Here is a 69,572-nt window from a genome sequence, read left to right as displayed (position 1 = left end):
AACACAACCGACTTCACCAACCCTTCCACCTTCATCCTGCTGGGCATTCCTGGCCTGGAGACAGCCCATGTCTGGATCTCCATCCCCTTCTGTGCCACATACACCATAGCTCTCTTGGGGAACTTCACCATCCTGTTCATTGTAAAGAAGGAGCCGAGCCTCCATGAGCCCATGTACTATTTCCTCTGCATGCTGGCCACCACCGACCTGGTCCTGTCTACGTCCATCTTGCCCAAAACACTGAGCATCTTCTGGTTCAATTCCAGGGAGATCGATTTCAATGCCTGCCTCACCCAGATGTTCTTCATTCATGGCTTCTTATCAATAGAATCTGGGATCTTTGTGGCCATGGCGTTGGATCGCTACGTGGCCATCTGTGTTCCCCTGAGACATTCCACCATCTTGACCAATCCTATGGTGGCCAAAATTGGCCTGGCCGTGGTGCTGCGCAGCAGCATTCTTGTACTGCCCACTCCCTTCCTGGCAAGACGATGGCCATATTGCCTAACTAACATCATTACCCACACGCACTGCGAGCACATGGCCGTGGTGAAACTGGCCTGCGCCGACACCCGCCTCAGTAGTTACTATGGGCTCTCTGTGGTATTCCTAGTCACTGGTCTGGATGCCATTCTTATCACCATGTCCTACACCCAGATCCTCAGGGCCATCTTCAGCCTCCCCACCAAGGACGCCCGACTCAAGACTTTTGGGACCTGCGGCTCCCACCTTTGTGCCATTTTAGCCTTTTACATCCCAGCTCTCTTCTCCTTCCTCACACACTGCTTTGGCCACAATGTGCCCCTATATTTCCAAGTTCTCATGGCCAACCTGTACCTCCTGGTGCCCCCCATGCTAAATCCCATCATCTACGGGGTGAGGACCAAACAAATCTGGAGCAGGCTTCTCCATCTTTCTACTCACAAGAAGATCTAAAGTTTTCTCCTGGTGTTCTCGCAGACTATGCTCCATGAAGATCTGGCTGATGAGATTGGGCTGGGGCCACTTCTTGGACAAGGGGATATTAAGACCTTCCAGGTTGCAGTGAGCTGTTTCAGCATGACAACCTGCAGCACTGTCCTGGACAAGCCAGTAACTCACACGGCTGCCACGTTACCTAAATGCTGGTAACTACAAATTATAGATTATTTTCTTATTCATTTCCCCACACCATACATTTGCTTCTAGATCTTATAGAACTTGATCTTAAGTCCCTTTTTCCAGATCATTCACGAATATGTTGGGTAGGGCAAGTGGATCGAGAGACATCGCTCTACCTCTGTCCATTCTCACCATTTATTCCTACCCTTTGTTTCCTATCTTTTATCTGGAGAGCCCGGAAATGTTTTCAGGATCATCTGGCGATCTTTAATTTAATGGCAAACCTTTTGCTATGCAACTCCCCCGTCTCTGCTTATAAACAGACTTGTTTCCCCAAAGGCAGAAGCTGGGAGCTGCACAGAACTCATCACATTCAATGCTCAAGCTGAGCGGCAGCTGAGCGTTCAGCCTGGAGCTATTGCAGGACCTTGGATACAATATTCATAGAATCATAGAATACTAGGATTGGAAGGGATCTCGAGAGGTCATCGAGTCCAGTCCCCTGCCCTCATGGCAGGACCAAGCACCATCTAGATCATCCCTGACAGGTGTCTGTCTAACCTGTTCTTAAATATCTCCAGTGATGGAGATTCCACAACCTCCCTAGGCAATTTATTCCACTGTTTAATCACCCTGACAGTTAGGAGCTTTTTCCTAATGTCCAACCTAAACCTCCCTTGCTGCAATTTAAGCCCATTGCTTCTTGTTCTATCCTCAGAGGCCAGGAAGAACAAGTTTTCTCCCTCCTCCTTGTGACACCCTTTTAGATACCTGAAAACTGCTATCATGAGCCCTCTCAGTCTTCTCCTTAACAAATTGTGGAAGAAAACATTGTCCTCACTCTGGGTACGTCTACACTACAACGTTAATTCGAACTAACTTAGTTCGAATTAGTTAATTCGAACTAAGCTAATTCGAACTAACGGATCTAGACTAAAAAACTAGTTCGAATTAGCATTTTGCTAATTCGAACTAGCATGTCCACATTAAGTGGACCCTGAACCAGGCTTAAGGGTGGCCGGAAGCAGTGCCAGCAGGGCATCAGAGGAGGACTTAGAGCGTGGAGATACTGCCTCAGGCTAGCCCAGGGCTGCGCTTAAAGGGACCCGACCCCTACCCCGGACACACAGTTCTCAGGGGTGCCCCGCTTGCAAAGCAGTCCTGGCTTGGAGTGCCCGGGCTACCCACACTGGGCACATCACACCACTCGGCTATCAGACCGGCTGCACTTGCCGCAGGCTGCCATCTGGGGAGAGTGGGCAATTGGGGGGCTGCAGGAGAGCTTCCACCCCCAGAAGCCCGCAGAGCCAGCCCAGTCCTCCCCATCAGGGCACGTACCCCATTCCTCCCTCACCTCCTTCCACTTACCCTTCCCTAGCCCCCCTTCCTAATGTACAAAATAAAGGACACGTGTGGTCAAAAATAGAAACTCTCTTTATTTAACAAAACTGGGGGAAACTGGGAAAAGGAGGTGGGAGAGGGGAAGAGAGAGGGTGGGAGAGGGGAGGGGGAAAACTGGGAGGAGGGAGCTGAAAGCGGGAAGCAAGGGAAAGGAGGGGGTGGGGAAACTCAAGGATCAGGGGTGGGGGTCTCACTGGGCCAACCGCCTCCCAGCACGGGGATGGGGTGGAGGGTGCGGAGGTTGAGGTGGGGGGTGTGGACATTGAGGAAGAGGTTGTGGGGGTTGAGGAGGAAGAGGTGGGAGGGGGGCAGGAGTGGGAGGAGGGACAGCAGTTGGGGGGACAGCTGGTGCAGGATCAGCACGGGTCACCATGCTCTGCAGCAGGAGCTGCAGGTTGGTGCTCAGCCCTCGGAGCTCAGCCAGCAGCTCGTGGCGGAACTGCAGGTCTTCCTGCATCCAGGCCTGTAGTGTGCGGTACTCCTGGTACTCCTGCTCCATGCTGGCGATCTGGAGCAGGCCGCAGGTGCGGGAGCATATCCCGGGCGGGGTGGTGCGCCCTGCACGAGCAGCTGGTGCAGCTGTAGAGAAAGAAGAGAAGTGGTCAGTTCTCCCTGGGGACGCAGAGGATGATACCCAGCCCCCTCCCCCACCCCGCAACGTGAGGGTGACCATGTCCTGCACCGTCACAGCCGCTGTGCTTGTACAGAGGCCATGGTCAGGATGTCTGGCTCTCCCCGGGACTGGGAGCTGCCCCAAGACCGCACCCATGTCCCTGTGCCATGTATAGTGTGGCCGGGGCGGCGGGGGGGAAGGGGAGATGTCCCCTGCCTCCCTGTAGAGGGGACATGTGAAGGGAAATCATCCTGCTGGGTCCTGCCCCGGGGTTGGGAGCATGTCACGTCTCTTTGCACAAGCACGTGCCTATTGGGCCATGGCCCCTGGGTGTCACGAGCTGGAGCCACCTGCCCAAGGGTGGCATGGCACGTGCTCGCACATGCACAGGTGTCTGCGTGATCCGTGGAAGGCATGGCCCACGTGCGCGGTCCCTGGTCTCCCTCCCACCTCCTCCCCCCCCCCGAACTACTTAATTCAAACTACTTACCCGGTACGGTCTCCCTGGACGACCCTGCTGGAACAGCTGGCGGAGGCCCCTCCGGTGCGCCCAGGTCAGGGCCCTCCGGTCCCGGCTCGCTGTCCCCCGGGCTGGCACGGACCACCCTGCCCCCCAAGAGTTGGTGGAGGGCGGGAAAGTAGGGGCAGGTGTCATCCTCTGCAGCGGCGCCGCCCCTGGTGGCCCTGGCGTACCCCTGCCGCAGCTGCTTCAACTTAATTCGCACCTGCTCTTGAGTGCGCCTGTGTCCCTTGCGGGCCATGGCAGTCGCTATGCAGCCATAGACGGCCGCGTTCTTCCTCCTAGTGCGGAGATCTTGGAGATTGGGGGCCCAAATGCCCCCAAATCTCAATGAGGTCTATGACCTCCGCACTAGTCCAGGGGGCTGCGCACCGTCTACGGCCCCTGGCTGGCCCCTGGGTACTCGGGGACTGGGCAGGGGACGGCTCGCTGCCACTGGCTGCCTGGCTCATGGTGGGGCCACTCGGTCAGGGATAGACACTGCTGGTAGGGCTGTCTGTCTCCAGTGCCGTCTGGCCAGAGTCTACCCCTTTAAGGGCCCGGGGCTGGGGGAGAGGAGAAGAGTTTTCCTGGTTGTGCCCAGAGAGGCCACCAGGGGGAACCTGGGGAGGGCTAGCCTCCCACTAGTTCGAATTAAGGGTCTACACAGCCCTTAATTCGAACTAGTAAGTTCGAACTAGGCTTAATCCTCGTAAAATAAGGTTTACCTAGTTCGAACTAAGCGCTCCGTTAGTTCGAATTAAATTCGAACTAACGGAGCGCTAGTGTAGCGCCTAGGAAAGTTAGTTCGAACTAACTTTGCAGTGTAGACATAACCTGAGAGTTTGTAAGCAACAAGTAGCCAGAGGCAGTTTTATTACGAGCTGCAGCCCCCCCCTCCGAGGCAGATCTTCGAATACAAGCAATTATGGAGCAGTTTATATACTGTCTATTAAGTATAATAACAATAACAATTAGTCTCCTTCCCATTACAAACACCAATAGTTAATAGTTATTTAGTTCCACCCAGATGCTCCTTATCTCAAGGTCCCTGCCAGAGTCAGCATTCTACCCTTATCTCCGTATAGAGGCGAGAGGCAAAGGCAGCGTCTAATTACAGATCTCGCGTTGTCAGGCCACAGACTTAGCCTGACTCTTGCTCTCTTGTTAACAAGACCAAGATGGCTGCCCACAAATTCCCTTATTCCCTTTTCCTGCCTCCACAAAACTAAACAAGCCCAATTCTTTCCATCTTCCCTCCTAGCTCATGTTCATCATTCTTGTTGCTCTTCTCTGAACCCTCTCCAATTTCTCCACATCTTCCTTAAAATGTGGTGCCCAGAACTGGACACAGTACCCCAGCTGAGGCCTAGTCAGCGCAGAGTAGAACGGAAGAATGACTCCTCCTGTCTTGCTCACAACACCCCTGTTAATGCCTCACCAAATCACGTTTGCCTTTTTTGCTACAGTGTCATATGGGGGGGCTACATATTGGGGGGCTACAATTCTCCCAACTCCTCTACGTGGGGCCCCTGCCCAGATGGTTTCTCTCTGCTCCTGTGCTCAGTTGGGAGCTGGTGCTTTGTGACAAGCAGCCTGTTTGCAGATGGGCAGTGACTGGCTGAGCAGAGGCATCGGTGAATCAAAATCCCACCGCCCCTGCAGTAACTGGACAGTGCCCGGTCCCCTTTTCAGCTAGAGTGTCTTGTTGAAAACCAGCCACCTGGCAGCCCTAATGGTGCCAGACACAGAGACCATAAACCAGGCTGCCTGGGTAAAGCCCAGGTGTGTGGAACTTGTGTTAACTCATGTGTGATTTTATGAGCCATCTGTATCCGTATGTCTTTGGGCTGTTCCTGTGGCCTTTGCTCACACTCCGGGTATGTCTAAACTACATGACATCGACGGAGCCATGTAGATTAGTGTACTCGAAAAAGGAAAATGATGGATTTAAATAATCTCCGCTTAATTTACATCAAAATGGCTGCTGCGCTGTGCCGATCAGCTGTTTGGCGGCACAGAGCGGTCGTCTGGATGCTCCGCGGTCGACAAGGGAAGCCCTCGTCGACCACCTTGGTAAACCTCATTCCACAAGACATAATGGGGCGGTTGACGAGGGCTTCCCTTGTCGACCGCACACTGTCCGGACTACCGCGCTGTGCCGCCAAACAGCTGATCAGCACAGAGCGGCAGCCATTTTGACGTAAATTAAGAGGCGATTATTTAAATCGCCGCTTCATTTCCCTATGTCTAGAGACCTCATCTACATAGCTCCGTCGATGAGCCATATAGTCTAGACATACCCTCCTTGTGCTAAGAGGCAGCAGAGTTTGGTGGAGGCATATGTCTAAAATAAGTTGGATACGAAGGGCTGGGAGCACATAGCGAGATCTCGCACGGACGGAAGGAAGCAATAATTCTAGGTTAAACCAGAACAGAGAGGCCCAGCCCTTCTAACTCACGGATTCTGGGGGAGCCAGCAGTCGCTGGGGTAGGTGAGAGGTACAAGGGTGGCAAAGGGCACTGTGGCTGCAGCAGAGAGACAGACTCCAGCAGGAGGAGAAGCCAGGAGAAGCAGGCAGTCCTTGGACACTCTACAGGGCTCCGACCATATCCCAAAGAATGCTGCAGGATGGAGAGGATGCAGGCCGGGAATGGCGCCTCGGCATTGTATTGTGCTCACCTAGATCTGGGTGTGACACTCTGCACCCTTCACAGCCGTACCGCTGTGATGCGTACCATGTCTAGGGCTCACTCGTGATGCCCACCGGATGAAGATTCCCACCTGAGGAGTCACTGGGAAAGTTACGATTTGCCGAGGATGATTATCCTGTGTGCGGGCCCGTCTCCTTCATGCATCTGGAGTTGGGAACACGGGCTCTTTGTCGCTGTTTCCTATATGGTTGCTCCAGGATGACACCTGAAAGGCAAGATACTTCCAGTCCAGTCAGCAGCGAAGGGCCTTTCTGGGAACGCATCAGTCAGCCGGGGTAGGTTGGCTGCCCCGTCTCGGCAGCCCATGCAAGGGCATGTGACTAATCCACACGGCACTGAACTCCATTGACCTCTTGTATTTTTCCACAAAATGGGCCGGGGACTTGGCTTGGCACAAAGGGCTCCTGCCATATGGAAGAAATGATAAAGAGGGCAGTGGCATCGCCAAGCCTCCTGAATCGCCACAGCAAAACGCCTGGAGGCCCCCCGAGGCACAGAGGCTGACCGGTGGGAAGTGCTGGTCCCAGGCCAACGGGGATTTCAGCCTGCGGATGGCAGTGGTAGGAGTGGCTGGTACTATCAGGCCGAGATATAGCTTGGTTCCAAACTTATTCGTTGTATAAGACTTAGGGTACGTCTAGACTACATGCCTCTGGCGACAGAGGCATGTAGATGAGGCTACCAGACATAGTAAAATGAAGCGGCGATTTAAATAATCGCTGCTTCATTTAAATATACATGGCTGCCGCGCTGAGCCGACAAACAGCTGATCAGCTGTTTGTCGGCTCAGCGCGGCAGCCATGTAAATTTAAATGAAGCGGCGATTATTTAAATTGCCGCTTCATTTTACTATGTCTGGTAGCCTCATCTACATGCCTCTGGCGACAGAGGCATGTAGTCTAGACGTACCCTTAGTCTGGGACTTTATTAGACAGCCATCTTTGGCCAGTTGGTTGTCACGCACAGTCCCTTTGAAGCTGCCTTTCCGTACTCGATAAATCCATTTTCTACCATTGTCCTAAGCTGGCTTTGTTTGATAGAATCATCGAATCATAGAATACTAGGACTGGAAGGGACCTTGAGAGGTCATCGAGTCCAGTCCCCTGACCTCATGGCAGGACCAAATACTGTCTAGACCATCCCTGATAGACATTTATCCAACCTACTCTTAAATATCTCCACAGATGGGGATTCCACAACCTCCCCAGGCAATTTATTCCAGTGTTTGACCACCCTGACAGTTAGGAACATTTTCCTACTGTCCAACCTAAACCTCCCTTGCTGCAGTTTAAGCCCATTGCTTCTTGTTCTAGCCTCAGAGGCCAAGATGAACAAGTTTTCTCCCTCCTCCTTATGACACCCTTTTAGATACCTGAAAATGGCTCTCATGTCCCCCCTCAATCTTCTCTTTTCTTCTCTTTTCTTGATGTGGGAGGAAAACCTCCCCTCCAATTACAAAAGCTTGGGCAGAGTCCTCTTGGCCACCAGGGAGGGATGGATTGGAGGGTGAATTCATACAGCTCGGGAGTCTGACCACAGCCGGACAGCACGGCCCTGGGGTCCTAGGCTGGGGAGCTGGGGCACGATTTGACCGGAGCCTCAGCACTGTGGGTTGTTGAAGGACGCCTCTTGGGGGCAGGGCCCTGGGGAAGGAGCGGAGCTGAAGAGATGTGACAGGCCAGGGAGCCAGGGGAGCAGGCAAGGGCTGGGTCTCTCTGCTTCCCGCCACCGCCGGTGAGTGGGGGAGGGCTGAGCCCTGCTGCGGGAGCCAGGCCCCTGCTAGTCCCCTCAGACACATCGCTCAGCAAGGGGGCTTGGGGCCAAGAGCGGAATGGGGCCGGGTGGGGAGACAGCGTGATGGGAAGAGGTGGGGGACAGCTGGGGCAGAGGGGGCCCACTTGGGGCGGTCTTGCTACCCCGCTGTGTGTCTGGTCGCGCTGCCGCACCACGACCTGTTCACACCAGACCAGTTCAGTTCCCCAGCACGTGCACTGCACACGTGAAGGCCCAGTACATACTTCTCACAGCCAGGGCAGGGCTGTGCGTTGCGGCCGGCTCACACCCACCCAGCAGCTGCTGTGACCGGCCCTCCTCATTGCTGTTACTGCCCCATCTCCCCGCCTGCCCCTGCCTGCTTTGTTACACCCCGTAGCTGTGTCCTGTCCTAATGCGATTGACGGGCTCCGTGGGGCGGGGGCTGTTTCTCCCTCCGTGTTTGCGAAGGGCCCGGCACAAGGGACCCTGAAATGGGGCAGGGCCACTAGAGGCTTCCACGCTGCAAATAGTGACCCTAAATAATCACCAGGAGGATACAAGTCAGAGCCCCCTGACCTTCGCCTTTAGCTACAGACAAAGATCAACCCAGGCTTGACAACTCCAAGGTGTCAGTGACTGGTACGCCGGTGGACTCGGCACTGTGGCTGTGTCTACACTACGGGGTTTTCCCAGGATGACCGGAGATATCCCAGAAAAATTCTGCTGCATCCAGGGAACGTGCCCGCTTTGTTTTGCAGAAGAGCAGACACACTTTTTCAGAAGCCCTGCAAACCTCGTTTCCTGAGGAAGAAGGGCTCTTCCGAAAGAGGAGGTTTTTCCGAAATTTGGCCTTGTGTAGACCAAGCCTCTTCCGAAAAAACTCTCGGCAAGAGGTATGCAAAATTGCCGCTAGATCATTGTAGTCTAGACATAACCACAGACAGGAGACTGTTCTGTCTGCTTGCCAGGGGCTCTGCTCAGATCAATACCCCCAAGAGGAGCAGGCAGAGAGTCCAGCGCTGGGGATCCAAGTGCCCTCCAGCCGGGGCAGGGCGGAAAGTCTGAGGGTACGTCTACACTACAGCACTAATTCGAACTAACGCATCTAGAACTAAAGACTAGTTCGAATTAGCGTTTTACTAATTCGAACTAGCGCGTCCACACTGATTGGACGCAGGGGGGCATTTAAGGGCAGCTGAAACTGGTTCTGGCAGGGCATCAGGTCAGTAGTTGCTTTGTGTGGCTGCTGTCTGAGGCTATCTGAGGCTCGTGCTTAAAGGGACCCCCCTGGACAGCCAGTTCTCAGCTTTTCCTCCTTGCTTGCCAACCTCGCCGAGGGACAGCAAAGCGTTGGTCTCTGTGCCTGTCTGTGTCGGTGCTTCCCTTCGGGGGGGCCACCACAGGTGGCAACATGGAGCCAGAGCTCGCCCTGCACCTTCTGGTGCACGTTCTGGACTTGCTGCTGCAAGCCTGCCACCAATGGCTGGAGGCTGCCTGGCACCACCTGGTGCACGTCAGCCCCCTGCCTCTCCGCCTGGCCGCCCTGGGGGCCGTGGAGGAGCCGCGGCGGCACCCCGGCACCGGCGTGCCCCGCCGCATCTGGCGTCTGGACACCAGCAGCGACTGGTGGGACCGCATCATCCTGGAGCGCTGGGAGGACCGAAAGTAGACCCAGAACTTCAGGATGAGGAGGGACACCTTCCTGGAGCTCTGCGAGTGGCTCACCCCTGCTCTGCGCAGAAGGGACACTCGCATGAGGCCCGCCATCCCCCTCCAGAAGCGGGTGGCCATCGCCCTCTGGAAACTCTCCACGCCGGACAGCTACCGATCCGTCGGGAACCAGTTCGGCGTGGGGAGGTCCACCGTCGGAGCGGTGCTCATGCAGGTATGGCACTCGTCGGCCACTGCGCTGGGGGAACGAGGGGGGCTGCAAGGAGGGGATGGGCCACCCCAGGGACAAAGGGGGGGCGGGAGGAGGCGAAAGCGCCCTGCACCGGAGGGGTTGGTCTGTCCCGGCCGTACTACACGCCGCCAGGGGGGTTGCTACCGGGAGTGGGGCGCGGGGCACTGCCAGGGCACGCACGCTCCCAGCCACCCGGGCGCCCCACTGATTGGTGCTTTGCTGTGTCTCTCTCCGCAGGTGGTCAAGGCCATCAACCGGGTGCTGCTCCGCAGGGTGGTCCGCCTCGCCGACCCGGACGCCATTATCCGGGGATTCGGCGCCCTCGGCTTCCCCAACTGCAGGGGGGCCATCGACGGGACGCACATCCCCATCCGTGCCCCGGAACACCAGGCGCCCCGGTACGTCAACCGCAAGGGGTACTTCTCCGTGATCCTGCAGGCCGTGTGTTACCACCGGGGACAGTTCATGGACATTAATGTGGGCGGGTTCGGCAAAGCACACGACGCCCGGGTGTACCGCAACTCCTCCGTGTGCCAGCGGCTGCAGGACGGGACCTTCTTCCCCGACCGCCACATCAGGGTCGGGGACGTGGACATGCCCGTGTGCCTGGTGGGGGATGCCGCCTACCCACTGCAGCCGTGGCTGATGAAGCCCTACACGGGGCATCTCAATCCCTCCCGCCAGGCCTTCAATGCCAGGCTGACCAGGGCCCGCATCGTGGTGGAGGGGGCCTTTGGGCGACTGAAAGCCCGCTTTCGATGCCTCCTCACCTGTCTGGACCTGGCCGAGCACAACATCCCTCCCGTGGTGGCAGCATGTTGTGTGCTCCACAATTTGTGTGAGCGAAAGGGGGAGGCTTTCCTGCCAGCCTGGATGGCTGAGGCTGACCGCATGGCTGGCAACTACGGTCAGCCCCGCACCGCCGCCATCCGGGAAGCCCAGCGGGGGGCCGTCCGGATCCGGGAAGCCCTGCGGGAGAGCTTCCTGGTGGAAGAGGAGGACTGACCTCTCCCTGCATGCCCCACTGGGGCCTTCTTCCACCCTACCCCCTCCCCCTTTCCCCTCCCTACCTACTGTCAAATAAAGACACCTGTTTTTCAAACAAAAATGTCTTTTTATTTAACATAAGTGGGGTGGGGGGAGGGAGGAATGAGGGTGGGAGAGGGGAGGGGGAAACCTGGGACGAGGGAGCTGGAAGGGGAGGGAAGGGAGGAAGGGAAAGGAAAGCTCAGGGGTGGGGGTCCGGCTGCCTCTCCCGTCTCGCAACACTGCGGGTCCGGGGACATCGGTGGGGAATGGTTGTGGAGGGTGGGGCAGGAGGGACAGGGGGTGTGGAGGAAGCAGGAGCGGGAGCAGGAGGGGGAACAGGGGGAGCAGGGGGAGGAGGAGGAGGAGGAGCAGGGGGAGCAGGGGGAGGAGCAGGGGGAGCAGGGGGAGGAGCAGAGGGAGCAGGGGGAGCAGGAGGGGGAGCAGGGGGAGCAGGAGGAATTGGGAAGCGGTCGAGCAGGCTCTGGAAGTGGCCTCGCAGGGCATGGACCTGCTCCTCCAGTGGAGGGCTGGGTGTCATCGGGTGGCTGGCTCATGGGTGTCAGCTGCTGAGCGTGCTGGCACGGGTGCTGGCAGCCTTGCAACTGGCACAAACTGTGTAGCCAGCCCGTGACCCTTTAAGGGCTCCGGGGCCGGGAGGGGGGCAGTAGAGTTTGCCTGGTGTTGGCCAGAGAGGCCACCAGGGCAAGCTGGGAAGGGCTAGCCTCCTACTAGTTCGAATTAAGGGTCTATACAGCCCTTAATTCGAACTAGTAAGTTCGAACTAGGCTTAATCCTCGTGGAATGAGGATTACCTAGTTCGAACTAAGCGCTCCGTTAGTTCGAATTAAGTTCGAACTAGCGGAGCGCTAGTGTAGCACCTAGGAAAGTTAGTTCGAACTAACGTCTGTTAGTTTGAACTAACTTTGTAGTGTAGACATACCCTGACACAGCCTGGCACCTCCGATTCCAGGTCCCCCCGGGAGAGCCTGCTGCAGACTAAACCCAATGCAAATACTGCTCTAGGCTCTGTCCTCCACCCATGTTTGAGGGCAGTGTTAGGTGAGGGAGGGGGGTCATGAGGCCTCTGGCCCTGGCGTGGCCCCCGCTGCCCCCTGCCCACAGAAACACTGCTCATGTCGCCTCCAGTGAGTCGCTTCCCCCAAGTGATGCATTGGCAGGTCTCTGTGAGTGGAAACAGAGCCCGGGGTGTTCCCACCTCCCAGGAGCGGGGTGATCCCACACCCTGGCATGTTCTAAAATCCTCAGATTCACCTTGAGAGGGGGGTGACAGCGTCCCCTCGAACGCCCTTGTGCCTCTCTCTGGCCCCAGTGTCTTCCAGCCACTCCCCTGCCCCCCAGCCAACACACAGGCCTCTCAGAGCAGGAGTCCGGTCCCCTCTTGGCATGAGGGAGAAATGGTGGTGACACAGCAGGGAAGGCAGGACCTCTGGGTTCTGTCTCACTCGGACATTCAATCTCTGTGTGACTTTGGAACAGTCATGTCGCCCCCATGCCTCAGTTTCCCTATGTCTATCATGGGGATGGACTTTCAATTGCTGGGTATCTTGAAGGGCTTAAAAGAAAAGCCGCCGCACAAAACGACGATAGTTACTGATTAAAACGACTGATTGCGACAGCCCTGTGCATCTGCAGGGCATGTTCACATCTCTCCTCAGCCATCTTTCTCCAGAGCTTTTTGTTTACCATCAACCTGTCCTTCCTGGGCATTTTAGCTCCATAGTAACCCAAGATTTTCATCCCAATAAACAATCATTGTTCAATACACGCAAATGCCCAGAGCGGCCAATTCCTCCCTGACTCAGCCCAGAGCTCAGGAGTTCTCCTCGCCCTGTGGGAAGGGCCCTTAAATGATGTTTACTCCTAAATCTCGATAAATAGCCCACGAGCCCGGACGGGCTCATCTCCAGCCTGTTTACATCCAGACGCTGCGTCTCCGCTCGGGGCTGAGGGAACCCCGCTGGGATTGCACAGAGATCTGTTATAAACGGTGCACTCCCCGCTGTCGGCTCTCGGCGTGGGCGGGTTCAGGCCATGCTGGGGTCAGAGCGGCGTGGGCGAAGGTGAACGGAGCGGGGTTCCCAGGGAAGACACTCGCGTCTCACAAGTCCAAGGAACTGAGGAAGACTCCACAGCCTGACAGACGCAGTGCACGGTGCGTGTGAGGGGACAGAGGGAAAGTCTGGGATCCTTCGCCTACTGCACAGACATTAAACTCCCAGGCCCTTGTCCCGGGGATGAGGTTGCTCCAGTGTCACTGGCCAAAATGTCCCTTTCTGATACCCTCGTCCCCCTCTCCGGTCAATGTCCTCCAGTTCCCAGGGGCTGTGTTTCAGTGCCAGAGAGACTCCGTCAGGATGAAAGGGGTTAATAGATGTGTGGTACGAGGCCAGATTCTGGAGCTGCGAGCGGGACTTTACTTAACCCCCACTGAGGGAAAACTCCCCTTGTAGTTAGAACTGAGTAAAGAGCTGAGGAGCCAGCCGGGTCTGAATGCTCAGAGGTAGTCTGGCTTCCTCTTGCATCCCGGGTCTCTGGCTGTTAAGGAGGAGTCGGGGGGGGTGGGGGGGTAGGGTTTTGTGACTTTTCTCTGCTGGAAATATGGGTTTCTCGTTGGGGCCATCCAAAGAACTTCTCTTCGTGGGCAAGACATCGTCTCTCCTGGCTTCATTTGAGAAGTCAGCTGAACTCTCAGGCCCGGGACTTTCCCAAGGCAAAGCAGCAGGCAGTCCTGTTCTTACCGTTACGACAGTCTTCCTGAGATTACACCCAGGGTGGGGCATTTTAGCCCCAAAGCGTATAGATTGGCAAACCGATAAGCAACTGACAATGAGGTTTTCTAATTGAAGCTGTCAGACCCCTTAGCAAAAGATGCTGCTGCCAGACCCGTTTTTAATGGCCTGTCCATTTGAGAATGCCATTCAGCTAAGCTCTTTTCTGCCATACTGTCAGTGGCAAGGGGTTCCACTGGTCAAATCGGTATACTGTAAATAATTGTACTGCATCCGTCTTATCCATTCAGCCCATCAGTGGAATGGAATGCTCCCTCGTTCGTGGGCTGTGAAAAGGGTGAACGCAAATGCCAGATCTAGTTTTCTTAATTCAGATTCATAGGGTTCAAGGCCAGAGGGGAGCATCCGATCATCCAGTCTGACCCCCTCTATAACACAGGCCATTACGTTTCACCCGGTTACCCCTGTACTGGACTCCGTAACTTGTGTTTCATTGAAACCTGATCTCCAATAGGAGTTTGCATCATTGAATCACAGAGCGAGAAGGCCCAGCAAGGGGTCTTTCTTTCAGCTGCTCGAGTATCTGAAGATGGCTGTCGTGTCTCCCCTCACTTTCTTCTTTTTTAAATTAAACCTATCCGGCTTCTTCAGCCATTGTTCTCATATGGTTTTTAGTCCATCCCTTGGACTAAATTTCTTTCTCCTCGGGATCTTTCCCAGTTTTTTCTACATCCCTACAATGCTTTGGTGCACCAAACTGGACACAATACTCCAGCTGAGTTCTGAGCAGCAAGGAGCGAAAGAATACTATCATGTCCTGCTACTTACTCGCTTTGCCTCCTTAATGCAACCCACAAGAACATTTTATTTTTGTTTTATTTTGCAATAAAAAAATCCACAGCCCAAAAGCTCTAGCAAGCTTAGCCTAGTGAGATGTACCTCTAGCATGCTAACCCCAGTGCAGACAGCATGAGGTCAACAGAAGAATTCTTCTATCCACCTGGCTACTACTTCTCAGGGAGGTGGATTGCCTACACTGATTAGAGAACTCTGCTGGCCATGTAAGTAGTGTCTACAGTGACGTCTGTGCTTCTTTCCAGCTGGGATTTGTCTGGCTTTAGATTCTGTCAGCCGACGGTCAGGGCAGTGTGTGTGTGTATGTTTTCGAGAAAAGGTTTAACGTCCGTGTCTTTACTTCTAGGACCGGGGTCCCATCGCAGAGGGTGGCCAGCAGGCCAACAGATGCCCCGTTATATAGGAAGAGCTTATTACACCTTAGATTTTAGCTGCTAGAACACAGGGGTTCCTTCGCAGCGGGCAGCCTAGGGAAGGCTGAAAAGTGCCCCAACGGATCTGTCACCTGGGAGTGACACAGATCCAAACGCCCAAGCTCTTCCTATGCCTGTCCCTTTATGACCGACTGAAGTTCTTTTAAATTGTGTTTGGTTCTATTACAGCAACTGAAGGAGTCAGGTTAAAGCTTAAACAGTTACAGGTTTATTAAAAGACTTATAAAAGCATATGGTTACAATGGCTATTGCTCTCTTTCTTAACTGTTAACAAATACAGATTTTAAAAATGGTTACAAAGAAAATAAAGGTAGAAAATAGAAATAATGGTACCAAGTGACAGCTTAATCTTTAAAGAGCTCTAAGTCTATGTGTACACTTAAGACAAAGTACCACATCCAAGTACAATTTTTACACCTTTCTGTGCCTCTCGATTCCAGCGTGTCAGGCCAGGGCCGGTCTCTCAATTCCTAGGAAAGACGAATACGAGGTGGGCATCCCCTTGGAACCTTGGGAGATCAAACACCTAACCCGACCAGCAGATAGATGGTAGATTGACACTCAGAGAAAATGTGCTGCTGGACCCATCTATATACCCCTGGGGGCCCGTATCCTCTTTCTTATCTAAGAGGCCAAATTGTACTGGTCCGTTTCGTGGCGCCAGTTCTTACAAGCAAGTTTCAAGTTAATTTACACTTGCAAGAGAGAGAACTAAATTGTGAGTACTAGGCATTTTTTTACTGGGCGAGAGATTCCTCCCCCCGCGGGCGGCTGTGTGTTCGTATCAATATGGGTTTGAGTCAAGGGCACGCCTTGGCAGCCTCTTGGTCAGCAATTGGCGTATCTCTGTTTACAGCCATTCACGGTCACACAGCCTGGGCCTTCTGCTCTGTGTGCCCTGCATGCTCCAGGCAAGCAAAAATGGATGTTACAAGGGGGGTTCCTGTCTGGCTACAGCTTCCAGCCGCTGCGATGTGCGCTGGCTTTCTCCACAAGATTAAAGAGCCCTTATCACCCATGGTTTTCTCCTCATGAACATCTCACTTGATTGTCTTTTGATGACAAAAGTAGGAGAAGCTCATTAAGTCTCTTTCTGCAGCCTCCAGTCATTTTTGTGGCTCTTTTTTGCACTGTCTCCAATTTTTCAACCCCAGGACAGGACACAGTCGGTTGCACCGATGCCACGTGCAGAGCTGTAATCCTTCCCCTGCTCCAACTTCTCTGTGTCCCTGTGTTCCGGAACACAGCGCTATAGTCTGTGGGCCAGGCCTACATTTCCAGTTCTGAGTTGATCGTTTTCTATTGGACTCCATTCATCGTCGGCTAGTCACTGCTCTGCCAGTCTTTGGCACCTAAATGATTCCACAGGCATTTCCTATTTGCTTCCTGATCGGTGATCATAAACGCTGAACAGCTTCAGGCCGAGATCTGATCCCTGCAGAGCCCTGCTCGAAATAGCCCTGTTCACTGACAATTTCGCATTGACAGCAGCTTTCCAAGATCTGTCCGTGAGCCAGGGTCTAGTCCATCTTACCTCCATTCCAGTGATACTGTACAATGTTCATTTTTCCCCTGAATGTTTTCCATTACTAAATCAAATGCCTCTCAGAAATCAAATTGTGCGTCCGCGCAGTTCCCTTAATCAGCCAAACATTTACTCTCATCAAAGGATGGAATTAGACACATGCGGTTTTCCATAAGCCCTCTTGTTCGCTGACATTAATTATATTCCTTGTTTGGTTAAAAACAATCCCATACCAGCCTCTCCATTGCTTCCTAGCCTCGTTAAATCTGTTCTTTAAAACATTCCCTTCATTGTTATACTTTAAAGTTAACATACAACTGCCCTGCATTTACGTTTTTATTTTATGTTTTATATTTCGGGGGATTGATGCTACTTGATTGTGTACTATTGGTTCCCAACGAGATGTGGGGGTGATTGCTTTGGTTAGTTTGTAACTCTGGTGTTGGTAAGGCTAATGTTCTGCTATACATGCTATTGAAAATCCTCAAATGGGAGAGCACATCTACACAGCAGAGGTAAAGCCAAAATAATCTAGGCAACTTCTGCAGAAAAGGACCTGGGGATTACAGTAGATGAGATGCTGGATACGAGTCAACAGTGTGCCCTTGTAGCCAAGAAGGCGAATGGCATATTAATTTGCATTAAGAGGAGCATTGCCTGTAGATCTAGAGAAATGTTTATTCCCCTTTATTAGGCTCTGGTGAGACCACACGTGGAGTATTGCATCCAGTTCTGGGCCCCCCACTATAGAAAGGATGTGGACATATTGGAGAGGGTCCAGCGGTGGGCGACCGAAATGATGAGAGGGCTGGAGCACATGACCTATGAGGAGAGGCTGAGGGATTTGGGTTTGTTTAGTCTGCAGAAGAGAAGAGTGAGGGGCGATTTGATGGCAGCCTTCAACTTCCTGAAGGCTGGAGAGAGGCTGTTCACAGTAGTGACGGATGCCGAACAGAGAGCAAGGGTCTTAAGTTACAGTGGGGTTGGATATTAGGAAAAACTATTTTCCTAGGAGGGTGGTGAAGCACTGGGATGGGTTCCCTAGGAAGGTGATGGAATCCTAGAGGTGTTTAAGTCTCAGTTTGACAAAGCCCTGGCTGGGTTGATTGAGTTGGGGTTGGTCCTACCTTGGGCAATAGGCTGGACTTTAGGACCTCCTGAGGTCTGTTCCAGCTCTATGGTTCTATGATTCTAACTTGAGCTACATCAGTTGCAAAGCTGAAGTCAAAATAGCTTAATTTGGCTTTTCGTGCTGTCAACTCAGCAAGAAGTCTGAGTTAGAGCACTCTTCCTCCGACTTCCCTTCCTCCTCGTACAATGAGGGTTACAGGAGTTGGAGTAAGAAGTCCTCCAGCTCGACATTATTCTGACATTATGTCAAAATAACTGCTTGTAGTGTAAACGTGTGCTATGTTATTTCAGAATAACATCAGTGAATCAGAAACAAAGCTGCTTTGTAGATGTAGCCGGAATGACCTGGAAACTATTTCACCACTTCATGTGCCATAAGTACCTCACACTGCTTCTTTCCAGACGCTGAACATGGCTGTTTTTGAACCCAGCAGTCTTTTCTGTAACAACAACAAGTTTCCTTTCTCCTTCTAGGAAATAGCTAAACCTTTTCTAGGATTTCTCTTCCTCGGGAGGACATCAAATCCAACCCCCAGCCCAAAGCAGGACCAGTCGTAACTAAATTTGCTGCCGTTTCGGGAATGATTCCCCTTCAAGTGCTAAGTCTCCATCGATATTACTGGTTAGGAACTCTTCTCTGTCTGTCATGTGGAATGTAATTCATCTGGTGCTGGCCACTGTCAGTAATGGGCTAGAAAGACCTTTGGTCTGACCCAGTACGGCCGTTCTTATGTTCTTATTTTCTTATCAGTTCTGTCAGAAACCCCCTTTCTAGCTGTGGCAACGTCTTCGCAGCAGCATTATTTCAGAAAACCGTCACTTCTTCCGAAATAATCCAGTGCACGTCTATACAGCAAGCCCATTACTTCCAAATAAATTCAAAATAAAGGGATTCTTACTCCAACTTCTGCAAACCTTGCTAGCTGTTCAGTAAGGGAAGTTGGGAGAAGAGTGCTCTATTTCGAAATAAGTGCTGTGTAGGCAGCACCAGAAGACGAAATAATCTCTTTCGACTCAAGCTGCGCAATGATTTATTTATTTATTCATTCATTTAGTTACATGTTTTTACCCACCTCTCTATTTAAAATAGTCGAGACGGCTTACACAATTTTTTAAACGAAATACAAATATATAAATATATAAACATTTTAAATTAGCATAGCTCAATTTGTGTAATTTATTTCGAGTTTTCTCCCGTTGGGTAGATGTGTGACCAAATAGGGCACATGTCCAGAGCAGGATGTCCCTCACCCCACCCCTCCGGCATCTGAACTTTGCTTTTGCCACTGCAGGGATGTACAGGTGTTTCCATGGAGCTGCTATAAAAGGCATGCAGGTCTTTGGTCCAGGTGGGATGTTTCCCCGGGCACGTGGTTTGGCAAAGTTTTCCTTTTCTCTACTTTGAGATATTGAGCAAATGGGTGACTAGGGAAATCCCTACAGTATAGACCTTCGAGCATGGGTGTCATTACATTAAGGAAGGGTGATTGCTGACCAGTATTCACTCCTGATTTCTGCTCATCATATATACAGTAGCCCAGTGTCTGTGACTCTAACGCTGTAACGTTAGGAGTCAACTCTGGGGGGCGCTGTTGCCTTGCACCGTGGGGCTCGGCTGAGTTCTGCTCTGCTTGCTATAGAAGCAGATACCATGGCTTGATATAGAAGCAAGACGAGCTTCATTTCTCTGAATAATGAAAATGTTATTTTTTTCAGTGTGTGAAGGCCAGTCCATCTGCTTCACCCGTGAGACCAGACTCCAGTAGTGCTTGTAGTGTCACATCTTACACATACTAACACAGTCTCTCCATCACCCTGGAGCCTGAGCATATAAAGGAAGTCAGGGGAATGTGATGTATGTGCAGGAGACATTGTTCTCCCTCAGAGCTGGACGCCTTCTTCCCGACTCCATGTCAGATTCCAACACCAGCGACTTCACCAACCCCTCCTCCTTCATCCTGCAGGGCATTCCCGGCCTGGAGGAGGCCCATGTCTGGATCTCCATCCCCTTCTGCACCATGTATGTCATCGCCCTCTTGGGGAACTTCACCATCCTGTTCATTGTGAAGAGGGAGCCGAGCCTCCATGAGCCCATGTACTATTTCCTCTGCATGCTGGCCAGCACCGACCTGATCCTGTCTACGTCCATCCTGCCTAAAACGCTGAGCATCTTCTGGTTCAATTACAGGGAGATCGATTTCAGCGCCTGCCTCACCCAGATGTTCTTCATTCACTGCTTCATAGCAATAGAGTCTGGGATCTTCACGGCCATGGCATTGGATCGCTACGTGGCCATCTGCTATCCCCTGCGACATTCCACCATCCTGACAGACCCTGTGGTGGCCAAGATAGGCCTGGCCGTGGTGCTGCGCAGTGGTGTGCTCGCTTTGCCCACTCCCTTCCTGGCAAGACGGTGGCCCTATTGCCGAACCAACATCATCTCTCACACGCACTGCGAGCACATCGCCGTGGTGAAGCTGGCCTGCGCCGACACTCGCCTCAGTAGTTACTATGGGCTCTCTGTGGTGTTCTTAGTCACTGGAGTGGATGTGTTTTTTATCACCATGTCCTACGCCCAGATCCTCAGGGCCGTCTTCAGCCTCCCCACCAAGGAGGCCCGGATCAAGACTTTCGGGACCTGCGGCTCCCACCTGGGTGCCATCTTAGCCTTCTACATCCCATATCTCTTCTCCTTCCTCACGCACCGTTTTGGCCACAATGTGCCCTTGCGTTTCCACATTCTCCTTGGCAGCGTGTACCTCCTGGTGCCCCCCACGCTGAACCCTGTCATCTACGGGGTGAGGACCAGACAGATCCGGGACAGGCTGCTACGTCTGTTAACTCAGAAAGGGACCTAAGGCTTTCTCTTGGCGACCTGGCTGGCAGACCCGGCCCCGTGCGGCTCTGGTGGGTGAGGAAGGGCTGGGCTCTGTTCCAGAGCTATTCAGGGCTTTCCGGGACGTAACACACTGTGTGAGTGCGACAGACTGCAGGAATCAGTCTGTGCACCTGTGATGGGGGCGGTCCCAGATGACCCCTTGGGGGAGGCCTCCTGGGGTGCTGACATGGCCCCTGCCACTCGCCTTCCTGCTCTCTGGGGCTCCTCACCTGCTGGGCCAGCTCCCTGGTGTCCCCCAGACAAGGCTCCGAGCTGAGATCCCTGCCCCCACCGAGAAGCAGCACAGACACTGAACCTCTCCAGGTCCAAGGAGAGCGCTGTTTGGGGCCCAGCCTCCTGAGCGAGCACTCCCCACATGGGATCAGACCCCAAAGAAATAGGTGAGCCCCCTTTAGCAATAAAACGGGGGATATGCACACTGGTGCCCCCCCGCCCCCCCGGAACCATTGTTTACACTGGGGTCGATAGAAAGTAAAAGTGATTTTATTAGGTACAAGCAGTAGGATTGAAGTGGCAATAAGTGAGAACAGGCCGAGCAAAGTAGGTTCCAAACCAAAAGATGCCAAAGCTCTTGGCTAATTCTCCACTGAAACCTCAGCACAAACTTACTCAAACTCCCCCTAAAGCATCTTTTCCAGCTGCTCCTCCAAACCAGGCTGTCTCCCCACGCTGGGGTCTTCGGCTCCTTCCTTCAGGTGCAGCCCGGCCAAAAGACCCAGGCCTCTGCTCTCCTATTCTTTTGGTTAAGAAATTGAGGCTGCTCCCTACCAACCACTGCTCAGACATGAGGACAAAAGAGATGGTTTAACCGTTGCTCATCAAGAAGTTGCAGGTAACACCCTCCGTGTCTCCCATTCACACATTTGAAACTCAAAAGGTAGTCCCTGCGCCATAGGTCTAATTTCACACACCCCAGTGATACACATGTAAGCAGGGTCAGGGTAAACTCTATCCTGACATCTAGTGGCGAACTGTGGCAAGTGGTGCAAAGAGACTTCAGGGGCTGAGCCCAATTTGCATAGACACACCCACCCTGTCTAGTATGTGCCACAGCAGCCCAAATCGTCACTTTGGCCACTGTGGGAGCCCCAGTCTCTCTGTTATTGAGGCAGGGGGGATAAAAGTGTTGTTACCCTGATTATGCGAATCAAGGACAATGGAATGGTGGAACTGTTTATGACAGAGGGATTCGCCATAAACTAAGTAGCACTCGCTAGACAAGGGGCATGGGTTCCAAACCCAGTCAAATTGAGAGAGGTTGGGGATAGGTCTTGGTACCTGGTGGTGGGGCCCTGTCTGAGGGCCTAAACAACACTGATTGCACTCCCTCCTCTCTCCACTGTGGAATATCAGAGTTAATTTAGATTCCATTAGGAGTCTAGTTGTGAGCTGTGGAGCTAACTTTGCTGTGGGCCAGCGCTAAGGCTCCTCTGTTATGAGCTGAAATCACTGTGTGCAAGAGCTGAAATCACTGTGTGCTGAGCTGTGGACGAGAGCTGAAGTCACTGTTGCTGAGCTGTGGACAAGAGCTGAAATCACTGTGTGCTGAGCTGTGGACGAGAGCTGAAGTCACTGTTGCTGAGGGGAGCCTGGCGCTGTGCTGCTAGCAGAGCGGTTTGCAAGGGGCAACCAGCAAGCGCAGGCCGACAGTAGATGCAGCTGGCGGGGTGACCTGAGAGCAGACAGCAGAGCAGCTGACGGCGGCCTGCGGCTGGTAGGAGTGGCAGCTGGCGGAGCAGCAGCAGGAGCAAACCAGCTGGCAGCCCGGAGCGTGGACAGAGACGGTTGGCGGATTTGCGGAGCCGGACAGTGGAGGCGGCTTACCTGACGACAAGTGGAGTGTGGCGGAGTGACTCGCGTTGACGGCGGCGGCACGGAGAGGCGGAGCCACCGCCGGGCCACGTAAGGTGCATCGATCCCCACCCCCCCCAGGTTGGGATGGTGAAACCCTGCCGGGTGGACTTTTGAACCCTGGGACGGCACTGACCCAGGGCTGAGACTCTTGGGGTGTTGGACTTTTGGGACGTTGGGGAGATTTGTGGCTGGGGGGAGGGCCTTTGCTCATTGTTTGGTTGGTAAATCCGAGTTGTGGTGTTTCCCCAATTTAATGCAGATGTCGGTTACCTCATGTTATTAAAGGTTTGCTACTATACTGAGGCTCTGTGCTTGCGAGAGGGGAAGAATTGCCTCTTTTGAGGCACCCAGAGGTGTAAGTAAGATTTCCCAGGTCACTGGGTGGGGGCTCGAGCCGGTGTTGTATTACCTCGTTGGGAGGAGACCCCTAGATACTGAACCCGGCCCTTGCTGCTGCTATTTACTCGGCCTGGCAGAAGGGTTACACACACAACAGAGTAAGATAAAGAGAACCAGCAGACTGACATAAGGGTCGATGGGTGACACAAAATAATTCGCTCAAAGCACCTTTGGGTACGTCTAGACTACAGGGTTTTGTCGACAGAAGTTTTGTCGACAGTATCTGTCGACAAAACTTCTGTCGACAAAGAGCGTCTAGACACATTCAGTTCTGTCAACAAAGCAGCTTGCTTTGTCGACAAAACCCTGTAGTCTAGACACAATCCTACATGCAATAACACCTTCTGTCGACAGAACTCTGTCGAGAAAAGGTGTTATGCCTCGTAAAATGAGGTTTACCAGCGTCGACAAAACTGCTGAGTTCTGTTGACGTTATGTGGACTGAACTCAGCGGTAGTGTAGACGCAGGTATCGTTTTGTCGACAAAACTCTGTAGTCTAGACACACCCTTTGAGTTCCGTAGATTCATGTCCATACGTCCATTACATAAAGCATGTTGGGGGGGGTCCGTCACAGCACTATTGTCATAGGGAAGCCTCTTCGAATTTCTGGTAACTTGACCTTTGCAGGCCTATGTCCTCCACCAAGGCCCAGCACAACTGTGCCTCTGCCTCCCTCCGCGGTCCCCTGCTCTTCTCCTTTCTCCCATCACTCCCTGAATCATTTCCACCTCTTCCACGCCTGGCCATTGCGGATTTTGGAGTGGGGTGGGAGGAGAGGGACTTTTCCTGCGGTTCCCGTGGTGACTTAGGTCTGTGAGAGCGCTAATTTTTTGTCAGTTCAATTAGCAGTTACCTGACAGGAGCAGAGTCTCTACTTCCTGTATCCATGTAATAAACATGCAGGAATAGTCATGATCAGTCATGTGCATGTTTGACGTCTGGCGGCAAGTCCCTTAAGGACTCTGGTTGGGCTGAAAATGGGAATGTACATTCTTGCTTTGTTATCATCGCTGCAGAGGGAGACTCCACCAGGCCTCTTGGTTCTTCCTCCGCTCTGAGAAGGCGGAGTTAGTGGGAGGTCGGGGGGGGGGGTGGGCAACAGCTTTCTGGGTTCCTGGGCAAGGTTGGGGGGCCCAGCGCCCCGGCCCTCAGGCAGCAGGGCAGGAGTGGGGTAGCCACCTTGCAGCACTGCCCAGACCTCACCGCTCTGCCCTCTCCCCCTCAGCCAGCCCTTAGCATGATGGTTTCCAGGAGCCCCAGGCGTTTTCGAAATCCCAGGACACAGATGCTCCCTTTGTCCTTCCTCTCCTCGTCGGCAGGCCGGAGTGCGCTCCAGGAGGGGTAGACACACCGCAGGACTAGTGGGGGACAGGCCTGTCAGGCACTGCGGAGTGCAGGGGCAGCTGTACTCCTTCCCCAGGGCCCTGCCGCCGAGAGACAGCCAGCCCCTCCCCAACCCACGGTGCCAAGGCTCCGGCACAATCGTGCCCCCGCTCTCCAGCCTAGGACCCCAGGGCCGTGCTGTCTGGCCGCGGTCAGTCGCCCGAGCTGTATGAATTCACTCCCCAGCCCCTTGCCCGGGGACCCGCACTTCCCACCGGTCAGCCTCTGCACTGCAGGGCTATGACTACACTGGCGCGCTCTTGCACCAGAAATATGCAAATGAGGCTAAGCGTGGAATATCGCCGAGCCTCATTTGCATATCTAATGAGCCGCTCTTTTTGTGGAAGAGGCTCTTGCGCCAGAAGGAGTGTCTACACGGCCCCTTCTTGCGCAAGAAAAACCCTCTTGCGCGATGCCGTTCTACCTGAAAATAATCAGCGTGGCGGCATCGCGCAAGAGGGTTTTTCTTGCGCAAGAAGGGGCCGTGTAGACACTCCTTCTGGCGCGAGAGCCTCTTCCGCAAAAATGGTGGCTCATTAGATATGCAAATGAGGTTTGGCGATATTCCACGCTTAGCCTCATTTGCATATTTCTGGTGCAAGAGCGCGCCAGTGTAGACATAGGCCAGGTGTTTCCAGATGGAGACACCCAAATGAGAGTCTAGATACCCCCGGCCCTTTGCCTTTAGCTTCAGAAGAAAGCCAAGCCTGGCTATTCTACAGGGCACAAGTAACTCGCACACAGGTGGACTCAGCACCTCTGTTGTGCTCGGAGCGGAGGAGTCGGGGAGGAGAATTTGTTCAGTCTCCTCCCAGTGCTTATAACCCAGGTGCTTCTCACTGGAGAAGTATCCCCAGTTGGCCAGAGGGGCAGGCCGAGAGCCCAGCGCTGGGATCCAAGCGCTCTCCAGCCGGGGCAGGGCTGGAAAGTCTGACTCAGCCTGGCACCTCCGATTCCAGTTCCCCGGGAGACACTGGCAGGAAATGGACCCCATAGGGTGGGACAAACCCAGGGCAAATGCCGACCCAAGCTCTGTGCTGCCGGGCCTCCCGCCCTGCTCAAGAGCAGCTCGGAGATGGGGGACCATGAGGTGTTTGTCCCCTGGGCAGCCCCCTCCCCACAGGAACACTACTGGTGTCACCTCTGTGAGTCTGGTCCCCCCAGTGACCTCAGGCACTGAGCTGTGCGGACAGGTCTCGGGGTGGGGTGGGGAGGTGGAGTCCGGGAGTTCCCACTCCCCAGGAGCGGGGTGATCCCCCACCCTGGCATGTTCTAAAACCCTCAGATTCACCTTGAGAGGGGGGTGACAGCGTCCCCTCGAACGCCCTTGTGCCTCTCTCCGGCCCAAGCGTCTTCCAGCCACTCCCGTGCCTCCCACCCAGCAGAGCAGGGGTCCGGTCCCCTCTTGGTGTGAGGGAGAAATGGCAGGACTCTCGGCTCTGTCTCCCTCTGATAATCAGCCCCTCCATCGCCTTGGCCAATTCTTGTCACCCTCTCCCCACCTCGGTTTTCTTATCTCTAGAATGGGGAAATGTTACAAGTGACTTCCATTTGCTGGATATTTTGAAGAATGTTAAAAAACGTCTGCTGCACAGAATGGTGACAGCTACTGATTAGAACTGCTGCTGTCGGCTCCCTTCACGACAGCCCTGTGCATCTGCAGGGCGAGTTCACATCTCTCGTTCAGCCATCTTTCTCCAGAGCCTTCTGCTTACTACCAACCCGTCCTTCCTGGGCATTTACGGAGGTTTAGAACCTATGGAGATCTCAGCATTACCCCAAGTTTTTTCATCCTAATCAGCTTATTTGTTAAACACACGCAAATGCCCAGAGCGGCCAATTCCTCCCTGACTCAGCCCAGAGCTCAGGAGTTCCCCTCGCCCTGTGGGAAGGGCCCTTAAATGATGTTTACTCCTAAATCTCGATAAATAGCCCACGAGCCCGGACGGGCTCATCTCCAGCCTGTTTACATCCAGACGCTGCGTCTCCGCTCGGGGCTGAGGGAACCCCGCTGGGATTGCACGGAGATCTGTTATAAACGGTGCACTCCCCGCTGTCGGCTCTCGGCGTGGGCGGGTCCAGGCCATGCTGGGGTCAGAGCGGCGTTGGAGAAGGTGAACGGAACGAGGTTCCCAGGGAAGACACTCGCGTCTCACAATTCCCAGACCCCGAGGAAGACTCCACAGCCTGACAGACCCAGTGCACGGTGCGTGTGAGGGGACAGAGGGAAAGTCTGGGATCCTTCGCCCACTGCACAGACATTAAACATCCCAGGCCCTTGACCCGGGGATGAGGTTGCTCCAGTGTCACTGGCCAAAATGTCCCTTTTTGATACCCTCGTCCCCCTCTCCGGTCAATGTCCTCCAGTTCCCAGGGGCTGTGTTTCAGTGCCAGAGAGACTCCGTCAGGATGAAAGGGGTTAATAGATGTGTGGTACGAGGCCAGATTCTGGGGCTGCGAGCCGGACTTTAATTAACCCCCACTGAGGGAAAACTCCCCTTGTAGTCAGAACTGAGTAAAGAGCTCAGGAGCCAGCCGGGTCTGAATGCTCAGAGGCAGCCTCGCCTCCTCGTGCTCGGTGTATTTCCAAACACACTTTGGCCTTCCTAATTACACCCCATCACCCATCTACATGCTTAGAATTTTTTTTAACCAATCACATGTCAGGTCTTCTATTGTTTCCTAGTCTTGTTATATCTTATCTTTAAAATGTTTCCTTCATTTGTTCTATTTCAAAGTTAAACACAGATCTCTCCTGTGTTCACCACTTGCTTTTTGCTTGCTTTTGGCTTGGCTGCTGCCTGATTTGTGTGCTTTTGGTTCCAAATGAGGTGACTGTTCGGTGGGTTGTTATTTCTGGTGTCGGTAAGTCTGGATGACATTCCTCTTTCGACAGAGGAATGTAAATGAAGGACTTTGAAATTGCAAATGAAGCACTTCATTTGCATAATGGATTCCGATCGCTTTTTCGACAAAGTATTTTTCAGAGAGAAAACCCAGCGGTCTAGACACAGTTCTTTCCGGGGGGAAAAAACCCTTTTTCAATAGAACCTATAAACCTCATTTTTTCAGGCCTTAGTGTTCTTTCATAAAAAGTTTTTTTTTTTTTTTCAAAAGAACTGCATCGACACCGCAGGGATGTTTTTTCGAAAAATCCTTTGTTGAAAAAGCAATCAGCATCCATGATGCAAAGGAAGTGCGGAATTTGAAAATCAGCGCTTCATTTGCAATTTAGAAGTCCTTCGTTTCCATTCCTCAGTCGAAAGAAGAATGTACTCCAAAAGGACCCTAACGTTCTCCTGTAGCTGCTCTTCTACACCCTCCTTGACTGGCACTGTCCTGCAAAGTATTTCATCTCCTCCGGTGATATGAATTCCTCCCACTGCTTCCTTCCAAACACAGAACAGAGCTATTTTTTGAACACGTCTGACTTTCCTGCAACATTAACACGTTTCCCTTCATCTTTCACGGACACAGCCAAACCTTTTCTAAGATTTCTTTTGTTCCAAATAACATCCTTTTTGTGATCCTTACAAACATGGATTTTTCCCTGATGTTTTTAACGTTCTTTATCAAATGTCATGACTTCTCTAGCTCCCTTGTTCCTATTAGTTATATATTGCTCCTCCTGCCCTTCACTGCCACTGAATCAGGGTGTGTCTAGACTACCGAGTTTTTTCCAAAAAAGTGTCCTTGCATCTAGACTGCCGTCCCTGTTCTTTCGAAATTAAATCGAAAGAATGTGGCAGGTTTTTTTGCAATCGGTAAAACTATTTTACCAGGAATAATGCCCTTTTTCAAAAGAGCTCTTTTAAAGTGCTACATAGTCCTGTATTTTGTTTTGAAAAAAGGCATTCTTAAACGCACACAAGGCTCTTTTGAAAGAGATTGAAGATCACTTTTTTGAAGCTCTTGTGGCTGTCTAGATGATGTCTTTTCAAAAGAGGCTTGTAGTCTAGACGTACCCTCAGACTGCGTCTAGATTAGCATGATTTTGCGCAAACTCTTGCCGTCTGTCTACACTGGCCGCTAGTATTTGCGCAAGAACACTGACTTTGTAATGTACAAAATCAGTGGTTCTTGTGCAAATACTTTGATGCTCCTGCTCAGGGATAAGCCCTCTTGTACAAGTATTCTTGTGCAAGAGGGCCAGTGTAGACAGCCACCTTAATTTCTTGCGCAAGGAAGCCCGATGGCTAAAATGGCCATTGCAGCTTTCTTGTGCAAGAGAGCATCTATACTGGGCACGGATGCTTTTGCGCAAAAGCAAATCTTTTGCACAAAGGCACATGCCAGTATAGACTCTCTCTTGCACAAATACTTTTAACAGAAAATCTTTTCTGTTAAAAGTATTTGCGCAAAATCTTGCCAATCTAGACGCAGCCTCAAAGTTTAACTTGGTGCTTTTTTACTGTAGCATCGAGGAATTTTTGCTGTCCAATGCACTCTTCTGAAAGAGCCCCCAATTTTAACTGTCAGCTCCCTGCTTACATTTTTTGTTCCAATCAGCTGTGCTAATAATTTGCTGCCGCTTTAGAGAATGAACTCCTTTCAAGCACTAAGTCTCTATGGATATTTCTGGTTAGCAACTCTTATCTATATGTCAGTTGGAATGTAATCAGTTCCAAACTTTTATTTTGTTCTTCTCTGTTTGTGTCCTTTGTCTGCCTCTTCTCTCTATGAAACAGTCCCAGATTTGCCATCTGTCTGCATAGGACAGCCTCCCCAATTCTCACAGTCCGTCTCAGAAACCCCCTTTTTAGCTGCGATTTCCTTTGTACAGACTCAGTGACCAAATCTGAGCACGTGTCTAGAACAAGTAATCTTCCACCCCTCTCCTTCAGAATTGGACCATTGTGTTTGTTTTTCCCACCACCGGGAATGTACAGGTGTTTTCACACGGCTGCTACACATGATAGGCAGGTTTTTGTTCCATGAGATGTGTTGCAGGAGGGATGTTTCCCCAAGCACATGGCTTGGCAAAGCCTTAGATGGTCTCCACTCTCAGATTTTGAGCAGTGGGGTGACTAGAAATCCCTACAGTGTTGGAGAGTCAGTGGCTCATCATTCATGTCTCTGGACAATGGAAATGTCATTTCTCGGTGTGTGAAGTGAAAAAAACGTGCTTCACCCGTGACATGAGAACAGCCTCCAGTAGCGCATGTCCTGTCTCATGTTAACATGGTCTCTCCCTCCAGGCATTTGGACTGTGACCATCACCCTGGAGCCTGGGCGCAGACAGGCCGTCAGGGGAACATACGGTCCTTGCTGGAGACACCGTTCTGTTTCGGAGTTGGACGCCTTCTCCCCTGCTCCATGTCAGATTTCAACACCACCGACTTCACCAACCCCTCCACTTTCATCCTGCTGGGCATCCCTGGCTGGGAGTCAGCACATGGCTGGATCTCCATCCCCTTCTGCATCACGTACGCCATCGCCCTCTTCGGGAACCTCACCATCCTGTTGGTTGTGAAGATGGAGCCGAGCCTCCACGTGCCCATGTACTATTTCCTCTGCATGCTGGCTGTCACCGACCTGGTCCTCTCCACATCCCTCCTGCCCAAAACACTGAGCATCTTCTGGTTCAATTCCAGGGAGATCGATTTCAGCGCCTGCCTCGCCCAGATGTTCTTCATGCTCAGCTCCATAGCGGTGGAGTCTGGGATCTTGGTGGCCATGGCGTTGGATCGCTACGTGGCCATCTGCCACCCCCTGAGACATTCCACCATCCTCACACACTCGGTGGTCGCCAAGATGGGCCTGGCCGTGGTTCTGCGCGGGGTCACACTCGCATTGCCCACTCCCTTCCTGGCCAGGCGGTGGCCTTATTGCCGAACCAACATCATATCCCACACGCACTGCGAGCACATGGCCGTGGTGAAGCTGGCCTGCGCCGACACCCGCATTAATAGCTACTACGGACTCTTTGTGTTGTTCTTAGTGTCTGCTCCTGATGTGTTTTTTATCACCATGTCCTACACCCAGATCCTCAGGGCCGTCTTCAGCCTCCCCACCAAGGATGCCCGGATCAAGACTTTCGGGACCTGCGGCTCCCACCTGGGTGCCATTTTAGGCTTTTACATCCCGTATCTCTTCTCCTTCCTCACGCACCGCTTTGGCCACAATGTGCCCCTATATTTCCAAGTTCTCATTGGCAACATGTACGTCCTGGGGCCCCCCACGCTGAACCCCATCATCTACGGGGTGAAGACCCAGCAGATCCAGGACAGGCTGCTCTGTCTGTTTACGCGTAAAGGGACTCGGAAAGCTTTTGCCTGGGGCTCCAGCTGGCAGACCACATCCCATGCAACTCTGGTGGGTTAGAATGGGCTGTGCTCTCTTCCCTCAATCAGGTACAAGACAGTCAATGGACTATTCCAGCGCGACAAACTCTAGAGTTGGTGTGTGTTTGTAACTGGCACCAGGTAGATTTGTATGTCTGCACTACAGCGCTAATTCGAACTAACGCATCCAGACTAAAAAACTAGTTCGAATTAGCGTTTTGCTCATTCGAACAAGCATGACCACACAGAGTGGACCCTGAACCGGGCTTAAGGATGGCCGGAAGCAGTGCCGGCAGGGCATCAGAGGAGGACTTAGAGTGTGGAGCTGCTGTCTCAGGCTAGCCGAGGGCTGCGCTTAAAGGGACCCGACCCGCACCCCGGACAGACAGTTCTCAGGGGTGCCCCACTTGCAAAGCAGTCCTGGCTTGGAGTGCCCGGAGTGCCCGCACTGGGCACATCACAGCACTTGGCCATCAGACCAGCTGCACTTGCCGCAGGCTGCCATCTCGGGAGAGGGGGCAATTGGGGGGCTGAAGGAGAGGTTCCACCCCCAGAAGCCCACAGAGGCAGCCCAGTCCTCCCCATCGGGGGCGCGTACCCCATTCCTCCCTCACCTCCTTCCACTTACCCCTCCCTAGCCCCCCTTCCTAATGTACAAAATAAAGGACACGTGTGGTCAAAAATAGAATCTCTCTTTATTGAACAAAACTGGGGGAGACTGGGAAAAGGAGGTGGGAGAAGGGAAGTCAGAGGGTGGGAGAGGGGAGGGCAACTACAATGATGAGGGGTTTGGAACAAGTCCCATATGAAGAGAGGCTAAAGAGACTGGGACTTTTCAGCTTAGAAAAGAGGAGATGGAGGGGGGAGATGATAGAGGTCTATAAAAGCATGAGTGGGGTGGAGAGGGTGCATACAGAAAAGTTCTTCATTAGCTCCCATAAGGAAGGACTAGAGGACACTAGAGGAAAGGAATGGGTAGCAGGCTTCAAACTAATAACAGAAAGTTCTTCTTCACAAAGCAAATAGTCAACCTGTGGAACTCCTTGCTGCAGGAGGCTGTGAAGGCTAGAACTAGAACAGAGTTTAAAGAGAAGTGAGGTAAATTCATGGAGGCTGGGTCCATAGAATGCTAATAGCTAGGGGCTAGGAATGGTGTCCCTGGCCTCTGTTTGTGGAAGGCTGGAGATGGATGGCACGAGACAAATGGCTTGGTTATTGTTTTGGTCCATCCCCTCCAGGGTCCGTAGGGTTGGCCGCTGTCGGCAGACAGGCTACTGGGCTAGATGGACCTTTGGTCTGACCCAGGACGGCCATTGTAAGCTCAGGGCTCAGGGTCGGGGGTCTCAGTGGACCCCCTTGATTTTCATGCACACCTGCTCCTGGGTGGCCAGGCTGGCAGCTCTCCTGCCCTAGACGGCCACTTTCCTGTGCCTAGTGCAGAGGTCATGGACGAGGTCCACGATGTCTGCACTGGACAAGGCGGGTGCCCGCCTCTTGCGGTCCTGGGCAAGCTCCCGGGAGCCGCCAGCCTTGTCCTGGGAAGAGGGGGAGGGCTGGGGGGCATCGGGTGGCTGGCTCGAGCTGTGCCAGGTGCAGGGTCTGCTGGCTGGGTGCTGGCATTCTTGCAACTGGCACAAACTGTGTAGCTAGCCCGTGGCCCTTTAAGGGGTCCGGGCCGGGAGGGGGGCATGGAGTTTCCCTGGTGTTGGCCAGAGTGGCCACCAGGGCAAGCTGGGGAGGGCTAATCTCCCACTAGTTCGAATTAAGGGGCTACACACCCCTTAATTCGGACTAGTAAATTCAAACTAGGTTTAATCCTCATGGAATGAGGATTACCTAATTCAAACTAAGTGCTCCGTTCGTTCGAATTAAATTCGAACTAACGGAGCGCTAGTGTAACGCCTATGAAAGTTAGTTCGAACTAACTTTGTAGTGTAGACATACCCTGACACAGCCTGGCACCTCCGATTCCAGGTCCCCCCGGGAGAGCCTGCTGCAGACTAAACCCAATGCAAATACTGCTCTAGGATCTGTTCTCCACCCTTGTTTGGGGGCAGGGTTAGGTGAGGGAGGGGGGGTCATGAGGCCTCTGGCCCTGGGTTGGCCCCCGCTGCCCCCTGCCCACAAAAACACTGCTCATGTCACCTCCAGTGAGTCGCTTCCCCCAAGTGATGCATTGGCAGGTCTCTGTGAGTGGAAACAGAGCCCGGGGTGTTCCCACCTCCCAGGAGCGGGGTGATCCCACAGCCTGCCATGTTCTAAATCCCTCAGATTCACCTTGAGAGGGGGGTGACAGCGTCCCCTCGAACGCCCTTGTCCCTCTCTCCGGCCCCAGTGTCTTCCAGCCACTCCCCTGCCCCCCAGCCAACACACAGGCCCCACAGAGCAGGAGTCCGGTCCCATCTAGGCATGAGGGAGAAATGGCGGTGACACAGCAGGGAAGGCAGGACCTCTGGGTTCTGTCTCACTCGGACATTCTATCTCTGTGTGACTTTGGAACAGTCATGTCGCCCCCCTGCCTCAGTTTCCCTATGTCTATCATGGGGATGGACTTTCAATTGCTGGGTATCTTGAAGGGCTTAAAAGAAAAGCCGCCGCACAAAACGACGATAGTTACTGATTAGAACGACTGATCGCGACAGCCCTGTGCATCTGCAGGGCGTGTTCACATCTCTCCTCAGCCATCTTTCTCCAGAGCTTTTTGTTTACCATCAACCTGTCCTTCCTGGGCATTTTAGCTCCATAGTAACCCAAGATTTTCATCCCAATAAACAATCATTGTTCAATACACGCAAATGCCCAGAGCGGCCAATTCCTCCCTGACTCAGCCCAGAGCTCAGGAGTTCCCCTCGCCCTGTGGGAAGGGCCCTTAAATGATGTTTACTCCTAAATCTCGATAAATAGCCCACGAGCCCGGACGGGCTCATCTCCAGCCTGTTTACATCCAGACGCTGCGTCTCCGCTCGGGGCTGAGGGAACCCCGCTGGGATTGCACGGAGATCTGTTATAAACGGTGCACTCCCCGCTGTCGGCTCTCGGCGTGCGCAGGTCCAGGCCATGCTGGGGTCAGAGCGGCGTGGGAGAAGGTGAGCGGAGCGAGGTTCCCAGGGAAGACACTCGCGTCTCACAATTCCCAGGCCCCGAGGAAGACTCCACAGCCTGACAGACCCAGTGCACGGTGCGTGTGAGGGGACAGAGGGAAAGTCTGGGATCCTTCGCCCACTGCACAGACATTAAACTCCCACGCCCTTGACCCGGGGATGAGGTTGCTCCAGTGTCACTGGCCAAAATGTCCCTTTTTGATACCCTCGTCCCCCTCTCCGGTCAATGTCCTCCAGTTCCCAGGGGCTGTGTTTCAGTGCCAGAGAGACTCCGTCAGGATGAAAGGGGTTAATAGATGTGTGGTACGAGGCCAGATTCTGGGGCTGCGAGCCGGACTTTACTTAACCCCCACTGAAGGAAAACTCCCCTTGTAGTTAGAACTGAGTAAAGAGCTCAGGAGCCAGCCGGGGCTGAATGCTCAGAGGCAGCCTCGCCTCCTCGTGCTCGGTGTATTTCCAAACACACTTTGGCCTTCCTAATTACACCCCATCACCCATCTATATGCTTAGAATATTTTTTAACCAATCACATGTCAGGTCTTCTATTGTTTCCTAATCTTGTTATATCTTATCTTTAAAACGTTTCCTTCATTTGTTCTATTTCAAAGTTAAACACAGATCTCTCCTGTGTTTACCACTTGCTTTTTGCTTGCTTTTGGCTCGGCTACTGCCCGATTTGTGTGCTTTTGGTTCCAAATGAGGTGACTGTTTGTTCGGTGGGTTGTTATTTCTGGTGTTGGTAAGTCTGGACGACATTCCTCTTTCGACAGAGGAATGTAAATGAAGGACTTTGAAATTGCAAATGAAGCACTTCATTTGCATAATGGATTCCGATCGCTTTTTCGACAAAGTATTTTTCAGAGAGAAAACCCAGCGGTCTAGACACAGTTCTTTCCGGGGGGAAAAAAACCCTTTTTCAATAGAACCTATAAACCTCATTTTTTCAGGCCTTAGTGTTCTTTCATAAAAAGTTTTTTTTTTTTCTCAAAAGAACTGCATCGACACCGCAGGGATATTTTTTCGAAAAATCCTTTGTTGAAAAAACAATCAGCATCCATGATGCAAAGGAAGTGCGGAATTTGAAAATCAGCGCTTCATTTGTAATTTTGAAGTCCTTCGTTTCCATTCCTCTGTCGAAAGAAGAATGTACTCCAAAAGGACCCTAACGTTCTCCTGTAGCTGCTCTTCTACATCCTCCTTGACTGGCACTGTCCTGCAACGTATTTCATCTCCTCCGGTGATACGAATTCCTCCCACTGCTTCCTTCCAAACACAGAACAGAGCTATTTTTTGAACACGTCTGACTTTCCTGCAACATTAACACATTTCCCTTCATCTTTCTCGGACACAGCCAAACCTTTTCTAAGATTGGTAAGTCTGGACGACATTCCTCTTTCGACAGAGGAATGTAAATGAAGGACTTTTGTTCCGAATAACATCCTTTTTGTGATCCTTACAAACATGGATTTTTCCCTGATGTTTTTAACGTTCTTTATCAAATGTCATGACTTCTCTAGCTCCCTTGTTCCTATTAGTTATATATTGCTCCTCCTTCCCTTCACTGCCACTGAATCAGGGTGTGTCTAGACCAGGCATGTCCAAAGTCCGGCCCGCGGGCCAATTGCGGCCCGTGTTCCGGTTTAATACGGCCCCCCAGGTAATTTGGCATTATCTATCTTTTATGGCCCCCAACGAATCCATATGTATTGAGATGAATACATTGTAAAATCTCAGTTAATGTCAGTTGGTCTAAATCAGTTATAAATATATTTGGACACAACATGTATACTTGGTGTTATGTTCCTGTTCATATTTTTTGAACTTAAAATTTGACAGACAACCTTTATTACCAATAATATGTAATGTACTTTACAACGTTCCTGACATATATTTCAGCTTCCTGGATTTTTTTTTTATCTGGCCTTCAGATATGAAAGGCAGAGTGATTTAACACCTGTTTAGATTTGTCATCCATGTGACAAAATGAAAAGTATGCCGTTTGCAATAAACTTTGCATAAAATAGTTAATTGGCGTTTAATTTTAATGGTTCAAAGAATGTCAGGCAAAATGGTCGGCCCTCACGCATGTTCACTTCATCAAATCTGGCCCTCTTTGAAAAAAGTTTGGACACCTCTGGTCTAGACTACCGAGTTTTTTCCAAAAAAGTGTCCTTGCATCTAGACTGCCATCCCTGTTCTTTCGAAATTAAATCGAAAGAATGTGGCAGGTTTTTTGCAATCGGTAAACCTATTTTACCAGGAATAACGCCCTTTTTCAAAAGAGCTCTTTTAAAGTGCTACATAGTCCTGTATTTTGTTTTGAAAAAAGGCATTCTTAAACGCACACAAGGCTCTTTTGAAAGAGATTGCAGATCACTTTTTTGAAGCTCTTGTGGCTGTCTAGATGATGTCTTTTGAAAAAGCCTGTTTCAAAAGAGGCTTGTAGTCTAGACGTACCCTCAGACTGTGTCTAGATTAGCATGATTTTGCGCAAACTCTTGCCGTCTGTCTACACTCTCCGCTAGTATTTGCGCAAGAACACTGACCTTGTAATGTACAAAATCAGTGGTTCTTGTGCAAATACTTTGATGCTCCTGCTCAGGGATAAGCCCTCTTGTGCAAGTATTCTTGTGCAAGAGGGCCAGTGTAGACAGCCACCTTAATTTCTTGCGCAAGAAAGCCCGATGGCTAAAATGGCCATTGCAGCTTTCTTGCGCAAGAGAGCGTCTATACTGGGCACGGATGCTTTTGCGCAAAAGCAAATCTTTTGCACAAAGGCACGTGCCAGTATAGACTCTCTCTTGCACAAATACTTTTAAAAGAAAAACGTTTCCATTAAAAGTATTTGCGGAAAAATTGCCAATCTAGACGCAGCCTCAATGTTTAACTTGGTGCTTTTTTACTGTAGCATCGAGGAATTTTTGCTGTCCAATGCACTCTTCTTAAAGAGCCCCCAATTTTAACTGTCAGCTCCCTGCTTACATTTTTTGTTCCAATCAGCTGTGCTAATAATTTGCTGCCGCTTTAGAGAATGAACCCCTTTCAAGCACTAAGACTATATGGATATTTCTGGTTAGGAACTCTTATCTTTATGTCAGTTGGAATGTAATCAGTTCCAAACTTTTATTTTGTTGTTCTCTGTTTGTGTCCTTTGTCTGCCTCTTCTCTCTATGAAACAGTCACAGATTTGCCATCTGTCTGCATAGGACAGCCTCCCCAATTCTCACAGTCCGTCTCAGAAACCCCCTTTTTAGCTGCGATTTCCTTTGTACAGACTCAGTGACCAAATCTAAGCACATGTCTAGAACAAGTAATCTTCCACCCCTCTCCTTCAGAATTGGACCATTGTGTTTGTTTTTCCCACCACCGGGAATGTACAGGTGTTTTCACACGGCTGCTACACATGATAGGCAGGTTTTTGTTCCATGAGATGTGTTGCAGGAGGGATGTTTCCCCAAGCACATGGCTTGGCAAAGCCTCAGATGGTCTCCACTCTCAGATTTTGAGCAGTGGGGTGACTAGAAATCCCTACAGTGTTGGAGAGTCAGTGGCTCATCATTCATGTCTCTGGACAATGGAAATGTCATTTCTCAGTGTGTGAAGTGAAAAAAACGTGCTTCACCCGTGACATGAGAACAGTCTCCAGTAGCGCATGTCATGTCTCATGTTAACATGGTCTCTCCCTCCAGGCATTTGGACTGTGACCATCACCCTCGAGCCTGGGCGCAGACAGGCCGTCAGGGGAACATACGGTCCTTGCTGGAGACACCGTTCTGTTTCGGAGTTGGACGCCTTCTCCCCTGCTCCATGTCAGATTTCAACACCACCGACTTCACCAACCCCTCCACTTTCATCCTGCTGGGCATCCCTGGCTGGGAGTCAGCCCATGGCTGGATCTCCATCCCCTTCTGCATCACGTACGCCATCGCCCTCTTCGGGAACCTCACCATCCTGTTGGTTGTGAAGAAAGAGCCGAGCCTCCACGTGCCCATGTACTATTTCCTCTGTATGCTGGCTGTCACCGACCTGGTCCTCTCCACATCCCTCCTGCCCAAAACACTGAGCATCTTCTGGTTCAATTCCAGGGAGATCGATTTCAGCGCCTGCCTTGCCCAGATGTTCTTCATGCTCAGCTCCATAGCGGTGGAGTCTGGGATCTTGGTGGCCATGGCGTTGGATCGCTACGTGGCCATCTGCCACCCCCTGAGACATTCCACCATCCTCACACACTCGGTGGTTGCCAAGATGGGCCTGGCCGTGGTGCTGCGTGGGGTCACACTCTCATTGCCCAATCCCTTCCTGGCCAGGCGGTGGCCTTATTGCCGAACCAACATCATATCCCACACGCACTGCGAGCACATGGCCGTGGTGAAGCTGGCCTGCGCCGACACCCGCATTAATAGCTACTATGGACTCTTTGTGTTGTTCTTAGTTTCTGCTCCTGATGTGTTTTTTATCACCATGTCCTACACCCAGATCCTCAGGGCCGTCTTCAGCCTCCCCACCAAGGATGCCCGGATCAAGACTTTCGGGACCTGTGGCTCCCACCTGGGTGCCATTTTAGGCTTTTACATCCCGTATCTCTTCTCCTTCCTCACGCACCGTTTTGGCCACAATGTGCCCCTATATTTCCAAGTTCTCATTGGCAACATGTACGTCCTGGGGCCCCCCACGCTGAACCCCATCATCTACGGGGTGAAGACCCAGGAGATCCGGGACAGGCTGCTCTGTCTGTTTACGCGTAAAGGGACTCGGAAAGCTTTTGCCTGGGGCTCCAGCTGGCAGACCACATCCCATGCAACTCTGGTGGGTTAGAATGGGCTGTGCTCTCTTCCCTCAATCAGGTACTAGACAGTCAATGGACTATTCCAGCGCGACAAACTCTAGAGTTGGTGTGTGTTTGTAACTGGCACCAGGTAGATTTGTATGTCTGCACTACAGCGCTAATTCGAACTAACGCATCCAGACTAAAAAACTAGTTCGAATTAGCGTTTTGCTCATTCGAACAAGCATGTCCACACAGAGTGGACCCTGAACCGGGGTTAAGGATGGCCGGAAGCAGTGCCGGCAGGGCATCAGAGGAGGACTTAGAGTGTGGAGCTGCTGTCTCAGGCTAGCCGAGGGCTGCGCTTAAAGGGACCCGACCCCCACCCCGGACAGACAGTTCTAAGGGGTGCCCCGCTTGCAAAGCAGTCCTGGCTTGGAGTGCCCGGAGTACCCACACTGGGCACATCACAGCACTCGGCCATCAGACCGGCTGCACTTGCCGCAGGCTGCCATCTGGGGAGAGGGGGCAATTGGGGGGCTGCAGGAGAGGTTCCACCCCCAGAAGCCCGCAGAGGCAGCCCAGTCCTCCCCATCGGGGGCGCGTACCCCATTCCTCCTTCACCTCCTTCCACTTACCCTCCCCTAGCCCCCCTTCCTCATGTACAAAATAAAGGACACGTGTGGTCAAAAATAGAATCTCTCTTTATTGAACAAAACTGGAAGAGACTGGGAAAAGGAGGTGGGAGAAGGGAAGTCAGAGGGTGGGAGAGGAGAGGGCAACTACAATGATGAGGGGTTTAGAACAGGTCCCATATGAAGAGAGGCTAAACAGACTGGGACTTTTCAGCTTAGAAAAGAGGAGATGGAGGGGGGATATGATAGAGGTCTATAAAAGTATGAGTGGGGTGGAGAGGATGCATACAGAAAAGTTCTTCATTAGCTCCCATAAGGAAGGACTAGAGGACACTAGAGGAAAGGAATGGGTAGCAGGCTTCAAACTAATAACAGAAAGTTCTTCTTCACAAAGCAAATAGTCAACCTGTGGAACTCCTTGCTGCAGGAGGCTGTGAAGGCTAGAACTAGAACAGAGTTTAAAGAGAAGTGAGGTAAATTCATGGAGGCTGGGTCCATGGAGTGCTATTAGCTAGGGGTAGAAATGGTGTCCCTGGCCTCTGTTTGTGGAAGGCTGGAGATGGATGGCACGAGACAAATGGCTTGGTTATTGTTTTGGTCCATCCCCTCCAGGGTCCCTAGCGTTGGCCGCTGTCGGCACACAGGCTACTGGGCTAGATGGACCTTTGGTCTGACCCAGGACGGCTATTCTAAGCTCAGGGCTCAGGGTCGGGGGTCTCAGTGGACCACCTTGATTTTCATGCACACCTGCTCCTGGGTGGCCAGGCTGGCAGCTCTCCTGCCCTAGACGGCCACTGTCCTGTGCCTAGTGCAGAGGTCATGGACGAGGTCCACAATGTCTGCACTGGACCAGGCGGGTGCCCGCCTCTTGCGGTCCTGGGCAAGCTCCCGGCAGCCGCCAGCCTGGTCCCGGGAAGAGGGGGAGGGCTGGGGGGCATCGGGTGGCTGGCTCGAGCCGTGCCAGGTGCAGGGTGTGTGTGCTGGCTGGGTGCTGGCAGGCTTGCACCTGGCACAAACTGTGTAGCTAGCCCGTGGCCCTTTAAGGCCTCCGGGGCCGGGAGGGGGGCATAAAGTTTCCCTGGTGTTGGCCAGAGTGGCCACCAGGGCAAGCTGGGGAGGACTAGCCTCCCACTAGTTCGAATTAAGGGGCTACACACCCCTTAATTCGGACTAGTAAATTCAAACTAGGTTTAATCCTCATGGAATGAGGATTACCTAATTCAAACTAAGCGCTCCGTTCGTTCAAATTAAATTCGAACTAACGGAGCGCTAGTGTAATGCCTATGAAAGTTAGTTCGAACTAACTTTGTAGTGTAGACATACCCTGACACAGCCTGGCACCTCCGATTCCAGGTCCCCCCGGGAGAGCCTGGGGCAGACTAAACCCAATGCAAATACTGCTCTAGGATCTGTTCTCCACCCTTGTTTGAGGGCAGTGTTAGGTGAGGGAGGGGGGTCATGAGGCCTCTGGCCCTGGGTTGGCCCCCACTGCCCCCTGCCCACAGAAACACTGCTCATGTCGCCTCCAGTGAGTCGCTTCCCCCAAGTGATGCATTGGCAGGTCTCTGTGAGTGGAAACAGAGCCCGGGGTGTTCCCACCCCCCAGGAGCGGGGTGATCCCTCACCCTGGCATGTTCTAAATCCCTCAGATTCACCTTGAGAGGGGGGTGACAGCGTCCCCTCCAACGCCCTTGTCCCTCCCTCCGGCCCCAGTGTCTTCCAGCCACTCCCCTGCCTCCCAGCCAACACACAGGCCCCACAGAGCAGGAGTCCGGTCCCGTCTAGGCATGAGGGAGAAATGGCGGTGACACAGCAGGGAAGGCAGGACCTCTGGGTTCTGTCTCACTCGGACATTCAATCTCTGTGTGACTTTGGAACAGTCATGTCGCCCCCCTGCCTCAGTTTCCCTATGTCTATCATGGGGATGGACTTTCAATTGCTGGGTATCTTGAAGGGCTTAAAAGAAAAGCCGCCGCACAAAACGACGATAGTTACTGATTAGAACGACTGATCGCGACAGCCCTGTGCATCTTCAGGGCGTGTTCACATCTCTCCTCAGCCATCTTTCTCCAGAGCTTTTTGTTTACCATCAACCTGTCCTTCCTGGGCATTTTAGCTCCATAGTAACCCAAGATTTTCATCCCAATAAACAATCATTGTTCAATACACGCAAATGCCCAGAGCGGCCAATTCCTCCCTGACTCAGCCCAGAGCTCAGGAGTTCCCCTCGCCCTGTGGGAAGGGCCCTTAAATGATGTTTACTCCTAAATCTCGATAAATAGCCCACGAGCCCGGACGGGCTCATCTCCAGCCTGTTTACATCCAGACGCTGCATCTCCGCTCGGGGCTGAGGGAACCCCGCTGGGATTGCACGGAGATCTGTTATAAACGGTGCACTCCCCGCTGTCGGCTCTCGGCGTGGGCGGGTCCAGGCCATGCTGGGGTCAGAGCGGCGTGGGAGAAGGTGAACGGAGCGAGGTTCCCAGGGAAGACACTCGCGTCTCACAATTCCCAGGCCCCGAGGAAGACTCCACAGCCTGACAGACCCAGTGCACGGTGCGTGTGAGGGGACAGAGGGAAAGTCTGGGATCCTTCGCCCACTGCACAGACATTAAACTCCCACGCCCTTGACCCGGGGATGAGGTTGCTCCAGTGTCATTGGCCAAAATGTCCCTTTTTGATACCCTCGTCCCCCTCTCCGGTCAATGTCCTCCAGTTCCCAGGGGCTGTGTTTCAGTGCCAGAGAGACTCCGTCAGGATGAAAGGGGTTAATAGATGTGTGGTACGAGGCCAGATTCTGGGGCTGCGAGCTGGACTTTACTTAACCCCCACTGAGGGAAAACTCCCCTCGTAGTTAGAACTGAGTAAAGAGCTCAGGAGCCAGCTGTGTGTGAATGCTCAGAGGTAGTCTGGCTTCCTCTTGCATCCCGGGTCTCTGGCTGTTAAGGAGGAGTCGGGGCGGGGGTAGGGTTTTGTGACTTTTCTCTGCTGGAAATATGGGTTTCTTGTTGGGGCCATCCAAAGAATTTCTCTTCGTGGGCAAGACATCGTCTCTCCTGGCTTCATTTGAGAAGTCAGCTGAACTCTCAGGCCCGGGACTTTCCCAAGGCAAAGCAGCAGGCAGTCCTGTTCTTACCGTTACGACAGTCTTCCTGAGATTACACCCAGGGTGGGGCATTTTAGCCCCAAAGCGTATAGATTGGCAAACCGATAAGCAACTGACAATGAGGTTTTCTAATTGAAGCTGTCAGACCCCTTAGCAAAAGATGCTACTGCCAGACCCGTTTTTAATGGCCCGTCCATTTGAGAATGCCATTCAGCTAAGCTCTTTTCTGCCATACTGTCAGTGGCAAGGTGTTCCACTGGTCAAATCGGTATACTGTAAATAATTGTACTGCATCCGTGTTATCCATTCAGACCATCAGTGGAATGGAATGCTCCCTCGTTCGTGGGCTGTGAGAAAGGGTGAACGCAAATGCCAGATCTAGTTTTCTTAATTCAGATTCATAGGGTTCAAGGCCAGAGGGGAGCATCCGATCATCCAGTCTGACCCCCTCTATAACACAGGCCATTACGTTTCACCCGGTTACCCCTGTACTGGACTCCGTAACTTGTGTTTCATTGAAACCTGACCTCCAATAGGAGTTTGCATCATTGAATCACAGAGCGAGAAGGCCCAGCAAGGGGTCTTTCTTTCAGCTGCTCGAGTATCTGAAGATGGCTGTCGTGTCTCCCCTCACTTTCTTCTTTTTTAAATTAAACCTATCCGGCTTCTTCAGCCATTGTTTTCATATGGTTTTTAGTCCATCCCTTGGACTAAATTTCTTTCTCCTCGGGATCTTTCCCAGTTTTTTCTACATCCCTACAATGCTTTGGTGCACCAAACTGGACACAATACTCCAGCTGAGTTCTGAGCAGCAAGGAGCGAAAGAATACTATCATGTCCTGCTACTTACTCGCTTTGCCTCCTTAATGCAACCCACAAGAACATTTTATTTTTGTTTTATTTTGCAATAAAAAAATCCACAGCCCAAAAGCTCTAGCAAGCTTAGCCTAGTGAGATGTACCTCTAGCATGCTAACCCCAGTGCAGACAGCATGAGGTCAACAGAAGAATTCTTCTATCCACCTGGCTACTACTTCTCAGGGAGGTGGATTGCCTACACTGATTAGAGAACTCTGCTGGCCATGTAAGTAGTGTCTACAGTGACGTCTGTGCTTCTTTCCAGCTGGGATTTGTCTGGCTTTAGATTCTGTCAGCCGACGGTCAGGGCAGTGTGTGTGTGTATGTTTTCGAGAAAAGGTTTAACGTCCGTGTCTTTACTGCTAGGACCGGGGTCCCATCGCAGAGGGTGGCCAGCAGGCCAACAGATGCCCCGTTATATAGGAAGAGCTTATTACACCTTAGATTTTAGCTGCTAGAACACAGGGGTTCCTTCGCAGCGGGCAGCCTAGGGAAGGCTGAAAAGTGCCCCAACGGATCTGTCACCTGGGAGTGACACAGATCCAAACGCCCAAGCTCTCCCTATACCTGTCCCTTTATGACCGACTGAAGTTCTTTTAAATTGTGTTTGGTTCTATTACAGCAACTGAAGGAGTCAGGTTAAAGCTTAAACAGTTACAGGTTTATTAAAAGACTTATAAAAGCAAATAGTTACAATGGCTATTGCTCTCTTTATTAACTGTTAACAAATACAGATTTTAAAAATGGTTACAAAGAAAATAAAGATAGAAAATAGAAATAATGGTACCAAGTGACAGCTTAATCTTTAAAGAGCTCTAAGTCTATGTGTACACTTAAGACAAAGTACCACATCCAGGTACAATTTTTACCCCTTTCTGTGCCTCTCGACTCCAGCGTGTCAGGCCAGGGCCGGTCTCTCAATTCCTAGGAAAGACGAATACGAGGTGGGCGTCCCCATGGAACCTCGGAAGATCAAACACCTAACCCGACCAGCAGATAGATGGTAGATTGACACTCAGGGAAAATGTGCTGCTGGATCCATCTATATACCCCTGGGGGCCCGTATCCTCTTTCTTATCTAAGAGGCCAAATTGTACTGGTCCGTTTTGTGGCGCCAGTTCTTACAAGGAGTTTCAAGTTAATTTACACTTGCAAGAGAGAGAAATAAATTGTGAGTACTAGGCATTTTTTTACTGGGCGAGAGATTCCTCCCCCCGCGGGCGGCTGTGTGTTCGTATCAATATGGGTTTGAGTCAAGGGCACGCCTTGGCAGCCTCTTGGTCAGCAATTGGCGTATCTCTGTTTACAGCCATTCACGGTCACACAGCCTGGGCCTTCTGCTCTGTGTGCCCTGCATGCTCCAGGCAAGCAAAAATGGATGTTACAAGGGGGGTTCCTGTCTGGCTACAGCTTCCAGCCACTACGATGTGCACTGGCTTTCTCCACAAGATTAAAGAGCCCTTATCACCCATGGTTTTCTCCTCATGAACATCTCACTTGATTGTCTTTTGATGACAAAAGTAGGAGAAGCTCATTAAGTCTCTTTCTGCAGCCTCCAGTCATTTTTGTGGCTCTTTTTTGCACTGTCTCCAATTTTTCAGCCCCAGGACAGGACACAGTCGGTTGCACCGATGCCACGTGCAGAGCTGTAATCCTTCCCCTGCTCCAACTTCTCTGTGTCCCTGTGTTCCGGAACATAGCGCTATAGTCTGTGGGCCAGGCCTACATTTCCAGTTCTGAGTTGATCGTTTTCTATTGGACTCCATTCATCGTCGGCTAGTCACTGCTCTGCCAGTCTTTGGCACCTAAATGATTCCACAGGCATTTCCTATTTGCTTCCTGATCGGTGATCATAAATGCTGAACAGCTTCAGGCCGAGATCTGATCCCTGCAGAGCCCTGCTCGAAATAGCCCTGTTCACTGACAATTTCCCATTGACAGCAGCTTTCCAAGATCTGTCCATGAGCCAGGGTCTAGTCCATCTTACCTCCATTCTAGTGATACTGTACAATGTTCATTTTTCCCCTGAATGTTTTCCATTACTAAATCAAATGCCTCTCAGAAATCAAATTGCGCATCCGCGCAATTCCCTTAATCGGCCAAACATTTACTCTCATCAAAGGATGGAATTAGACACATGCGGTTTTCCATAAGCCCTCTTGTTCGCTGGCATTAATTATATTCCTTGTTTGGTTAAAAACAATCCCATACCAGCCTCTCCATTGCTTCCTAGCCTCGTTAAATCTGTTCTTTAAAACATTACCTTCATTGTTTATACTTTAAAGTTAACATACAACTGCCCTGCATTTACGTTTTTATTTTATGTTTTATATTTCGGGGGATTGATGCTACTTGATTGTGTACTATTGGTTCCCAACGAGATGTGGGGGTGATTGGTTTGGTTAGTTTGTAACTCTGGTGTTGGTAAGGTTAATGTTTTGCTATACATGCTATTGAAAATCCTCAAATGGGAGAGCACATCTACACAGCAGAGGTAAAGCCAAAATAATCTAGGCAACTTCTGCAGAAAAGGACCTGGGGATTACAGTAGATGAGATGCTGGATACGAGTCAACAGTTTGCCCTTGTAGCCAAGAAGGCGAATGGCATATTAATTTGCATTAAGAGGAACATTGCCTGTAGATCTAGAGAAATGTTTATTCCCCTTTATTAGGCTCTGGTGAGACCACACGTGGAGTATTGCATCCAGTTCTGGGCCCCCCACTATAGAAAGGATGTGGACATATTGGAGAGGGTCCAGCGGTGGGCGACCGAAATGATGAGAGGGCTGGAGCACATGACCTATGAGGAGAGGCTGAGGGATTTGGGTTTGTTTAGTCTGCAGAAGAGAAGAGTGAGGGGGGATTTGATGGCAGCCTTCAACTTCCTGAAGGCTGGAGAGAGGCTGTTCACAGTAGTGACGGATGCCGAACAGAGAGCAAGGGTCTTAAGTTACAGTGGGGTTGGATATTAGGAAAAACTATTTTCCTAGGAGGGTGGTGAAGCACTGGGATGGGTTCCCTAGGAAGGGGATGGAATCCTAGAGGTGTTTAAGTCTCAGTTTGACAAAGCCCTGGCTGGGTTGATTGAGTTGGGGTTGGTCCTACCTTGGGCAATAGGCTGGACTTTAGGACCTCCTGAGGTCTCTTCCAGCTCTATGGTTCTATGATTCTAACTTGAGCTACATCAATTGCATAGCTGAAGTCAAAATAGCTTAATTTGGCTTTTCGTGCTGTCAACACAGCAAGAAGTCTGAGTTAGAGCACTCTTCCTCCGACTTCCCTTCCTCCTCGTACAATGAGGGTTACAGGAGCTGGAGTAAGAAGTCCTCCAGCTCGACATTATTCTGACATTATGTCAAAATAACTGCTTGTAGTGTAAACGTGTGCTATGTTATTTCAGAATAACATCAGTGAATCTGAAACAAAGCTGCTTTGTAGATGTAGCCGGAACGACCTGGAAACTATTTCACCACTTCATGTGCCATAAGTACCACACACTGCTTCTTTCCAGACGCTGAACATGGCTGTTTTTGAACCCAGCAGTCTTTTCTGTAACAACAACAAGTTTCCTTTCTCCTTCTAGGAAATAGCTAAACCTTTTCTAGGATTTCTCTTCCTCAGGAGGACATCAAATCCAACCCCCAGCCCAAAGCAGGACCAGTCGTAACTAAATTTGCTGCCGTTTCGGGAATGATTCCCCTTCAAGTGCTAAGTCTCCATCGATATTACTGGTTAGGAGCTCTTCTCTGTCTGTCAGTTGGAATGTAATTCATCTGGTGCTGGCCACTGTCAGTAATGGGCTAGAAGGACCTTTGGTCTGACCCAGTACGGCCGTTCTTATGTTTTTATGTTCTTATCAGTTCTGTCAGAACCCCCCTTTCTAGCTGTGGCAACGTCTTCGCAGCAGCATTATTTCAGTAAATCGTCACTTCTTCCGAAATAATGCGGTGCATGTCTACACAGCAAGCCCATTACTTCCAAATAAAGTCAAAATAACGGGATTCTTACTCCAACTTCTGCAAACCTTGCTGGCTGTTCAGTAAGGGAAGTTGGGAGAAGGGTGCTCTATTTCGAAATAAGTGCTGTGTAGGCAGCACCAGAAGACGAAATAATCTCTTTCGACTCAAGCTCCGCAATGATTTATTTATTTATTCATTCATTTAGTTACATGTTTTTACCCACCTCTCTATTTAAAATAGTCGAGACGGCTTACACAATTTTTTAAACGAAATACAAATAAATAAATATATAAACATTTTAAATTGGCATAGCTCAAGTTGCGTAATTTATTTTGAGTTTTGTCCTGTTGGGTAGATGTGTGACCAAATAGGGCACATGTCCAGAGCAGGATGTCCCTCACCCCACCCCTCCGGCATCTGAACTTTGCTTTTGCCACTGCAGGAGATGTACAGGTGTTTCCATGGAGCTGCTATAAAAGGCATGCAGGTCTTTGGTCCAGGTGGGATGTTTCCCCCGGCACATGGTTTGGCAAAGTTTTGCTTTTCTCTACTTTGAGATATTGAGCAAATGGGTGACTAGGGAAATCCCTACAGTATACACCTTCGAGCTTGGGTGTCATTACATTAAGGAAGGGTGATAGCTCACCAGTATTCACGCCTGACTTCTGCTCATCATATATACAGTAGCCCAGTGTCTGTGACTCTAACGCTGTAACGTTACGAGTCAACTCTGGGGGGGCGCTGTTGCCTTGCACCGTGGGGCTCGGCTGAGTTCTGCTCTGCTTGATATAGAAGCAGATACCATGGCTTGATATAGAAGCAAGACGAGCTTCATTTATCTGAATAATGAAAATGTTATTTTTTTCAGTGTGTGAAGGCCAGTCCAGACCAGACTCCAGTAGTGCTTGTAGTGTCATGTCTTACACATACTAAGACAGTCTCTCCATCCAGGCATTTGTGTTGCGACCATCACCCTGGAGCCTGAGCATATAAAGGAAGTCAGGGGAATGTGAGGTATGTGCAGGAGACATTGTTCTGCCTCAGAGCTGGACGCCTTCTTCCCGACTCCATGTCAGATTCCAACACCAGCGACTTCACCAACCCCTCCTCCTTCATCCTGCAGGGCGTTCCCGGCCTGGAGGAGGCCCATGTCTGGATCTCCATCCCCTTCTGCACCATGTACGTCATCGCCCTCTTGGGGAACTTCACCATCCTGTTCATTGTGAAGAGGGAGCCGAGCCTCCATGAGCCCATGTACTATTTCCTCTGCATGCTGGCCACCACCGACCTGATCCTGTCTACGTCCATCTTGCCCAAAACGCTGAGCATCTTCTGGTTCAATGCCAGGGAGATCGATTTCAGCGCCTGCCTCACCCAGATGTTCTTCATTCACTGCTTCATAGCAATAGAGTCTGGGATCTTCACGGCCATGGCATTGGATCGCTACGTGGCCATCTGCTATCCCCTGCGACATTCCACCATCCTGACAGACCCTGTGGTGGCCAAGATGGGCCTGGCCGTGGTGCTGCGCAGTGGTGTGCTCGCTTTGCCCACTCCCTTCCTGGCAAGACGGTGGCCCTATTGCCGAACCAACATCATCTCTCACACGCACTGCGAGCACATCGCCGTGGTGAAGCTGGCCTGCGCCGACACTCGCCTCAGTAGTTACTATGGGCTCTCTGTGGTGTTCTTAGTCACTGGAGTGGATGTGTTTTTTATCACCATGTCCTATGCCCAGATCCTCAGGGCCGTATTCAGCCTCCCAACCAAGGACGCCCGGATCAAGACTTTCGGGACCTGCGGCTCCCACCTGGGTGCCATCTTAGCCTTCTACATCCCGTATCTCTTCTCCTTCCTCACGCACCGCTTTGGCCACAATGTGCCCTTGCGTTTCCACATTCTCCTTGGCAGCGTGTACCTCCTGGTGCCCCCCACGCTGAACCCCGTCATCTACGGGGTGAGGACCAGACAGATCCGGGACAGGCTGCTACGTCTGTTAACTCAGAAAGGGGCCTAAGGTTTTCTCTTGGCGGCCTGGCTGGCAGACCCAGCCCTGTGCGGCTCTGGTGAGTGAGGAAGGGCTGGGCTCTGTTCCAGAGCTATTCAGGGCTTTCCGGGACGTAACGCACTGTGTGAGTGCGACAGACTGCAGGAATCAGTCTGTGCACCTGTGATGGGGGCGGTCCCAGACGACCCCTCGGGGGGGGGCTCCTGGGGTGCTGACATGGTCCCTGCCACTCGCCTTCCTGCTCTCTGGGGCTCCTCACCTGCTGGGCCAGCTCCCTGGTGTCCCCCAGACAAGGCCCCGAACCGAGGTCCCTGCCCCCACCGAGAAGCAGCACAGACACTGAACCTCTCCAGGTCCAAGGAGAGCGCTGTTTGGGGCCCAGCCTCCTGAGAGAGCACTCCCCACATGGGATCAGACCCCAAAGAAATAGGTGAGCCCCCTTAAGCAATAAAAGGGGGGATATGCACACTGGTGCCCCCCCCCAGAACCATTGTTTACACTGGGGTCGATAGAAAGTAAAAGTGATTTTATTAGGTACAAGCAGTAGGATTGAAGCGGCAATAAGTGAGAACAGGCCGAGCAAAGTAGGTTCCAAACCAAAAGATGCCAAAACTATTGGCTAATTCTCCACTGAAACCTCAGCACAAACTTACTCAAACTCCCCCTAGAGCCTCTTTTCCAGCTGCCCCTCCAAACCAGGCTGTCTCCCCACGCTGGGGTCTTCGGCTCCTTCCTTCAGGTGCAACCCGGCCAAAAGACCCAGGCCTCTGCTCTCCTATTCTTTTGGTTAAGGAATTGAGGCTGCTCCCTACCAACCACTGCTCAGACATGAGGACAAGAGAGATGGTTTAACCGTTGCTCATCAAGAAGTTGCAGGTAACACCCTCCGTGTCTCCCATTCACACATTTGAAACTCACAACGTAGTCCCTGCGCCATAGGTCTAATTTCACACACCCCAGTGATACACACAACAGAGTAAGATAAAGAGAACCAGCAGACTGACATAAGGGTCGATGGGTGACACAAAATAATTCGCTCAAAGCACCTTTGGGTACGTCTAGACTACAGGCTTTTGTTGACAGAAGTTTTGTCGACGGTATCTGTCGACAAAACTTCTGTCGACAAAGAGCGTCTAGACACATTCAGGTCTGTCGACAAAGCAGCTTGCTTTGTCGACAGAACCCTGTAGTCTAGACACAATCCTACATGCAATGACACCTTCTGTCGACAGAACTCTGTTGACAGAAGGTGTTATGCCTCGTAAAATGAGGTTTACCAGCGTCAACAAAACTGCTGAGTTCTGTTGACGTTATGTCGACAGAACTCAGCGGTAGTGTAGACGCAGGTATCGTTTTGTCGACAAAACTCTGTAGTCTAGACACACCCTTTGAGTTACGTATATTCATGTCCATACGTCCATTTCATAAAGCATGTTGGGGGGGTCCGTCACAGCACTATTGTCATAGGGAAGCCTCTTCGAATTTCTGGTAACTTGACCTTTGCAGGCCTATGTCCTCCACCAAGGCCCAGCACAACTGTGCCTCTGCCTCCCTCCGCGGTCCCCTGCTCTTCTCCTTTCTCCCATCACTCCCTGAATCATGTCCACCTCTTCCACGCCTGGCCATTGCAGATTTTGGAGTGGGGTGGGAGGAGAGGGACTTTTCCTGCGGTTCCCGTGGTGACTTAGGTCTGTGAGAGCGCTAATTTTTTGTCAGTTCAATTAGCAGTTACCTGACAGGAGCGGTGTCTCTACTTCCTGTATCCGTGTAATAAACATGCAGGAATAGTCATGATCAGTCATGTGCGTGTTTCACGTCTGGCGGCAAGTCCCTTAAGGACTCTGGTTGGGCTGAAAATGGGAATGTACATTCTTGCTTTGTTATCATCGCTGCAGAGAGAGACTCCACCAGGCCTCTTGGTTCTTCCTCCGCTCTGAGAGGGCGGGGGTGTAGTGGGCTCGGAGGGGAGGCAACAGCTTTCTGGGTTCCTGGGCAAGGTGGGGGGCCCAGCGCCCCGGCCCTCAGGCAGCGGGGCGGGAGTGGGGCAGCCAGCTTGCAGCACTGCCCAGACCTCACCGCTCTGCCCCCTCCCCCTCAGCCAGCCCTTAGCGTGATCGTTTCCAGGAGCCCCAGGCGCTTTCGAAATCCCAGGACACAGGTGCTCCCTTTGTCCTTCCTCTCCTCGTCGGCAGGCCGGAGTGTGCTCCAGGAGGGGTAGACACACCGCAGGACTAGTGGGGGACAGGCCTGTCAGGCACTGCGGGGTGCAGGGGCAGCTGTACTCCTTCCCCAGGGCCCTGCCGCTGAGAGACAGCCAACCCCTCCCCAACCCACGGTGCCAAGGCTCCGGCACAATCGTGCCCCCGCTCTCCAGCCTAGGACCCCAGGGCCGTGCTGTCCGGCCGTGGTCAGACGCCCAAGCTGTATGAATTCACTCCCCAGTCCCTTGCCCGGGGACCCGCACTTCCCACCGGTCAGCCTCTGCACTGCAGGACTATGACTACACTGGCGCGCTCTTGCGCCAGAAATATGCAAATGAGGCTAAGCGTGGAATATCGCCGAGCCTCATTTGCATATCTAATGAGCCGCCATTTTTGCGGAAGAGGCTCTTGCGCCAGAAGGAGTGTCTACACGGCCGCTTCTTGCGCAAGAAAAACCCTCTTGCGCGATGCCGTTCTACCTGGAAATAATCAGCGTAGAGGCATTGCGCAAGAGGGTTTTTCTTGCGCAAGAAGGGGCCGTGTAGACACTCCTTCTGGCGCGAGAGCCTCTTCCACAAAAATGGTGGCTCATTAGATATGCAAATGAGGTTTGGCGATATTCCACGCTTAGCCTCATTTGCATATTTCTGGTGCAAGAGCGCGCCAGTGTAGACATAGGCCAGGTGTTTCCAGATGGAGACACCCAAATGAGAGCCTAGATACCCCCGGCCCTTTGCCTTTAGCTTCAGAAGAAAGCCAAGCCTGGCTATTCCACAGGGCACAAGTAACTCGCACACAGGTGGACTCAGCACCTCTGTTGTGCTCGGAGCGGAGGAGTCGGGGAGGAGAATTTGTTCAGTCTCCTCCCAGTGCTTATAACCCAGGTGCTTCTCACTGGAGAAGTATCCCCAGTTGGCCAGAGGGGCAGGCCGAGAGCCCAGCGCTGGGATCCAAGCGCTCTCCAGCCGGGGCAGGGCTGGAAAGTCTGACACAGCCTGGCACCTCCGATTCCAGTTCCCCGGGAGACACTGGCAGGAAATGGACCCCATAGGGTGGGACAAACCCAGCGCAAACGCCGACCCAAGCTCTGTGCTGCCGGGCCTCCCGCCCTGCTCAAGAGCAGCTCGGAGATGGGGGACTATGAGGTGTTTGTCCCCTGGGCAGCCCCCTCCCCACAGGAACACTGCTGGTGTCACCTCTGTGAGTCTGGTCCCCCCAGTGACCTCAGGCACTGAGCTGTGCGGACAGGTCTCGGGGTGGGGTGGGGAGGTGGAGTCCGGGAGTTCCCACTCCCCAGGAGCGGGGTGATCCCCCACCCTGGCATGTTCTAAAACCCTCAGATTCACCTTGAGAGGGGGGTGACAGCGTCCCCTCGAACGCCCTTGTGCCTCTCTCCGGCCCCAGCGTCTTCCAGCCACTCCCCTGCCTCCCACCCAGCAGAGCAGGGGTCCGGTCCCCTCTTGGTGTGAGGGAGAAATGGCAGGACTCTCGGCTCTGTCTCCCTCTGATAATCAGCCCCTCCATCGCCTTGGCCAATTCTTGTCACCCTCTCCCCACCTCGGTTTTCTTATCTCTAGAATGGGGAAATGATACAAGTGACTTCCATTTGCTGGATCTTTTGAAGAATGTTAAAAAACGTCTGCTGCACAGAATGGTGACAGCTACTGATTAGAACTGCTGCTGTCGGCTCCCTTCACGACAGCCCTGTGCATCTGCAGGGCGAGTTCACATCTCTCGTTCAGCCATCTTTCTCCAGAGCCTTCTGCTTACTACCAACCCGTCCTTCCTGGGCATTTACGGAGGTTTAGAACCTATGGAGATCTCAGCATTACCCCAAGTTTTTTCATCCTAATCAGCTTATTTGTTAAACACACGCAAATGCCCAGAGCGGCCAATTCCTCCCTGACTCAGCCCAGAGCTCAGGAGTTCCCCTCGCCCTGTGGGAAGGGCCCTTAAATGATGTTTACTCCTAAATCTCGATAAATAGCCCACGAGCCCGGACGGGCTCATCTCCAGCCTGTTTACATCCAGACGCTGCGTCTCCGCTCGGGGCCGAGGGAACCCCGCTGGGATTGCACAGAGATCTGTTATAAACGGTGCACTCCCCGCTGTCGGCTCTCGGCGTGGGCGGGTCCAGGCCATGCTGGGGTCAGAGCGACGTGGGCGAAGGTGAACGGAGCGGGGTTTCCAGGGAAGACACTCGCATCTCACAAGTCCAAGGCCCCGAGGAAGACTCCACAGCCTGACAGACCCAGTGCACGGTGCGTGTGAGGGGACAGAGGGAAAGTCTGGGATCCTTCGCCCACTGCACAGACATTAAACTCCCAGGCCCTTGACCCGGGGATGAGGTTGCTCCAGTGTCACTGGCCAAAATGTCCCTTTTTGATACCTTCGTCCCCCTCTCCGGTCAATGTCCTCCAGTTCCCAGGGGCTGTGTTTCAGTGCCAGAGGGACTCCATCAGGATGAAAGGGGTTAATAGATGTGTGGTACAAAGCCAGATTCTGGGGCTGCGAGCGGGACTTTACTTAACCCCCACTGAGGGAAAACTCCCCTTGTAGTTACAACTGAGTAAAGAGCTCAGGAGCCAGCCGGGTCTGAATGCTCAGAGGCAGCCTCGCCTCCTCGTGCTCGGTGTATTTCCAAACACACTTTGGCCTTCCTAATTACACCCCATCACCCATCTATATGCTTAGAATTTTTTTTAACCAATCACATGTCAGGTCTTCTATTGTTTCCTAACCTTGTTATATCTTATCTTTAAAACGTTTCCTTCATTTGTTCTATTTCAAAGTTAAACACAGATCTCTCCTGTGTTTACCACTTGCTTGCTTGCTTGCTTTTGGCTCGGCTACTGCCCGATTTGTGTGCTTTTGGTTCCAAATGAGGTGACTGTTTGTTCGGTGGGTTGTTATTTCTGGTGTCGGTAAGTCTGGATGACATTCCTCTTTCGACAGAGGAATGTAAATGAAGGACTTTGAAATTGCAAATGAAGCACTTCATTTGCATAATGGATTCCGATCGCTTTTTCGACAAAGTATTTTTCAGAGAGAAAACCCAGCGGTCTAGACACAGTTCTTTCCGGGGGGAAAAAACCCTTTTTCAATAGAACCTATAAACCTCATTTTTTCAGGCCTTAGTGTTCTTTCATAAAAAGTTTTTTTTTTTTCAAAAGAACTGCATCGACACCGCAGGGATGTTTTTTCGAAAAATCCTTTGTTGAAAAAGCAATCGGCATCCATGATGCAAAGGAAGTGCGGAATTTGAAAATCAGCGCTTCATTTGCAATTTTGAAGTCCTTCGTTTCCATTCCTCTTTTGAAAGAGGAATGTACTCCAAAAGGACCCTAACGTTCTCCTGTAGCTGCTCTTCTACACCCTCCTTGACTGGCACTGTCCTGTAAAGTATTTCATCTCCTCCGGTGATATGAATTCCTCCCACTGCTTCCTTCCAAACACAGAACAGAGCTATTTTTTGAACACGTCTGACTTTCCTGCAACATTAACACATTTCCCTTCATCTTTCTCGGACACAGCCAAACCTTTTCTAAGTTTTCTTTTGTTCCGAATAACATCCTTTTTGTGATCCTTACAAACATGGATTTTTCCCTGATGTTTTTAACGTTCTTTATCAAATGTCATGACTTCTCTAGCTCCCTTGTTCCTATTAGTTATATATTGCTCCTCCTGCCCTTCACTGCCACTGAATCAGGGTGTGTCTAGACTACCGAGTTTTTTCCAAAAAAGTGTCCTTGCATCTAGACTACCGTCCCTGTTCTTTCGAAATTAAATCGAAAGAATGTGGCAGGTTTTTTGCAATCGGTAAACCTATTTTACCAGGAATAACGCCCTTTTTCAAAAGAGCTCTTTTAAAATGCTACATAGTCCTGTATTTTGTTTTGAAAAAAGGCATTCTTAAACGCACACAAGGCTCTTTTGAAAGAGATTGCAGATCACTTTTTTGAAGCTCTTGTGGCTGTCTAGATGATGTCTTTTGAAAAAGCCTGTTTCAAAAGAGGCTTGTAGTCTAGACATACCCTCAGACTGCGCCTAGATTAGCATGATTTTGCGCAAACTCTTGCCGTCTGTCTACACTGGCCGCTAGTATTTGCGCAAGAACACTGACCTTGTAATGTACAAAATCAGTGGTTCTTGTGCAAATACTTTGATGCTCCTGCTCAGGGATAAGCCCTCTTGTGCAAGTATTCTTGTGCAAGAGGGCCAGTGTAGACAGCCACGTTAATTTCTTGCGCAAGGAAGCCCGATGGATAAAATGGCCATTGCAGCTTTCTTGCGCAAGAGAGCGTCTATACTGGGCACGGATGCTTTTGCGCAAAAGCAAATCTTTTGCACAAAGGCACATGCCAGTATAGACTCTCTCTTGCACAAATATTTTTAAAAGAAAAACGTTTCCATTAAAGTATTTGCGGAAAAATTGCCAATCTAGACGCAGCCTCAATGTTTAACTTGGTGCTTTTTTACTGTAGCATCGAGGAACTTTTGCTGTCCAATGCACTCTTCTTAAAGAGCCCCCAATTTTAACTGTCAGCTCCCTGCTTACATTTTTTGTTCCAATCAGCTGTGCTAATAATTTGCTGCCGCTTTAGAGAATGAACCCCTTTCAAGCACTAAGACTCTATGGATATTTCTGGTTAGGAACTCTTATCTATATGTCAGTTGGAATGTAATCAGTTCCAAACTTTTATTTTGTTGTTCTCTGTTTGTGTCCTTTGTCTGCCTCTTCTCTCTATGAAACAGTCCCAGATTTGCCATCTGTCTGCATAGGACAGCCTCCCCAATTCTCACAGTCCGTCTCAGAAACCCCCTTTTTAGCTGCGATTTCCTTTGTACAGACTCAGTGACCAAATCTAAGCACATGTCTAGAACAAGTAATCTTCCACCCCTCTCCTTCAGAATTGGACCATTGTGTTTGTTTTTCCCACCACCGGGAATGTACAGGTGTTTTCAGACGGCTGCTACACATGATAGGCAGGTTTTTGTTCCATGAGATGTGTTGCAGGAGGGATGTTTCCCCAAGCACATGGCTTGGCAAAGCCTCAGATGGTCTCCACTCTCAGATTTTGAGCAGTGGGGTGACTAGAAATCCCTACAGTGTTGGAGAGTCAGTGGCTCATCATTCATGTCTCTGGACAATGGAAATGTCATTTCTCAGTGTGTGAAGTGAAAAAAACGTGCTTCACCCGTGACATCAGAACAGCCTCCAGTAGCGCATGTCGTGTCTCATGTTAACATGGTCTCTCCCTCCAGGCATTTGGACTGTGACCATCACCCTCGAGCCTGGGCGCAGACAGGCCGTCAGGGGAACATACGGTCCTTGCTGGAGACACCATTCTGTTTCGGAGTTGGACGCCTTCTCCCCTGCTCCATGTCAGATTTCAACACCACCGACTTCACCAACCCCTCCACTTTCATCCTGCTGGGCATCCCTGGCTGGGAGTCAGCCCATGGCTGGATCTCCATCCCCTTCTGCATCACGTACGCCATCGCCCTCTTCGGGAACCTCACCATCCTGTTGGTTGTGAAGAAGGAGCCGAGCCTCCACGTGCCCATGTACTATTTCCTCTGTATGCTGGCTGTCACCGACCTGGTCCTCTCCACATCCCTCCTGCCCAAAACACTGAGCATCTTCTGGTTCAATTCCAGGGAGATCAATTTCAGCGCCTGCCTTGCCCAGATGTTCTTCATGCTCAGCTCCATAGCGGTGGAGTCTGGGATCTTGGTGGCCATGGCGTTGGATCGCTACGTGGCCATCTGCCACCCCCTGAGACATTCCACCATCCTCACACACTCGGTGGTTGCCAAGATGGGCCTGGCCGTGGTGCTGCGTGGGGTCACACTCGCATTGCCCAATCCCTTCCTGGCCAGGCGGTGGCCTTATTGCCGAACCAACATCATATCCCACACGCACTGCGAGCACATGGCCGTGGTGAAGCTGGCCTGCGCCGACACCCGCATTAATAGCTACTATGGACTCTTTGTGTTGTTCTTAGTTTCTGCTCCTGATGTGTTTTTTATCACCATGTCCTACACCCAGATCCTCAGGGCCGTCTTCAGCCTCCCCACCAAGGATGCCCGGATCAAGACTTTCGGGACCTGCGGCTCCCACCTGGGTGCCATTTTAGGCTTTTACATCCCGTATCTCTTCTCCTTCCTCACGCACCGTTTTGGCCACAATGTGCCCCTATATTTCCAAGTTCTCATTGGCAACATGTACGTCCTGGGGCCCCCCACGCTGAACCCCATCATCTACGGGGTGAAGACCCAGGAGATCCGGGACAGGCTGCTCTGTCTGTTTACGCGTAAAGGGACTCGGAAAGCTTTTGCCTGGGGCTCCAGCTGGCAGACCACATCCCATGCAACTCTGGTGGGTTAGAATGGGCTGTGCTCTCTTCCCTCAATCAGGTACAAGACAGTCAATGGACTATTCCAGCGCGACAAACTCTAGAGTTGGTGTGTGTTTGTAACTGGCACCAGGTAGATTTGTATGTCTACACTACAGCGCTAATTCGAACTAACGCATCCAGACTAAAAAACTAGTTCGAATTAGCGTTTTGCTCATTCGAACAAGCATGTCCACACAGAGTGGACCCTGAACCGGGCTTAAGGATGGCCGGAAGCAGTGCCGGCAGGGCATCAGAGGAGGACTTAGAGTGTGGAGCTGCTGTCTCAGGCTAGCCGAGGGCTGCGCTTAAAGGGACCCGACCCCCACCCCGGACAGACAGTTCTAAGGGGTGCCCCGCTTGCAAAGCAGTCCTGGCTTGGAGTGCCCGGAGTACCCACACTGGGCACATCACACCACTCGGCCATCAGACCGGCTGCACTTGCCGCAGGCTGCCATCTGGGGAGAGGGGGCAATTGGGGGGCTGCAGGAGAGGTTCCACCCCCAGAAGCCCGCAGAGGCAGCCCAGTCCTCCCCATCGGGGGCGCGTACCCCATTCCTCCTTCACCTCCTTCCACTTACCCTCCCTAGCCCCCCTTCCTCATGTACAAAATAAAGGACACGTGTGGTCAAAAATAGAATCTTTCTTTATTGAACAAAACTGGAAGAGACTGGGAAAAGGAGGTGGGAGAAGGGAAGTCAGAGGGTGGGAGAGGAGAGGGCAACTACAATGATGAGGGGTTTAGAACAGGTCCCATATGAAGAGAGGCTAAAGAGACTGGGACTTTTCAGCTTAGAAAAGAGGAGATGGAGGGGGGATATGATAGAGGTCTATAAAAGTATGAGTGGGGTGGAGAGGATGCATACAGAAAAGTTCTTCATTAGCTCCCATAAGGAAGGACTAGAGGACACTAGAGGAAAGGAATGGGTAGCAGGCTTCAAACTAATAACAGAAAGTTCTTCTTCACAAAGCAAATAGTCAACCTGTGGAACTCCTTGCTGCAGGAGGCTGTGAAGGCTAGAACTAGAACAGAGTTTAAAGAGAAGTGAGGTAAATTCATGGAGGCTGGGTCCATGGAGTGCTATTAGCTAGGGGTAGAAATGGTGTCCCTGGCCTCTGTTTGTGGAAGGCTGGAGATGGATGGCACGAGACAAATGGCTTGGTTATTGTTTTGGTCCATCCCCTCCAGGGTCCCTAGCATTGGCCGCTGTCGGCAGACAGGCTACTGGGCTAGATGGACCTTTGGTCTGACCCAGGACGGCTATTCTAAGCTCAGGGCTCAGGGTCGGGGGTCTCAGTGGACCACCTTGATTTTCATGCACACCTGCTCCTGGGTGGCCAGGCTGGCAGCTCTCCTGCCCTAGACGGCCACTGTCCTGTGCCTAGTGCAGAGGTCATGGACGAGGTCCACAATGTCTGCACTGGACCAGGCGGGTGCCCGCCTCTTGCGGTCCTGGGCAAGCTCCCGGCAGCCGCCAGCCTGGTCCCGGGAAGAGGGGGAGGGCTGGGGGGCATCGGGTGGCTGGCTCGAGCCGTGCCAGGTGCAGGGTGTGTGTGCTGGCTGGGTGCTGGCAGGCTTGCACCTGGCACAAACTGTGTAGCTAGCCCGTGGCCCTTTAAGGCCTCCGGGGCCGGGAGGGGGGCATAAAGTTTCCCTGGTGTTGGCCAGAGTGGCCACCAGGGCAAGCTGGGGAGGACTAGCCTCCCACTAGTTCCAATTAAGGGGCTACACACCCCTTAATTCGGACTAGTAAATTCAAACTAGGTTTAATCCTCATGGAATGAGGATTACCTAATTCAAACTAAGCGCTCCGTTCGTTCTAATTAAATTCGAACTAACGGAGCGCTGGTGTAACGCCTATGAAAGTTAGTTCAAACTAACTTTGTAGTGTAGACATACCCTGACACAGCCTGGCACCTCCGATTCCAGGTCCCCCCGGGAGAGCCTGCTGCAGACTAAACCCAATGCAAATACTGCTCTAGGCTCTGTCCCCCACCCTTGTTTGAGGGCAGGGTTAGGTGAGGAAGGGGGGGGGGGTCATGAGGCCTCTGGCCCTGGGTTGGCCCCCACTGCCCCCTGCCCACAAAAACACTGCTCATATCACCTCCAGTGAGTCGCTTCCCCCAAGTGATGCATTGGCAGGTCTCTGTGAGTGGAAACAGAGCCCGGGGTGTTCCCACCCCCCAAGAGCGGGGTGATCCCACACCCTGGCATGTTCTAAATCCCTCAGATTCACCTTGAGAGGGGGGTGACAGCGTCCCCTCGAACGCCCTTGTCCCTCTCTCCGGCCCCAGTGTCTTCCAGCCACTCCCCTGCCTCCCAGCCAACACACAGGCCCCACAGAGCGGGAGTCCGGTCCCCTCTTGGCATGAGGGAGAAGTGGTGGTGACACAGCGGGGAAGGCAGGACCTCTGGGTTCTGTCTCACTCGGACATTCAATCTCTGTGTGACTTTGGAACAGTCATGTCGCCCCCCTGCCTCAGTTTCCCTATGTCTATCATGGGGATGGACTTTCAATTGCTGGGTATCTTGAAGGGCTTAAAAGAAAAGCCGCTGCACAAAACGACGATAGTTACTGATTAGAACGACTGATCGCGACAGCCCTGTGCATCTGCAGGGCGTGTTCACATCTCTCCTCAGCCATCTTTCTCCAGAGCTTTTTGTTTACCATCAACCTGTCCTTCCTGGGCATTTTAGCTCCATAGTAACCCAAGATTTTCATCCCAATAAACAATCATTGTTCAATACACGCAAATGCCCAGAGCAGCCAATTCCTCCCTGACTCAGCCCAGAGCTCAGGAGTTCTCCTCGCCCTGTGGGAAGGGCCCTTAAATGATGTTTACTCCTAAATCTCGATAAATAGCCCACGAGCCCGGACGGGCTCATCTCCAGCCTGTTTACATCCAGACGCTGCGTCTCCGCTCGGGGCTGAGGGAACCCCGCTGGGATTGCACGGAGATCTGTTATAAACGGTGCACTCCCCGCTGTCGGCTGTCGGCGTGGGCGGGTCCAGGCCATGCTGGGGTCAGAGCGGCGTGGGAGAAGGTGAACGGAGCGAGGTACCCAGGGAAGACACTCGCGTCTCACAAGTCCAAGGCACTGAGGAAGACTCCACAGCCTGACAGACCCAGTGCACGGTGCGTGTGAGGGGACAGAGGGAAAGTCTGGGATCCTTCGCCCACTGCACAGACATTAAACTCCCAGGCCCTTGACCCGGGGATGAGGTTGCTCCAGTGTCACTGGCCAAAATGTCCCTTTTTGATACCCTCATCCCCCTCTCCGGTCAATGTCCTCCAGTTCCCAGGGGCTGTATTTCAGTGCCAGAGAGACTCCGTCAGGATGAAAGGGGTTAATAGATGTGTGGTACGAGGCCAGATTCTGGGGCTGCGAGCCAGACTTTACTTAACCCCCACTGAGGGAAAACTCCCCTTGTAGTTAGAACTGAGTAAAGAGCTCAGGAGCCAGCGGTGTGTGAATGCTCAGAGGTAGTCTGGCTTCCTCTTGCATCCCGGGTCTCTGGCTGTTCAGGAGGTGTCGGGGAGGTAGGGTTTTGTGACTTTTCTCTGCTGGAAATATGGGTTTCTTGTTGGGGCCATCCAAAGAATTTCTCTTCGTGGGCAAGACATCGTCTCTCCTGGCTTCATTTGAGAAGTCAGCTGAACTCTCAGGCCTGGGACTTTCCCAAGGCAAAGCAGCAGGCAGTCCTGTTCTTACCGTTACGACAGTCTTCCTGAGATTACACCCAGGGTGGGGCATTTTAGCCCCAAAGCGTATAGATTGGCAAACCGATAAGCAACTGACAATGAGGTTTTCTAATTGAAGCTGTCAGACCCCTTAGCAAAAGATGCTGCTGCCAGCCCCATTTTCAATGGCCCGTCCATTTGAGAATGCCATTCAGCTAAGCTCTTTTCTGCCATACTGTCAGTGGCAAGGGGTTCCACTGGTCAAATCGGTATACTGTAAATAATTGTACTGCATCCGTGTTATCCATTCAGACCATCAGTGGAATGGAATGCTCCCTCGTTCGTGGGCTGTGAAAAGGGTGAACGCAAATGCCAGATCTAGTTTTCTTAATTCAGATTCATAGGGTTCAAGGCCAGAGGGGAGCATCCGATCATCCAGTCTGACCCCCTCTATAACACAGGCCATTACATTTCACCCAGTTACCCCTGTACTGGACTCCGTAACTTGTGTTTCATTGAAACCTGATCTCCAATAGGAGTTTGCATCATTGAATCACAGAGCGAGAAGGCCCAGCAAGGGGTCTTTCTTTCAGCTGCTCGAGTATCTGAAGATGGCTGTCGTGTCTCCCCTCACTTTCTTCTTTTTTAAATTAAACCTATCCGGCTTCTTCAGCCATTGTTCTCATATGGTTTTTAGTCCATCCCTTGGACTAAATTTCTTTCTCCTCGGGATCTTTCCCAGTTTTTTCTACATCCCTACAATGCTTTGGTGCACCAAACTGGACACAAAACTCCAGCTGAGTTCTGAGCAGCAAGGAGCGAAAGAATACTATCATGTCCTGCTACTTACTCGCTTTGCCTCCTTAATGCAACCCACAAGAACATTTTATTTTTGTTTTATTTTGCAATAAAAAAATCCACAGCCCAAAAGCTCTAGCAAGCTTAGCCTAGTGAGATGTACCTCTAGCATGCTAACCCCAGTGCAGACAGCATGAGGTCAACAGAAGAATTCTTCTATCCACCTGGCTACTACTTCTCAGGGAGGTGGATTGCCTACACTGATTAGAGAACTCTGCTGGCCATGTAAGTAGTGTCTACAGTGACGTCTGTGCTTCTTTCCAGCTGGGATTTGTCTGGCTTTAGATTCTGTCAGCCGACGGTCAGGGCAGTGTGTGTGTGTATGTTTTCGAGAAAAGGTTTAACATCCGTGTCTTTACTGCTAGGACCGGGGTCCCATCGCAGAGGGTGGCCAGCAGGCCAACAGATGCCCCGTTATATAGGAAGAGCTTATTACACCTTAGATTTTAGCTGCTAGAACACAGGGGTTCCTTCGCAGCGGGCAGCCTAGGGAAGGCTGAAAAGTGCCCCAACGGATCTGTCACCTGGGAGTGACACAGATCCAAACGCCCAAGCTCTCCCTATACCTGTCCCTTTATGACCGACTGAAGTTCTTTTAAATTGTGTTTGGTTCTATTACAGCAACTGAAGGAGTCAGGTTAAAGCTTAAACAGTTACAGGTTTATGAAAAGACTTATAAAAGCATATGGTTACAATGGCTATTGCTCTCTTTCTTAACTGTTAACAAATACAGATTTTAAAAATGGTTACAAAGAAAATAAAGGTAGAAAATAGAAATAATGGTACCAAGTGACAGCTTAATCTTTAAAGAGCTCTAAGTCTATGTGTACACTTAAGACAAAGTACCACATCCAAGTACAATTTTTACCCCTTTCTGTGCCTCTCGATTCCAGCGTGTCAGGCCAGGGCCGGTCTCTCAATTCTTAGGAAAGACGAATACGAGGTGGGCATCCCCTTGGAACCTTGGGAGATCAAACACCTAACCCGACCAGCAGATAGATGGTAGATTGACACTCAGAGAAAATGTGCTGCTGGACCCATCTATATACCCCTGGGGGCCCGTATCCTCTTTCTTATCTAAGAGGCCAAATTGTACTGGTCCGTTTCGTGGCGCCAGTTCTTACAAGCAAGTTTCAAGTTAATTTACACTTGCAAGAGAGAGAACTAAATTGTGAGTACTAGGCATTTTTTTACTGGGCGAGAGATTCCTCCCCCCGCGTGCGGCTGTGTGTTGTATCAATATGGGTTTGAGTCAAGGGCACTCCTTGGCAGCCTCTTGGTCAGCAATTGGCGTATCTCTGTTTACAGCCATTCACGGTCACACAGCCTGGGCCTTCTGCTCTGTGTGCCCTGCATGCTCCAGGCAAGCAAAAATGGATGTTACAAGGGGGGTTCCTGTCTGGCTACAGCTTCCAGCCACTGCGATGTGCGCTGGCTTTCTCCACAAGATTAAAGAGCCCTTATCACCCATGGTTTTCTCCTCATGAACATCTCACTTGATTGTCTTTTGATGACAAAAGTAGGAGAAGCTCATTAAGTCTCTTTCTGCAGCCTCCAGTCATTTTTGTGGCTCTTTTCTGCACTGTCTCCAATTTTTCAACCCCAGGACAGGACACAGTCGGTTGCACCGATGCCACGTGCAGAGCTGTAATCCTTCCCCTGCTCCAACTTCTCTGTGTCCCTGTGTTCCAGAACACAGCGCTATAGTCTGTGGGCCAGGCCTACATTTCCAGTTCTGAGTTGATCGTTTTCTATTGGACTCCATTCATCATCGGCTAGTCATTGCTCTGCCAGTCTTTGGCACCTAAATGAACTCCACAGGCATTTCCTATTTGCTTCCTGATCGGTGATCATAAACGCTGAACAGCTTCAGGCCGAGATCTGATCCCTGCAGAGCCCTGCTCGAAATAGCCCTGTTCACTGACAATTTCCCATTGACAGCAGCTTTCCAAGATCTTTCCGTGAGCCAGGGTCTAGTCCATTTTACCTCCATTCCAGTGATACTGTACAATGTTCATTTTTCCCCTGAATGTTTTCCATTACTAAATCAAATGCCTCTCAGAAATCAAATTGCGCATCTGCGCAATTCCCTTAATCGGCCAAACATTTACTCTCATCAAAGGATGGAATTAGACACAAGCGGTTTTCCATAAGCCCTCTTGTTCGATGGCATTAATTATATTCCTTCTTTGGTTAAAAACAATCCCATACCAGCCTCTCCATTGCTTCCTAGCCTCGTTAAATCTGTTCTTTAAAACATTCCCTTCATTGTTTATATTTTAAAGTTAACATAGAAGTGCCCTGCATTTACGTTTTTATTTTATTTATTTTATTTTATTTTTTATATTTCGGGGGACTGATGCTACTTGATTGTGTACTATTGGTTCCCAACGAGCTGTGGGGGGGATTGGTTTGGTTAGTTTGTAACTCTGGTGTTGGTAAGGCTAATGTTCTGCTATACATGCTATTTAAACTCCTCAAATGGAAGGGCACATCTACACAGCAGAGGTAAAGCCAAAATAATCTAGGCAACTTCTGCAGAAGAGGACCTGGGGATTACAGTAGATGAAAAGCTGGATACGAGTCAACAGGGTGCCCTTATAGCCAAGAAGGCGAATGGCATATTAAGTTGTATTAAGAGGAGCATTGCCTGCAGATCTAGAGAAATGTTTGTTCCCCTTTATTAGGCTCTGGTGAGACCACACGTGGAGTATTGCATCCAGTTCTGGGCCCCCCACTATAGAAAGGATGTGGACATATTGGAGAGGGTCCAGCGGAGGGCAACCGAAATGATGAGAGGGCTGGAGCACATGACCTATGAGGAGAGGCTGGGGATTTGGGATTGTTTAGTCTGCAGAAGAGAAGAGTGAGGGGGGATTTGAGAGCAGCCTTCAACTTCCTGAAGGGAGGTTCCAAGGAGGCTGGAGAGAGGCTGTTCACAGTAGTGACGGATGCAAAACAGAGAGCAAGGGTCTTAAGTTACAGTGGGGTTGGATATTAGGAAAAACTATTTTCCTAAGAGAGTGGTGAAGCACTGGGATGGGTTCCCTAGGAAGGGGATGGAATCTCCATCCCTAGAGGTGTTTAAGTCTCAGCTCGACAAAGCCCTGGCTGGGTTGATTGAGTTGGGGTTGGTCCTACCTTGGGCAATAGGCTGGACTTTAGGACCTCCTGAGGTCTCTTCCAGCTCTATGGTTCTATGATTCTAACTTGAGCTACATCAATTGCGTTGCTGAAGTCAAAATAGCTTTATTTGGCTTTTGGTGCTGTCTACACAGCAGGAAGTCTGAGTTAGGGCACTCTTCCTCCGACTTCCCTTCCTCCTCGTACAATGAGGGTTACAGGAGTTGGAGTAAGAAGTCCTCCAGCTTGACATTATTCCGACATTATGTCAAAATAACTGCTTGTAGTGTAAACGTGTGCTATGTTATTTCAGAATAACATCAGCGAATCTGAAACAAAGCTGCTTTGTAGATGTAGCCGGAATGACCTGGAAACTATTTCAACACTTCATGTGACATAAGTACCTCACACTGCTTCTTTCCAGACGCTGAACATGGCTGTTTTTGAACCCAGCAGTCTTTTCTGTAACAACAACAAGTTTCCTTTCTCCTTCTAGGAAATAGCTAAACCTTTTCTAGGATTTCTCTTCCTCAGGAGGACATCAAATCCAACCCCCAGCCCAAAGCAGGACCAGTCGTAACTAAATTTGCTGCCGTTTCGGGAATGATTCCCCTTCAAGTGCTAAGTCTCCATCGATATTACTGGTTAGGAGCTCTTCTCTGTCTGTCAGTTGCAATGTAATTCATCTGGTGCTGGCCACTGTCGGTAATGGGCTAGAAGGACCTTTGGTCTGACCCAGTACGGCCGTTCTTATGTTCTTATGTTCTTAGCAGTTCAGTCAGAAACCCCCTTTCTAGCTGTGGCAACGTCTTCGCAGCAGCATTATTTCAGAAAACCGTCACTTCTTCGGTAATAATCCAGTGCACGTCTACACAGCAAGCCCATTACTTCCAAATAAATTCAAAATAACGGGATTCTTCCTCCAACTTCTGCAAGCCTTGCTGGTTGTTCAGTAAGGGAAGTTGGGAGAAGGGTGCTCTATTTCGAAATAAGTGCTGTGTAGGCAGCACTAGAAGACGAAATAATCTCTTTCGACTCAAGCTCCGCAATGATTTATTTATTTATTCATTCATTTAGTTTTTGCCACTGCAGGAGGTGTTTCCATGCAGCTGCTATAAAAGGCATGCAGGTCTTTCGTCCAGGTGGGATGTTTCATGGTTTGGCAAAGTTTTGTTTTCTCTACTCTGAGATATTGAGCAAATGGGTGACTAGGGAAATCCCTACAGTATAGACCCTCGAGTTTGGGTGTCATTACATTAAGGAAGGGTGATAGCTCACCAGTATTCACGCCTGATTTCTGCTCATCATATATACAGTAGCCCAGTGTCTGTGACTCTAACGCTATAACGTTACGAGTCAACTCTGGGGGGCGCTGTTGCCTTGCACCGTGGGGCTCGGCTGAGTTCTGCTCTGCTTGATATAGAAGCAGGTACCATGGCTTGATATAGAAGTAAGACGAGCTTCATTTATCTGAATAATGAAAATGTTATTTTTTTCAGTGTGTGAAGGCCAGTCCAGACCAGACTCCAGTAGTGCTTGTAGTGTCATGTCTTACACATACTAACACAGTCTCTCCATCCAGGCAGTTGTGTTGCGACCATCACCCTAGAGCCTGAGCATATAAAGGAAGTCAGGGGAATGTGAGGTATGTGCAGGAGACATTGTTCTGCCTCAGAGCTGGACGCATTCTTCCCGACTCCATGTCAGATTCCAACACCAGCGACTTCACCAACCCCTCCTCCTTCATCCTGCTTGGCATTCCCGGCCTGGAGGAGGCCCATGTCTGGATCTCCATCCCCTTCTGCACCATGTACGTCATAGCCCTCTTGGGGAACTTCACCATCCTGTTCATTGTGAAGAAGGAGCCGAGCCTCCATGAGCCCATGTACTATTTCCTCTGCATGCTGGCCACCACCGACCTGGTCCTGTCTACGTCCATCCTGCCTAAAACGCTGAGCATCTTCTGGTTCAATTCCAGGGAGATCGATTTCAGCGCCTGCCTCACCCAGATGTTCTTCATTCACTGCTTCATAGCAATAGAGTCCGGGATCTTCACGGCCATGGCGTTGGATCGCTACGTGGCCATCTGCTATCCCCTGCGACATTCCACCATCCTGACAGACCCTGTGGTGGCCAAGATCGGCCTGGCCGTGGTGCTGCGCAGTGGCGTGCTCGCTTTGCCCACTCCCTTCCTGGCACGACGGTGGCCCTATTGCCGAACCAACATCATCTCTCACACGCACTGCGAGCACATCGCCGTGGTGAAGCTGGCCTGTGCCGACACTCGCCTCAGTAGTTACTATGGGCTCTCTGTGGTGTTCTTAGTCACTGGAGTGGATGTGTTTTTTATCACCATGTCCTACACTCAGATCCTCAGGGCCGTCTTCAGCCTCCCCACCAAGGACGCCCGGCTCAAGACTTTCGGGACCTGCGGCTCCCACCTGGGTGCCATCTTAGCCTTCTACATCCCGTATCTCTTCTCCTTCCTCACGCACCGCTTTGGCCACAATGTGCCCTTGCGTTTCCACATTCTCCTTGGCAGCGTGTATCTCCTGGTGCCCCCCACGCTGAACCCTGTCATCTACGGGGTGAGGACCAGACAGATCCAGGACAGGCTGCTACGTCTGTTAACTCAGAAAGGGACCTAAGGTTTTCTCTTGGCGACCTGGCTGGCAGACCCGGCCCTGTGCGGCTCTGGTGGGTGAGGAAGGGCTGGGCTCTGTTCCAGAGCTATTCAGGGCTTTCCGGGACGTAACGCACTGTGTGAGTGCGACAGACTGCAGGAATCAGTCTGTGCACCTGTGATGGGGGCGGTCCCAGATGACCCCTTGGGGGAGGCCTCCTGGGGTTCGGACACGGCCCCTGCCACTCGCCTTCCTGCTCTCTGGGGCTCCTCACCTGCTGGGCCAGCTCCCTGGTGTCCCCCAGACAAGGCCCCGAACCGAGGTCCCTGCCCCCACCGAGAAGCAGCACAGACACTGAACCTCTTCAGGTCCAAGGAGAGCGCTGTTTGGGGCCCAGCCTCCTGAGCGAGCACTCCCCACATGGGATCAGACCCAAAAGAAATAGGTGAGGCCCCTTAAGCAATAAAAGGGGGGATATGCACACTGGTTCCCCCCCCCCCCCCCCCCCCCGGAACCATTGTTTACACTGGGGTCGATAGAAAGTAAAAGTGATTTTATTAGGTACAAGCAGTAGGTTTGAAGCGGCAATAAGTGAGAACAGGCCGAGCAAAGTAGGTTCCAAACCAAAAGATGCAAAATCTCTTGGCTAATAGTCCCTGCGCCATAGGTCTAATTTCACACACCCCAGTGATACACACAACAGAGTAAGATAAAGAGAACAAGAAGACTGACATAAGGATTGATGGGTGACACAAAATAATGCGCTCAAAGCACCTTTGGGTACGTCTAGACTACAGGCTTTTGTCGACAGAAGTTTTGTCGATATTATCTGTCGACAAAACTTCTGTCGACAAAGAGCGTCTAGACACATTCAGTTCTGTCGACAAAGCAGCTTGCTTTGTCGACAAAACCCTGTAGTCTAGACACAATCCTACATGCAATGACACCTTCTGTCAACAGAACTCTGTCGAGAAAAGGTGTTATGCCTCGTAAAATGAGGTTTACCAGCGTCGACAAAACTGCTGAGTTCTGTTGACGTTATGTCGACAGAACTCAGCGGTAGTGTAGACGCAGGTATCGTTTTGTCGACAAAACTCTGTAGTCTAGACACACCCTTTGAGTTACGTATATTCATGTCCATATGTCCATTTCATAAAGCATGTTGGGGGGGTCCGTCACAGCACTATTGTCATAGGGAAGCCTCTTCGAATTTCTGGTAACTTGACCTTTGCAAGCCTATGTCCTCCACCAAGGCCCAGCACAACTGTGCCTCTGCCTCCCTCTGCGGTCCCCTGCTCTACTCCTTTCTCCCATCACTCCCTGAATCATTTCCACCTCTTCCACGCCTGGCCATTGAGGATTTTGGAGTGGGGTGGGAGGAGAGGGACTTTTCCTGCGGTTCCCGTGGTGACTTAGGTCTGTGAGAGCGCTAATTTTTTGTCAGTTCAATTAGCAGTTATCTGACAGGAGCGGTGTCTCTACTTCCTGTATCCATGTAATAAACATGCAGGAATAGTCATGATCAGTCATGTGCGTGTTTCACGTCTGGCGGCAAGTCCCTTAAGGACTCTGGTTCGGCTGAAAATGGGAATGTACATTCTTGCTTTGTTATCATCGCTGCAGAGAGAGACTCCACCAGGCCTCTTGGTTCTTCCTCCGCTCTGAGAGGGCGGAGTTAGTGGGAGGTCGGGGGGGAGGGGTGGGCAACAGCTTTCTGGGT

At 51.4% G+C, this 69,572-nt stretch overlaps 7 protein-coding genes across 7 annotated transcripts in view; all 7 read left to right on the top strand.

The window, feature by feature from the left end:
* Window positions 1-936, top strand: part of LOC102443831 (olfactory receptor 52E2-like) — a 993-nt gene extending 57 nt beyond the window's left edge. Inside the window, exon 1 of the mRNA XM_006126309.2 lies at window positions 1-936. This exon is cut by the window's left edge and continues 57 nt beyond it. Within this exon, the coding sequence (XP_006126371.2) occupies window positions 1-936 (936 nt within the window).
* Window positions 937-19,621: 18,685 nt separating this feature from the next.
* On the top strand, window positions 19,622-20,569 carry LOC142818197 (olfactory receptor 52E8-like). The gene has a single exon (XM_006126308.3). The coding sequence runs from the start codon at window positions 19,622-19,624 to the stop codon at window positions 20,567-20,569; it is 948 nt and encodes a 315-aa protein (XP_006126370.2).
* Window positions 20,570-29,564: 8,995 nt separating this feature from the next.
* On the top strand, window positions 29,565-30,572 carry LOC142830423 (olfactory receptor 52K2-like). Its single transcript, XM_075935250.1, has one exon. It carries the CDS (start codon window positions 29,565-29,567, stop codon window positions 30,570-30,572), a length of 1,008 nt encoding a protein of 335 aa, XP_075791365.1.
* Window positions 30,573-37,305: 6,733 nt separating this feature from the next.
* LOC142830412 (olfactory receptor 52K2-like) lies at window positions 37,306-38,448 on the top strand. The gene has a single exon (XM_075935164.1). The coding sequence runs from the start codon at window positions 37,306-37,308 to the stop codon at window positions 38,446-38,448; it is 1,143 nt and encodes a 380-aa protein (XP_075791279.1).
* A 9,577-nt stretch (window positions 38,449-48,025) lies between these two features.
* Window positions 48,026-48,973, top strand: LOC102443586 (olfactory receptor 52E8-like). Its single transcript, XM_075922817.1, has one exon. The coding sequence runs from the start codon at window positions 48,026-48,028 to the stop codon at window positions 48,971-48,973; it is 948 nt and encodes a 315-aa protein (XP_075778932.1).
* Window positions 48,974-56,413: 7,440 nt separating this feature from the next.
* On the top strand, window positions 56,414-57,556 carry LOC142830405 (olfactory receptor 52K2-like). The gene has a single exon (XM_075935082.1). It carries the CDS (start codon window positions 56,414-56,416, stop codon window positions 57,554-57,556), a length of 1,143 nt encoding a protein of 380 aa, XP_075791197.1.
* A 9,270-nt stretch (window positions 57,557-66,826) lies between these two features.
* Window positions 66,827-67,876, top strand: LOC142827394 (olfactory receptor 52E8-like). The gene has a single exon (XM_075922804.1). The coding sequence runs from the start codon at window positions 66,929-66,931 to the stop codon at window positions 67,874-67,876; it is 948 nt and encodes a 315-aa protein (XP_075778919.1). The 5' UTR covers window positions 66,827-66,928.
* Window positions 67,877-69,572: the final 1,696 nt, after the last annotated feature.

The sequence above is a fragment of the Pelodiscus sinensis genome, chromosome 1 (genome assembly GCF_049634645.1).
Source record: "Pelodiscus sinensis isolate JC-2024 chromosome 1, ASM4963464v1, whole genome shotgun sequence".
Lineage (NCBI taxonomy): Eukaryota > Metazoa > Chordata > Testudines > Trionychidae > Pelodiscus > Pelodiscus sinensis.
This window is presented reverse-complemented; position numbering and strand designations above follow the sequence as displayed.

What these genes read in the sequence shown, in the direction of transcription:
- LOC142827394 (XM_075922804.1), top strand. Translation starts at nt 66,929, where the DNA reads ATGTCAGATTCCAACACCAGCGACTTCACCAACCCCTCCTCCTTCATC.
- LOC102443586 (XM_075922817.1), top strand. Translation starts at nt 48,026, where the DNA reads ATGTCAGATTCCAACACCAGCGACTTCACCAACCCCTCCTCCTTCATC.
- LOC142830412 (XM_075935164.1), top strand. Translation starts at nt 37,306, where the DNA reads ATGGTCTCTCCCTCCAGGCATTTGGACTGTGACCATCACCCTCGAGCC.
- LOC142830405 (XM_075935082.1), top strand. Translation starts at nt 56,414, where the DNA reads ATGGTCTCTCCCTCCAGGCATTTGGACTGTGACCATCACCCTCGAGCC.
- LOC142830423 (XM_075935250.1), top strand. Translation starts at nt 29,565, where the DNA reads ATGTCAGATTTCAACACCACCGACTTCACCAACCCCTCCACTTTCATC.
- LOC142818197 (XM_006126308.3), top strand. Translation starts at nt 19,622, where the DNA reads ATGTCAGATTCCAACACCAGCGACTTCACCAACCCCTCCTCCTTCATC.